General features: G+C 45.6%; 6 protein-coding genes across 9 annotated transcripts in view; 4 read left to right on the top strand and 2 right to left on the bottom strand.

The window, feature by feature from the left end:
* The window catches only part of LOC147219781 (sodium-dependent neutral amino acid transporter B(0)AT1-like), a 7043-nt gene extending 4795 nt beyond the window's left edge, over positions 1-2248 (top strand). The window contains exon 12 of the mRNA XM_086171235.1: positions 607-2248. Coding sequence (XP_086027361.1) covers positions 607-780 — 174 coding nt within the window. The 3' untranslated portion in view covers positions 781-2248. The remainder of the gene's footprint in view (positions 1-606) is intronic.
* Positions 2249-3060: 812 nt separating this feature from the next.
* LOC147219780 (sodium-dependent neutral amino acid transporter B(0)AT3-like) lies at positions 3061-7964 on the top strand. Its single transcript, XM_086171510.1, has 12 exons — positions 3061-3223; positions 3576-3716; positions 3947-4084; positions 4591-4772; positions 4871-4981; positions 5060-5172; positions 5267-5395; positions 5480-5636; positions 5959-6163; positions 6254-6413; positions 6493-6655; positions 7138-7964. The coding sequence occupies exons 1-12, from the start codon at positions 3082-3084 to the stop codon at positions 7345-7347; spliced, it is 1851 nt and encodes a 616-aa protein (XP_086027636.1). The 5' UTR covers positions 3061-3081; the 3' UTR covers positions 7348-7964.
* A 119-nt stretch (positions 7965-8083) lies between these two features.
* tert (telomerase reverse transcriptase) lies at positions 8084-16756 on the bottom strand. Its single transcript, XM_086171509.1, has 16 exons — positions 16493-16756; positions 14296-15553; positions 13845-14034; positions 13593-13746; positions 13294-13461; positions 12668-12829; positions 12467-12568; positions 12052-12137; positions 11771-11887; positions 11564-11635; positions 11116-11304; positions 10887-11013; positions 9637-9698; positions 9106-9230; positions 8878-9006; positions 8084-8236 (listed from the first exon to the last, which is right to left on the bottom strand). The coding sequence occupies exons 1-16, from the start codon at positions 16706-16708 to the stop codon at positions 8133-8135; spliced, it is 3261 nt and encodes a 1086-aa protein (XP_086027635.1). The 5' UTR covers positions 16709-16756; the 3' UTR covers positions 8084-8132.
* Positions 16757-17087: 331 nt separating this feature from the next.
* LOC147219778 (histone-binding protein RBBP4-like) lies at positions 17088-22573 on the top strand. Its single transcript, XM_086171367.1, has 12 exons — positions 17088-17341; positions 18108-18258; positions 18375-18520; positions 18752-18925; positions 19092-19204; positions 19673-19833; positions 19968-20094; positions 20250-20327; positions 20800-20876; positions 20976-21033; positions 21121-21231; positions 21719-22573. The coding sequence occupies exons 1-12, from the start codon at positions 17326-17328 to the stop codon at positions 21779-21781; spliced, it is 1275 nt and encodes a 424-aa protein (XP_086027493.1). The 5' UTR covers positions 17088-17325; the 3' UTR covers positions 21782-22573.
* sync (syncoilin, intermediate filament protein) lies at positions 22279-26820 on the bottom strand. Its single transcript, XM_086171366.1, has 6 exons — positions 26677-26820; positions 24242-25682; positions 23957-24171; positions 23387-23594; positions 23175-23299; positions 22279-23100 (listed from the first exon to the last, which is right to left on the bottom strand). Exons 2-6 carry the CDS (start codon positions 25634-25636, stop codon positions 23070-23072), a joined length of 1974 nt encoding a protein of 657 aa, XP_086027492.1. The 5' UTR covers positions 25637-25682; positions 26677-26820; the 3' UTR covers positions 22279-23069.
* Positions 26821-35763: 8943 nt separating this feature from the next.
* Positions 35764-68969, top strand: nhsl3 (NHS like 3). 4 transcript variants are annotated; one of them, XM_086171503.1, is made up of 9 exons: positions 35764-36138; positions 61972-62130; positions 63019-63062; positions 63129-63267; positions 63772-63879; positions 64263-64429; positions 64539-64718; positions 65061-68442; positions 68780-68969. In XM_086171503.1, the coding sequence occupies exons 1-9, from the start codon at positions 35907-35909 to the stop codon at positions 68818-68820; spliced, it is 4452 nt and encodes a 1483-aa protein (XP_086027629.1). In that variant the 5' UTR covers positions 35764-35906; the 3' UTR covers positions 68821-68969. The 4 variants fall into 4 exon arrangements, with proteins under 4 accessions (XP_086027629.1, XP_086027628.1, XP_086027631.1 ...); XM_086171502.1 differs by having other exon boundaries at positions 64512-64718; XM_086171505.1 differs by lacking the exon at positions 35764-36138 and adding an exon at positions 44255-44669.
* The last annotated feature ends 477 nt before the right edge of the window (positions 68970-69446 follow it).

The raw sequence follows: 69446 nt of genomic DNA, 5'->3' as shown, positions 1-69446 counted from the left end.
TTTTGTTTTCTCTGCAGCTCTTCATTGATTTCAAAAATCCAACGCATGTTTGTTTATACATAGCATAAAGGCAAAAAAAAAAACGTTATATGCCGTGTTAATTCATTTGAAATTTTAAAAGGGTTGAGTGGCTACCAGTGTCTTCTTTACTGTGGGAAAACGGGTTCAAATGTCTTTGAGTGGTAAAGGTCGCCGACCCCTAGCCTAAAACAATAAAGAAAAGTCTACAGTTGCCTGGATTTATCTTGTTTTCCGTCTGACAAGAGTTGAAGGTCAAGAAGGTCCTGTTCTATCTTGCAATGCAATTGGAATTTCATATGCTCCCTTGATCAAATTCCATTGAAACAGTCAGGTGTGCAAGGTTATTGCTTGGTAACGGGCTAACTAACATGCACGTGGCTTGAGGAAGTGAGCCCACGGTCACTCTTACCATTTGCAGCTTGCTGATGCATGCACACAGATGCGTCAGATTAATTTTGTAATGTATCATGAGACACGCGAGCCGCTGCGCAGCCAAAATAATGCATTTTCCATTTCACATAACTAGCATCAATGTGACCGAAAAAAAAAAAAAAAAATCGCGTTTATTCTGTTTTTGCTTTTCAGACAAAGTTCCCTGGTCTTGCTGTGGCGCAATATCCTTCGTGGATCAACGCAGTCATCTTTCTGCTGGCTGGAGTCCCCAGTCTGGCCGTGCCCACTTATGCATTATGTCGATTGATTTTTGTTCGATTCAAGAAAAGAATGAAATCCCAAGAAACAACGAAGCAAATTCCTTAGACCAGTGTTTCTCAACCACTGTGCCGTGGCACATTAGCGGGCACAAGAACATTGTGACCCAGATGAAGGCCCAAGTATGACTAATGGTCCGAAGAAAGTAAAAAAGTTGAGCTCAAGACAATACAATGAAAGTTAGATTGCGTTTCCTTGGTTCTTGCAAGAATATCTGCTTCGTGTTCGACCAAACAGGCACAGATTTTATACGGAGTGAGTAAGTAGAAACTACAGTTTCATTCTATTTCATTAAAAACGCTTTTGGAATATTTATTTAGTGGTGAGCCATGTGATTTTCCAAATGTAAAATATGTACCGTGGTTCAAAAAAGGTTGGGAAACACTACTTTAGACAATATTGAGAGTTACTGAGGGTTTTTCAGCTTCATTTAAAACAAGAGAGGAGGATATTTCATCAGAATAAAGCTTTTTCCATTATCGGAATTGAATTCACAATCACTACCGGCACACCAGTGTATATATCGATTTCGCATCTCACTTTCTTTCCTTGAACGGAGACTTCCTGGCAGAATCAAACCTCGGATCTCGTTGCAATGAGCAAAAGGCGCAAACCATCTATCCAGCTGCCGCCCTGCCTCAAACATGCGCTCCAATATTCTAATCCATGCAATGGAGCACACTGGCCACAAGAGGATGCCGGCACATTAACGGCATTTGACTGCCTCTTTTCTCCCCCACCCATGCAGGAGCGTCAGTAATCTCTTAAATCAAATCAAATGAAACTGTCCTTCTACCTTTTAACCAGGCCGTAGAATGCACATGAATGAATGTTTATTAAAATGTTTTCCCACTGCAAGTGAACTTTACCTCTCGCGTGTACGGTGACCTTGCTCAAGTTTTTACTTTCAATGATTTACATGGACACAATAAAGCTGTCATTCCAGGCTGTAACCCGCCCTGCGTTCTCTTAATAGACGTGAAATGATGCGCAAGGATTGTGCCGTCTAAAATTTTCCAGGTGGAAAAGTTTTGTCCCTGACCCAGGAGCTGCAGTTTGAGGGATTCTCCTCGGCACAGTGCCGTTAAAATGATTTTCAATCAGAACTTTAAAAGCAATTGGACCTGAAGCCAGACATGTGACTGGATTATCCTTTTTTTTAAAGTAAATTGAAATATATATTCTAAATTATCTTTTGTATAAATGAGCTATTTATGTATTTTATTGATGTTCTCCTTGTGCGTGTATTCATCCTACTGTGCAAGACAGAGAAAATAAGAGAAAAATATAACAACATTTTGATGTATATGTTCATTTCATTTCTTATTGTTGCGTTTTAGCTTGTGTGTGCATGTGTGTTTTGTTTTTTTCCTCGTCATGTCTCATGATGTAAACATAGCAGTGCAGCAGTGCACTCACATGCACTTAATTGATAAATCAGCAATAAATATCACATGTAACAACTGCTTTGTAAAAAGTGACCCTTCTATTCGCTTGATTCATTTCCTCAGTAAACACTCCAGTCAGTAAGTCATCATTCTGTGGCGTTGGACTTAAGTTATTCACCTAAAACCCGAGCAGGTCCAAGCTCGAGTGTTTCCCTGCAAGAGTTCCTCGCACGATTCCATCTAAGTTAGACGCCGGCGTTTTTTCGACATTTAAAGCCAGTCAGCTGTTCAAGATGAGCTGAATCTGCGGCAAACAGAAAGTAAGCATTTTTGTTGCAAACGATTGGTTTCAGTTGAATTTGTAAGATGCACATTATCAATATGGCCACGGAACACGTCGCACATCCATAAAATGATTTTTTTTTCCCCATAGTTTTATCTTCCCTTAAATGTTTGCACCTATAAAACGACGCTGACTGGATTTTAATGACACTTTTAAAATACCACAATTCAAAGATCAACTTGGGTGATGTCATATTTTTATTGATTACATCCAAGAGTGTACTTGGGTGTCGTACTGAAACAGCATCGCATTGGTTGTTCATTAATCTGCGGTTTTACTGTGTTGAAGTCAGTAAATAGAGGCAGGGAAGTCGAATCACTCGGTCATCATTCAGGTCGTCTCCTGCTTCCTTTTCTACTGGTCCAATTTCCTCAGGGAGAGCCAATCAAATCGAGATCTTCGACTCCAAGCGGCAACCGATAGGACATGGAAGGACAGCCCACGGGGGGCAGAGAGGAGCCCGGTGCTTTATATTCACCAATCACGTTGAGATTTACTTTTTTGTTTTAGCCAAAATCAAGAAGGTGATCCCAGATCCAACCCAGAACTGTGCAGATTTATTGGATCCCACTCCTAATAGCAGGACCGAGGCTGCGCTTGGTATCAGATCAGGCAAGAATGGGCAAAACCGACGACTCCGAGCTGCAGGACAGACCCAAATGGGACAACAAGGTGCAGTACATGTTAACCTGCATCGGCTTTGCAGTCGGACTTGGAAACGTCTGGCGTTTTCCCTACCTATGCCAGATTTACGGAGGAGGTGAGAGTCCACCTTTGAAAACTTTTATCAGCTGGCTATCAGGATAGGCCGTGTGAGCATTAAACCTAAAAAGGAAAATAATCTTTTCTCAAAGAAAATTGAGGACTGAGTTTACAACCACTCAAGTAAACGTGTTCGGGGTCAATCGGTTTGTTTTTAATCGTGTCACTCTGACTCCGACAGGGAGTGTCAGATTCCAATGCTTGAAAGGAACAGAATCGAGTGTACTTTACGGATCCCAAAGCTGGATCCTTCATCAAGCATTAAACTTCAGATTTGTGCTTTTTTCTTCAAAAGTACAGGGACACGATCACTGATCTGTGCAGGATGACAAATGTTTACGTGTCCGCAGGCGCTTTCCTCATCCCCTACCTGATAGCCCTGGTATTTGAGGGTCTCCCTCTGCTCTATCTGGAAATGGCTATTGGACAGAGGCTCCGCATGGGCAGTGTCGGTGTGTGGAAGTCCATCTCTCCATTCCTGGGCGGACTTGGTGAGTAACCGCCGTTTAAAAGACATGAATTTCCGTCAACGTGAGTGATGGACAACTCTTGTTAACGACGATTGTTCTAAAGAATCCATTTTTTCTTTCCCGAGAACAATTTTTGAATCTCGAACAGCTCTGATGGTACACGAAAGTGAATTATATAGATTTGCTTTTAGCTCCAAGACAACATTATAAAGGCCAGGGATCCATTTGCTTGCCTTGATTTCTGTGTGCAGGAATTGCCTCCATGGTGGTATCCTTCCTGGTGTGCGTTTTCTACAACACTATCATGTCCTGGGTGCTCTGGTACTTCTTTAACTCTTTCCAAAACCCTCTGCCATGGAGCCAGTGTCCTCTCAATGAGAACCTCACAGGTAAGAGACCCTCTTCACGGGTCGCCAGATCCACTGCAGGGCATCTTGTGTACCGAGAGTGATGAGAAGAACTTTTCAAATGTCATGACCAGGATCCCCACTGAAATTTTAAATTTCATTTTGAGTTCATTTACGGGGAAAATCAGGTTCATCGTTTCGTGGCACATGGGAGATTGCAGCATAACGGACAATAAAAAAAAAAAAACTCTTTTTCTGTCAGGGTGTGCTCGGAGTCAGATGAACTGATGACTCCAACCGTTGTAATTTTTTTCCTCTGGATAGAATAGGCCGGGTAGTGTTTTCTCACCAGGGTAAAGCGCATCGACCTGATAAACTCCTGTGTTGCAAGATGTAGGACACTTTGGTCCTACATCAAATTTTTACTCAAAGGTATCAACAGGTGTTCCAAGGTTACAATAAGTCCAATGAAGATTAATGAATGACCTCCAATATATTCTGCTTCAAAAGTATTTCATCTCCTTTTTGTCTCTGATGGACACATACAGGGTTCGACGCGGAGTGCGAGAAGAGCACCTCCGTCAATTACTTTTGGTACCGCAGAACCCTGGACATCACGCAGGACATCGACACCAGCGGCTCGCCACGGTGGTGGCTGGTGGTCTGCCTGGCCAGTGCCTGGTGCGTCCTCTACATCTGCTTCATCAAAGGGATCAAGTCCATGGGAAAGGTCAGTAGGGGAGACAATTTCCGTGAAAAAAAACCTATTAGCCAGAAAGAATTCATATGGAAGTATTTCATACTATGAAACCAATCCACGTGTTTCAGGCTGTTTATGTCACGGCAACCTTCCCCTACCTGGTCCTGACCATCTTCTTGATCCGTGCCCTCACCCTGGACGGCGCCACCGAGGGCCTGCTGCACCTCTTCACCCCGGATGTGAGTGAACCCCGTGAACGATGGCGGGTTGTCTTAAATACCGGACGACCTGACGTATCTCAATAATGTCCCCCGTAGTGGGAGATACTCAAGAACCCTCAGGTGTGGCTGGATGCGGCAACACAGATCTTCTTCTCCCTCTCTGTGGCCTTCGGAGGTCTAATCGCTTTCGCCAGCTATAGCGAAGAGAGGTGAGCATCGATGGCACGACGGGATTCAGTAGCCAATAGCACATACACAGCCTCACCGACCCCCCTCTGAACAGCAATACGTGATTAATTTCAGGGCCGACTGTGAGAGGGACGCCGTGGTGGTGGGAATAATAAACAGCGCCACCTCTCTGTACGCGTCCATTTCCATCTTTTCCATCCTGGGATTTAAAGCCAAAGCTTCCTTTAAGTCATGCATTTCAAAGTATGTATGGATCTTTATCCCGTTGTGTTTTCATGTGCTCACATACCAGTTGATTTCTTCTTTTTTTTTTCTTCCAATATGCAGAAATATTATGTCTGTCACCAACCACTTTGAGTTTTCTGACCAAAATATAACATTGGAAAATTATGAGCACTGGATAGAATATCTAACTCAGACACATCCAGAGGAGCTCTCCAAGGTGGACCTGCCACCCTGTGACCTGAAAGTATTCCTTGACCAGGTACTTTGAAAACACATCCTGGCCTAACATGGTGAATCCACTCCATCGCCGCCCCGCACGTTGACGTATCGCATTTCATTTCGGTTTCAACGGCATGCCGGAGACGTCGTGAGAGCGCCGCCTCTTTCACTCCCCTTCCGTTATTGTCTGTCTCTTTTGCAACTGATTTTAAAAGAAGACTTAATGTAATCATTTTTAATTATAGATAGGCGCATAGGTCAAATTGCGCCAGTCGAGGCTTGGGAAGTTTTGCGTGTCGGGTTTGCAGATCCCTTGAAATAATCAAAGTTTGCAAATGTTCCTCCTCCTGTCTCCCTCTCAGAGCGCCTCCGGCACTGGTCTGGCTTTCATCGTGTTCACCGAAGCGGTGCTGGAGATGCCAGGCTCGCAGGTATGGGCGGTGTTGTTTTTCATAATGCTCTTCAGCTTGGGCCTCTCCTCTATGTTTGGCAACCTAGAGGGGGTCCTGACACCCGTCCAGGACCTGAAGCTGGTGCCAAAGTGGATCCCTAATGAGTTCCTAACAGGTATCAGCAGCAGGAGGCTCACAGAACAGCTTGTCCGAACAGTCTGTTCTCTTTGATTCTGTTAAGTGTTTTTCTCCGCCTCTTCCATAGCGGTCATCTGCTTCGTTTGCTTTTTGATGGCTCTCATCTTCACATTGGGCTCCGGGAACTATTGGGTGGAAGTCTTCAACACCTACGTGGGCTCAGTGCCTCTGCTCATTATTGCATTCTTTGAGATAATCGGGGTGATCTACATCCGTGGCATGAAGACGTAAGTATTAGATCTCCTTTTTCAATTCCAACGGATTTCCATGCGACTTGTTTCTTCTCACGTGTGAAACCGTTCTCAGTTTTGATGACGATATACAGTTCATGACCGGGAGGAGGATCAACATCTATTGGAAAATTTGCTGGACTTTTATCAGTCCTGCAATGCTGCTGGTGGTGTTGGTCGCGTACATCATTCTCCAAGCGAAGAAACACCCGACCTACTTCGCATGGAACCCGGCTTTTGTAAGTGAGACCCGGATCGGCGTATTTACATTTCGTGAAATAAGTTAAACATGCAAAGAAGACTTTTCGTTATTTCCAGAACACAGTTTTGTTAACCTCTTCTAACAGTCAAGGGGGTTTCAAGCAAATTTGCCACCAAACGTCATCCCCAACAAGCTCTGAAGCTGCAGACAGTTAGTGATTAAGCTTGTTAAAAACTGTGGATGATTTACCAACTGTTGTCAGATGTCGAGACGCAAACACATAAAAGGAATTAAAGAGGCTTTCATTTGACATTAACTCAACCAAAGCAATAAAACGCACCACTTTTTAACTTTAAAATAAATTAACCGGTGGATGTTAATGACTTGAGCACCCTGGATTTATTTCATGGTAAGACAATTTGCGATAGATTCATCATTCACAGGGAGATTAAAAAAAGGCTTGTGTCAGTGATCTAGAGATGCTAAACTTAATCTGCAGAGGTCTGTCTTTTTGTCCAGGAACATTTCCCTTCCACGGAAGTGAAGCCCTACCCAAGCTGGGTGTTTTCTATAATCGTCCTCCTGTCTGTCCTGCCCATCATCTCCATCCCGCTGGTGTTTCTATACAAACTCAGCTGGTTACTCAAGAGGTTGTCAAGACGCCGGGACCCGAACCCCTATGACAACGATGGCTTCAACGTTGAAGCGCAGACGCAGGAAGGGGCTTAGCTGACGCCACAAGTGAGGAAGTTAACGGCTTTCCCGCAGTGGAACAGGCACGTGGAGCACCTTAAGCTGAGGACAGCTGACGGTCCTCTAAAGTTCACACAAAACTGACTATTGGGCCTGGAGGTGACAGTGCGACTCACGATTAGACTTGGTAACAAGAGGAATCACTTAAATATTGGTCCACTCTAAAAAGGAGTGAGACTTGTAGTGCATCAGCTTATAGGACAAACGGCATTGACAATAAACTTTAAAAACACGATGTATAGATAATGTGGACAACACGTCAGATCTGAGGACACGTGATGCAAATTCATACACAATACCCTTTGTGAGCACATATGTTTTTTTTTTTTTGCAAAGTCATAGCCTGCCTTCTTAGAAAAGTACTAGGCATAAATCAAAGTCCAGAGAGAAATGGCCTGGGACAGAACGGAGGTCCCAGAGGGCCCTAAACCAGGAGGGTTGTTCAAATATCTTAATTGATTCAACAAGATTTTATGATGCAGGTTATCATTTAAATGTGTTACTGTTTTGAATACAGAGCCATGCCCTCTGTATATAACCATGATTTGTATTTGACGGAGAAAGTAATGAATAAAAACATGTTTTTATGCTGACAGTCTCGTCATCATTGTGTGGATGACAAGCTTGGAGAAAAAGAAAAGCTGTGTAAAAAAATTCAGTTTGCAAAAACAAAAAACAAAAAAAAAAGTCAAAAGGAGATGGCAGGAATAAAAGGTCTTTCACCTGTAGCAGTTCTTTTCTTCCTTCCCCCGTCTGGCAGTTTATGTCTGGATGCCCCGCAGGTCTACAGGTATCCTGGGGGAAGCGGCCTGCCGGACCTTGGCAAGCCTCAAATCCCCAAGACGCCTCTCCAGACAGCGCTTCCCTGGCATCGAAGAAGAAAACACCCATCAACTCATTCCTCGCTCCCATTAAAGCGGCACTAAAAAGGTTGTTGGGAAAATGTGTGTGTAACTTGGTTTGCTGGCTCGCACTAAGACAACAGGGCCATATTCTGAGGCGTTCCAGGTAAATCCAGAGTCTCTGCTTCTTAAATTCATGAACACCAGACCACTAAGAGTTGTGGTCACAAACTAAAGTTCTGTATAAGAAAATGGCGTTTATATTGTAATATTAAAATACATTAAATTAAGCTAAACATTGCTAGTGTCCTTGTTACAACTTCCAAAAGACAAGGGTGTCATGTGCTCTTGATAAAAGTTAAGATTTAATGTTCAATCAAAACAAGTGAACACTAAAACAAGAAAAAAAAAACACTGACTTGTAGAGCTCTTCCTGGCAAGGATTCGAACCCTTATTTTACAAGTAAAAGATCAAATCGCTTGCGATAGCCATCATTCAAAGCCAAATATAAGTACGGCACGAAATTTGAGCCAATTTTATTTGCTTTTTAATGCGTGAATGTCATTTGGTGATCATTTTGGTGTTGCCGCGTGTGTGTGTGTGTGTGTGTATGTGTGTGTGTGTGTGTGTGTGTGTGTGCGTGTGTTTGTGGAAAGCACCTACATTTGTGGAGGTTTGGGATCACGTCCTTATAGAGACGGCGATGCTGTGACAACACCAGCAGAAAGGAAAGACTGTAAAAGAGCCGCACGGTGTCATATCGCAGAGAGCACGCGGAGCCCAACTTCTGTCCTATAGATATGAAGTGCGCAAAACAAAAAAACAGTTAAAATTGGGTTTAACCCTCATTTCTCAGCATTGCAGTTCTACATCTGCATAGAAAAGAGTTGCCTTTGTTTGTGGTCCTGATGAGCTGATTGGTGTACTGGGCCATGTCCCAAATCATCTGCAGGAAGTAGACCGGGTTCTTTGCAACGGTCTGGCCAAAGGGCAAACTCTGGGCGCACACGTGGAACCTAAAAGAAAAAACGGACAACTGGTGGTATTGATTGGTCTTTCACGGGGCTAAAGCACTGCTTCATGACAACAAGAATTGAACAGGTGTGACCATTCCTTTCACGCTCTGGTTCTGTGAGTAAACCATCCTTTTCCTGCAACAACCTCTCGGAAAACATAGCGCTTTGAACTTCAGGCTCGTAAGTTATATAGTTTTTCCCCACCGACTTTGCAAATGAAATGAGTTGTTAAAAACAATAAAGACTTTATTTTACTTGGGCTTCTAGAGAAGCTGCTCCATTCATTTTGCAAACAGAGCACGGGGAAGCTCTTCACAGGATCAGGCCACGCTGTACTGCTCAATGACAGTCCGAACACCAATCACGGGAGTCACTTTACCTCGAATGGCCAAACACGTGTCTCTACCTGAATGCATGAAGCAGCACCAACTTGTAGACGTTCTTGTAGACCGCATCAAGGGAATTAGTCTGAGAGAACAAACGTATTGATTATTCCGGCCAGCACAGATTCGGAGCAACAGGTGTAGGGAAAAAAAAAGGACCTGGATAAAGAAAAAAAACATGACATATTTACCCCAGCCTGTGTAAATTGAGACAGGAACAACGCTGAAGGCGACATTACACGGTCAATATATGGTTTGCTTTTCTTTGCATCCATTGCATGCAGCAGGGAGAGATCATCTTTCACTTTGACAAGTTTACGGCCGCGAGGGGCTCCATCACGCAGGCAATCAATCGTGGTTGTTGACTAAATGAAGGCCAAAAGGCCGGATCTCTAGTTGGAGGGAGGTTTGGCGTAAGTGGCCGCACAGCGTAGCCATGAAAGTGGTGCGATAAGATGGTGGCAGATTTATAGATCAAAAGGTCCTTGTTTAATCCCTGCTGGTTCATCAGCCCGCCCCCATGCACAAATCACAATAATGCACACTACTCATACATGATAGCTGTGTAAACTTGTTTGGTTTTTTTTTTTTACTGAGAGCTACTGTAATTTCCAGACTATAAGCCGCTACTTTTTCACAAGCTTTGAACACTGCAGCTCGAACAATGATGCGGCTATTTTATGGACAATTTCGGGCTAACGGGCTTCAAAACACAACAACATTTAGCCTCGTCACATCGGACCAATGAAATGACTGTGAAATTCTGAGGCCGTTCAATTCCGACACCGAAGACGACGACTTTAGGGGTTTTAGTGCAATCAGCTGGAGTGGGACAAAGCAGGGATAGAAAATGGATGAACTTTTCCTTGTGTTATTGATTATTCATCTTTTTCATTAGCCTTGTTACAGGAACTGTTTTGAAAAAAAGCATTTCCGGTACGTATTTGTAGATGTTATTTCATTAAAAAAATAAATAAAAATATATGACATAATTCTGCATAATTATATCATGTTACAGTTTGACACCTGCAGTTTATAGACAAGTGCGGCCTATATATGCACACATGTTTATTTAGTTATTTTTAGCTAGTGCAGCTTATATTCTGATGCGCTCAATAGTCAGGAAATTACAGTAAGAAAATCCTCCTTCACGGTTCCATCATAAGTTACATGCATGATTTGAATACATTTTCTTCCTGTCTCTTAGAAACACAACCTCAATGGCGCTTGCATAATTTTAAAAAGAGGCATCATTGGGCAGAACATTTCTGACCTTTACGTCCACGAATATCGGATGGCATTTTAGTCTGAGGATGGTCATTAATTTCTTCCTCATCCGTTGTCCAGCAGGGCCCAGCGAGCCGAGAGTCAGGCTATAGCGCAGAGACAGGCCTGCATACCTGAGACCAAAAGGCAGGTAAGGCAAAGAAAAGAATGTTACCCTCCAGGTCCGACAGGGAATTCTTAATGTGTTCATGAGAAGGTCGGCCAGAACGCTCCACCTGGAATAATCTTTGAACACGTCGAGGGAGTACGTGTCCAGCAGGAGGCCGCACCAGGGGAAGAGGCAGCGAGATGGCAGCATGTGAATCATGGAGGAGAGAGCCACACTCTCCGGCACCTTAAAGTTGACTTTCACCTTGGACGGGTTGACTGCCAGCCCATACTGCGGGACCCCAGCGAGGAAGATCCTGCACGTGCGCGCGCACACACACACACGCACAAACGCACAACATTGTTCGGTACACTGGAAGTTAAGAGTCATGTTGAAGTACATGGTGTATAAAGTTAAAAAAGGTCAGATTTGCAGAATCTGAGTGATTCAATGTTTACATAATTCACACAATTGGCAGGTGGAACCGGTTTGAAGAGGATAAACTACCCTAAACCCAAAGTGTTTTATGCTAAAATGAACTTTTGATTGATGTGCAAAGGTGGTACATGTCCTACTCGAGGAAGCCCGTCGCTTCTTCCGGATCTGGAGTGATGAAAAGGAAATCATCCACAAATCTCATCAAGCAGCTGAGAGAAAGAGAAAAGTAAGACAGTCAATTAAAAAAGGAGACAGAGTGGTTATCTCCAAGCAGGGCTACGTGACTGCAACTGCAGACCCAAAAAAAAGGAAGAAAAAAAAAAACAAACGGTAGTTTGCCATGCCTTTTGTTCGTGGCGAGGTTTTTAAACAGTGTATTTTCCATATGACCGTAGCAGAGACAGCAGAGCAGAGCGGACACCACCGACCCCTGAGGAATCCCCCGGCACTGACGATAAATTCTGGAACACAAAGCCAAAAAGCAAAATCACACCCTAAATGAAAACATGACAAGAGGCCAAAAATGACGCAAGCGAACATTCAGCATTTGAATTCGGGCTAATCACACAACAAACTTCAGTCAGTCAGTCTGATCCATGGATTTCTGCCACTGGGAAACACTTACTTCTTTCCAAACTGGACAACAGTCCCGGTTAACATCTCGGTAAAGAACTGCAACACTTCTCGACCACGGATGCTGGAGCTGGAATGCTGTAAGGAAGACAAACAGGGTTTGACTGATAGTAACGGTCCACACGATACAGGGCCAACTTTGACAGGGACTTGACGTGAGGAGCAATTCCACAGAAACGTCACAGGGAAAAGGGCAGGACGTGGAAGGAGGGATAAAAATCTGGATGCAGTAGCTTCCTGTTGCTTTGTGCGGATGGATGAAGAACAGGTGGTAACAATTGTGGGACTGAGGAGGGAGAATCGGGTGCGGGCAAAAAACACAATAAGCGGGACGGGGCGCAGGTAGAAAACGGACAAGACCAAGGAAAGGATGTGAAGCGCTTTATCAATACAATATATGTTTATACCTGCTCGACCAGTATGGCGTGATGAGCCCTCTTGTTTCTCTGCAGTGACGTCACGAACCCTTTCATGTTGGTGGCGACCATGTTCTCTCCGAGGAACTCCGCCTGTACCGGCGCGCGCACACACACACATATACACGTGGAAGTCAATGATTTTGTTTTCCACCGAGCGAATGAGTTAGTAAGTAAGTGGCCGCATTGTACCTGTCTGACAAAGGACTTTCTCAGGCCAATAGTAGAGTCGGACCAGATCTTGGCATATTGGCGAATGCTAAAGAGTTGGTTCTGGAGAGGCGAAAGGACCTGGCTGATCACTTCCAGGAGTTTTTCATGAGGTAGGCTGTCGTAGGCTCCACTCACATCCACCTGAGGGACGACAGTGATTCGCGCTAAAGGTCTCTTCATCGGTCAAGTTTCGTACTCTGAGCTACAGTTGACGAGCGCAGCAGTTTCAAGAAAGGATTTCGCATTTTCCTCATTCAGGATGGTAACTGGTGTCAAAAGATCAGCTTTGTTTCTCCCTGATTACAGAAAACCTTCTCTCTCAACTCACATTCTATAAAAGGGAATAGCTCAGTACGGTTATTCTGCAAAGACAAATAATTCAGCATCACATAATGGCATATATCACAACTGACAATGGAGTTCCCAATTCCAGTGATGATGATGTCCATAGAACTGCATTCAGAACCCTGTATCAATCACTGAGCAAAAATACATCAAATGTTCAGTTTCTCTTAATAGCTGTTGCTGTGTCGCACATGGATTCGGCGGTTGTTTTCTATTGTACAGCGATATCCACCCAAAGTGACGACCAAGCGAGATCCTACCTTGACAAAGTAAAGGGTTTGCGGAGTTTCCTTCTGGGCTGGAGCCAGAGAGCGCAGCACCTTGTGGATATCCCCCATCCCGCTTACGGTGGAGCCCAGGAGGGACGGAGAGGAGCTGGCGCAAGCTTGCAGTACATCCCGCAGCTCCCGGCAGCGCCTTTTGAAGATCTGCAAGGGAAGGAAAATCTCTTGTTTTCAAACTCGCATCCCGTCTTCACGCCCGGTGACGAAATGCAACTCGAGCAGTGTGAACCAGGAAAAAAAAGAAAAACAAAAAAACTCGTAACGCATGTGTGTACTCGGGTTTTTGCATCGGCTCCTGTGGCTCGTGTAATCGGCCTCATGCCTTCGGTCTTTGGAATGAAGCGCAGACCGGAGATGACGGTCTCTTTGGGGAGGGACGCCACCTCAGCAGGAGTCAGCTCCACCATCTGGCCCCTGGACAGGTGAGCCCTAAATCACATAGCGTAGTCGTTTTTAACCTGTGCCCGAGTTAAGTTCTTCTGAATGCATGTATGGATGAGTTACCCGACGCGTGTGTTTCTGTGTACCTGAAGGCCAGGTCCTGCATTTTGGCCCACACCTCCTCTCTATAAAATCTCAGACCATGCTTCTGTCCGAAACCCTCCGTGACATAGAAACAGGCTCGCACCACGCCCACGACGAAGCCGTCCAACAGCCAAGCCAGCAGCTGACCCAGGACACGGGTTCGATATCGGAGCTCGCTGGGTGGGACCCGGCCTGTAATCGTCAAGGAAAATTACCTCACAAAAAATGAAATGAATCAAAAACGTCAAATGAAATAAAAAGGCAGAGAAAATCTCAGAAAATTAGATGACGATTTTTAACAGGGGTATTATAAATTTTAAAGATCAGATCTATGAGGCAAGTTATTTTTCTTTCTTTATTGTTGCACGAAAAATGTTGGGAAAGCCTTTGAATGCAGCATTCCGACACTGAAGTAGTTGATGTACTTCGGGAACAAAAATAAAAAAAACTCACCCGCATTACTTAGTTTCAACCAGTCACAGTCGTTCACCTTCATCCTCCACATCACTTCGGCCATTGACAGCCTCTCGAACTTGCCGCTGCTCAAGAAACGCCTGACGCTGCCAAGGAAACGAATTCGGTTCTCGTCCGAGCCCCAAAGCTCCACTGGGATCACAGAGGAAAGGCACTCCCTGACGAACAGATAGACCCGGTGAGGCCGGCAGTGCTGTGGCAAAAGAGCGTTGAGATCCGCCTGTCCTGCATCTCTCTCCTTCATCAGCGGGCACATCCTTTGCAGTATTCCTCTGTAGCGGCATCTCCTGTGTTGATGCAACAACTGACTGAAGAGGGGGACCGTGTTAAAAAAGCGTTTCGGCAGTCTGTCCGGCTTTCTCCTCAGGCCGTTAAGATATGGCGCTCCCTCAAAGAAAATGATTCGCACTAAATCTTGTCCTTGTAGCCTGCTACGACTGCCGGCGTCGGTCTTCTTCCTATTGAGAATGAAAGTACCGAGTCCCTTGCCTCCATACAGAAAACCCAGAGTGCGGATAAAACACTGGGAGTGAGGCAAAGGGGGGAAAATTCCCGATCTCCAACTGGGCCCTCCTTCAATGGGAACCAGTGCTGACTCAGCGGGCAGCTTAGAGGCTGAAGGCTCTTCATACAGTGCTGTTTCCTGATGCTCTGCTGTTTCATTTCTATGTCTTTGCTTTCCTTTCTGTCCAAAATTCACGTTCTTTCTGGGACGCTTTGCAGACACCTCTTCATCCTTCAGAACATCCGCTCTTCTCCTTTTCCCCAGCAGCACAACCAATTCCCCTCTCTTCCTCTTCTTTCTGATGGTAGGAGCACCAGCTTCCAGTTTCCTCTTCACCATGCCCACACACGGATACTTTTCAAAATTAGTATTTTCGCGCTTCTTGGGACGAGGGTGACGAGAAAACTTAAAGCAGACGGCCGTGTTGGAAACCCTGTCATAGAGAGGAACGCCGCAGACCTGGAAAGCACATGAAGGGACTGCCACAAAGAGAGAGCAGCTCTCCAGCAGGTAACGTGTGATGTCCGTGCCGAGCCGCGAGTCAATTTTCTTCCACATATCACTGCCAGAGATGTAGGCAGCACTCTGCTTTGCATCGCTTTGGAATTGAAAGCGGTCTGCGTTGCACGTTTCCTTAAACGAGAGACCATAGCCGAGGGTCAAAAGGTTTCTTTTCTTCTTCCTTTTCAGGACGTTGAGAACGAAAGCCAGCGTTTCAGGCAAAGTACAAATCTGTGGAAAACAAACATCATTTGAGCGTGTCTCCTTTGAATTTTCTGAGGTCCCAACATATTGTGGTGTCGGTAGACAGGGAAAACACCAATGTGACGGTTAAAAGTCACACTCGCTGTTGTTGGCCACGGTTACGCCACACCACCTACAATACAACTATTTCGCCACGCTAAATTTCAGGTAAGACCCCCCCAGAATTCATTGCTCCCCAAACCACATCCACATTATTCCCAGCAAACCCAAAATCACACAGAAAATAAGCATTAACTTAAAGATTAACATTCGTGACTCGCTACGATGTTTACCTTTCTGCTCCCAGCACACATATACAATTCCGGTTAAATCCTGAGGTTTTGTGATTCTATTCATAACTCTAGGTTCTTTGCCCGCAACCCTTCCATATCCCTCAACGAACAAGACCACCCGCTGCTTCTTCCAGACGCCTCCAACTGTGCCGAAAACGTATCCCTTTTTTGTCTTATATGCACCATTTAGTCAACAACAACATGCTACGGTGTGTCGCTGTTTATATGGGTTAAGTTGCCTCCATGGCCAACATCAGCGGATAGGTAAAACAAATCAGTTAAAGACCAGGGGGCTCGATGGCTGTCAGACCTCACAATACCTATATAGTAGTAAAACAAACAGACACATGAAATGAGATGAGATGAGAGATGAGAACAACTTAATGAAGTGGCTACATTGAAGTTTAGCTCAGGCGTATATATGAGCAAAATATGACATTTCATCAGGATGGAAGATACATTCTATTTGGTGCAGGAAAATTCCTGCACTATTTAGTGCAGGAATTTTTGCCCACATCCCGGGAAGCCCTCGGATCGCCCCTGCTTGCTTTACAACAAGCCCGATCGTCGCTTGCGACACGCAGAAAAAAGCTCCGCGGGGTTGCTCTTCCTTTGCAAAGCCTACATGAATTACCTGCTCACAGCTCGGCACTTGTTGCAGACTCTCATCGAAACAAACCAAAATGTCTTGCACGTAGCTTTGGAATCGGTGCGTGTCGGACGGTTTAACCAGGGCAGCTCTGTGTCCCTCCCTGTACACGACGCTGTGCACAAAGTCATCTAGCGTCTGTACGTGCCGATACAGGGATCGGAGGATGTCAAGGACTTGGGATATATTAGATGTAGACATATTGGGCCCGATCCCACTCCCCTCACGGCGGGATATCTGTCAAGTTGCACTCATGTTGGCATTTGTTAAACCGCAACAAAAAGTACAGTTCCACATACCCGCGCCGGTCACAGCCAATGAAAACGCAGCACAGAAAATGGTCCAAACAGAAACCTTGTTACTGCAGTAGGGGAAGCGATCACGTTTGACCAATCGTGTTGTGTTCTGTTACGACGTCACAGGAAACTGCCTGAAACGGCTCAGTTTGGGCCGTTAAAAAACTCTTCGGTGTATCGTGAACATATTAAATTGTATCAAAATGTAGGTCAAAAAATATTTAAGTGATACATAATAAATTAGGTTTATATATCTAGCTCGAGGGCTCTGTGATCAGGAAACGTAGTCCTGGACCTGCGGGCCTGGTGCTGCAGATGCTCGCCTCTGATTGGCGGAGGAGCCCTGTCTTGCTCCCTCAGAGCGCGCAAATGAACCATTTTTGCTCGTACTCGTACTTAGCATCTTAGCATCTTTATGTCCGGACGCTAAACCCACGGAAGGGGGTTTGCTGGTCAACTACTGCGGGATTTTACAGTTTGCTGTTAATCTCAGTGGTCTTCCAGACATTTGAAATCGCTGACATGACGGACAAGGAAGGTAAATATGACAAAGTGAGCCGTCTTATTGTTGTCAGCGACGGCTTCTGTCTCGCTAGCTCCTCCGGCTGCAAGTAGCTTTTAGCTACACCGGAATACAGGAGCTAACAATAACGCCAGGTAGAAGCAAGGCTATTATTAATGTTAAGTGTCTCCGTTATTGCTCATAGTTCTGTTTTGTTTTGGTTTTTTTGCTATGACAGTGCACCAGCTCACTTGAGCCGCTTTATTATTGCGGGTCAACTGAAACAGCGATAAGAATATTAGTTTACATGAATACTACGGCTAAAGCACGAGACGCCACGAAGTTATATCCATGGATAGACAAGAAGCCTCAAATGAGCTTCCGTTTGACAAGAAATCAATTTCAGGGATTCCGAGTTCGAAAATATATTTCGAATTGAACGTTTTTTTTCTGTCTAATTGCCGCCTTCTAATTTTTTATTTTTTGCTGCTTGCCACAATAGAACTATGGCATCAAATGCGTATTTCTGCCTATTACATTTTCAAGATAAAAGTAATTACTTAATATTTCGTACTTAATCTTGGTAATTATCAGTCCATTCCTGTGTTGTATCCTGTGTGTCATGTCAACATAAAATTCAAATAACTGAGTCAGTCAAATGGGAACTTAAAAGATTAATAAATAACGAGCGATTTAGTTAACCCTTTCACGCATCTGTTTAACTGTTCTCAAACATCCAAGCTAACACTGATTCATCGACTTCGTCTCTCTCTGAAACATATATCATATTTCTGTCTTGTAGCCGGTGCATTTGATGATGCAGTCGAGGAGAGGGTGATAAACGAGGAGTATAAGATCTGGAAGAAAAACACTCCTTTCCTGTATGACCTGGTTATGACCCATGCTTTAGAGTGGCCCAGCCTCACTGCTCAGTGGCTGCCAGATGTATCCAGGTATGTGCTTTTTGGCTGGGGACCATCATGGTACAGTGCAGGTAGAAGTACAAGAATAATTGTTGCGTTGTGTAATTTTCAAATCATAATACAGTACATTCTTGTTTTCTTACTAGACCAGAGGGGAAGGAATACAGTGTGCACCGTCTGATTTTGGGCACTCATACATCTGATGAGCAGAATCACCTGGTCATTGCCAGCGTCCAGCTGCCCAATGATGATGCCCAGTTTGATGCCTCCCATTATGACAGTGAAAAAGGAGGTTGAATGCATATATATATTCTTATATAATATTTAAACATTGTGCCAAGCAAATAATTTGAACATTCACCTATTCAACTGTTTCAGATGTGATGGTTTCATGCTAAAGGAAATGTATTTTTAACTTAAAAAAAAGATACAATGATCCCTGCTTTGACAACTGTTGTTGAATAGTATTTTCAAAAGTAAAATCAATTTTATTTACATTTATGTCCTTGCCCCTCCCCCACAGAGTTTGGAGGTTTTGGCTCAGTAAGTGGAAAGATTGAGATTGAAATCAAGATTAACCATGAAGGAGAGGTGAACCGTGCTCGGTACATGCCCCAAAATCCGTGCATAATTGCCACCAAGACCCCTACCTCAGACGTGCTGGTGTTTGACTACACTAAGCATCCTTCAAAGCCAGGTACTAATGTTTGTCTTTAAGGTAGAGTTTTTCCATTTCTGTGCTCTTTTTCAGCCAACTGCTTTTTGTTCTTCATGTTCGTAGTCTGGTGTCTCTTTTGTTGTTTATGCTGTAAAAGTCATCCATGTTTATTTCTATATTTCTATTGTTTTTTTTTTGTCAACAGATTCTTTAGAGTGCCGCCCTGATCTGCGTCTCAGAGGCCATCAGAAAGAAGGTTATGGTCTCTCCTGGAATCCAAATCAGTCCGGCTCCCTTCTCAGTGCATCCGATGACCATGTAATAAAAATTGTACTCTCATAAAGATTATTTTTTTTAAGCTTATTTCCACAAGGTATCATTTTAAACTCACATGCAGTGCCAAGGCAACACTTGAAATCAACAAGCATTTGGAAGCATTTGAAATACCCCCAAATAAAATCTACAGAGGGACATAATGTTTAAATGATCAGAAAGAAGAATTTTTTTGCCCCATTTGTTTTTTATTAGTTGTTGTAGAACAAGGACATGGAAGCTATCCATACAATTAATCACTGCAAACCAATTCAGTCCAGGGTATGGCCTTTTTCTCTTGAGGCTTGATCCCTACTGGACGGTTGAGGAAAGACAGGCTCAGAAATGGATACCTTTTGGGTAGAGGCCACACTTTTAGAGAAGCGTTTATTTTTTGTGCCTTGTTCAAATATCAGTCATTTACAGGTTAGGACTTATAATACAGAAGACAAATCTTTTTTCCTCTTTCTTCAGACTATCTGTCTGTGGGACATCAGTGCCGTGCCGAAGGAAGGTAAGGTTGTTGATGCAAAGACAATCTTCACCGGTCATTCAGCTGTGGTGGAGGACGTGTCCTGGCACCTGCTCCACGAGTCACTGTTTGGATCTGTTGCGGACGACCAGAATCTCATGATGTGAGTCTTAATAATAATTCAGACTTCGCACATGGTGCGTACGTGCTGTTTGAAAAATTGTCATTGGCTGTTTCATCCAACAGCTATTCTTGTGGTAAGTATGGAAATGAATGACTCAACTCTCTTCACCTCAGATGGGACACTCGTTCAAACAACACCTCCAAACCCAGCCATGCGGTGGATGCCCACACAGCGGAGGTCAACTGTCTCTCCTTCAACCCTTACAGTGAGTTCATCCTGGCCACCGGCTCTGCGGACAAGGTAATGCACGACACATCACCTGTGAAGTTGCAAGTTTCCTATGCAGCGTGGGGACAATGGCAGCACATTTCAGAATAGTTTCACTAGATGAGGATGTACCTTAAAGGCTTTGAAGGAAATCTGCAAGCCTCGGGTGATGTTTCTCTTCATCTCAGACTGTGGCTCTTTGGGACTTGAGAAATTTGAAGCTGAAGCTGCACTCCTTTGAGTCACACAAGGACGAGATTTTCCAGGTATGATATGCGCATCACTTTTTATTCCATATTTTGAACATGTTTGGTGCTGTATATTAACCAAGAAGATAAATCATAAATGCAGTTGCCATCAAGCAACTCATAATTGTCTCTCCAAAATACCTTCGAACAAACACTCACAAAAAATGTCACTGAAATATTGCTTTTTTTTCTGGTTTTTTTTTTGTTTGTTTGTGTTTTTTCAAGAGAGAAAGATCATAACAAATGTGGTTATCCTGTACTGTATAACTCGGTTTTCGTGACACGTGTGTGGAGGCAGGAATTCTCCTGAGACTTCCTTCCCCACAAAATTGGACGTTTCCAGTCACTCTTGTAGCATTGTGTGCATTTTGAATGATGAATATATATTCTCAGTTTTGTTACTCTACAAGAGCATGTAACAATGCCCTATTAGTCATTGTTGCCAATCTTCCAGAATGTGCTCTAAACAGACGTGTCCGTTAACTTCCAGGTTCAGTGGTCACCCCATAATGAGACCATACTGGCATCCAGTGGAACAGACCGCCGCCTGAACATTTGGGACCTCAGGTATGTCAAAGGCAAAAAAAGATAAAATGTTTCAAAAGTCCCATCACATGGTGTCATTTTGTTGCCACCATATTTCAACCCTGCTTTTTTTTTTTTAAGTAAAATTGGAGAGGAGCAGTCACCTGAGGATGCTGAGGATGGCCCACCAGAGCTTCTCGTGAGCATTTTGCAAAATTGAATTTTTGTATTGCATTTCACTGGTGTCATTGTGATGTTGTTATAATGCAGTTTTCTTTTCTGCTAGTTTATCCACGGAGGCCACACAGCCAAAATCTCTGACTTCTCTTGGAACCCCAATGAGCCCTGGGTCATCTGCTCCGTATCTGAGGACAACATCATGCAAGTCTGGCAGATGGTGAGACGCCAGTCACTAAACATCACATAAGTCATGGGGATATCTCGACAATTGTCATATATCGTCTATCTGATGTTGTTGTTTATTTTTTTATTTTTAATTCTTGTGAATTGTGATACATTTCACATTTTTCTCTACGTTCATGTCTTTTACTTTGCCATTAGTCATGTTCAAGCTCTAAAATATAAAACAAAACTAGCAAGAAACTCTGGAAAGTATCAGAGTATTAAACAAAACAACTCAGCGATGCTACACCTGATAGAGGTGGAATACTACATTCAGAAGCCTCTTACGCATGTTGAAATAAACATTGAATTCAACTGCCGTCCTGCAAACAATTGTTCAGTGCAGTAACTTTTCCATATAAATTAAAACACCATCACTGGTCTGATCTTTAAACCCAAATTTTAAAAAGACCTATATAAAATTGTCACAGCCACTGACTTATACAGTTTGTTCTCTATTTTCTCTCTTTCTTTTTTTTTAGGCTGAGAACATCTACAATGATGAGGACCCGGAGGGTTCAACAGATCCCGAAGCCTCGGCATAATACCTGTCTGATTTGTGTTCATAAGCTACGACCTCGTCAAAGATGGCAAAAAAAAAAAAAAAAGGAAAAAAGAAAAACGAAAAAGCCACCTCAGGAGTTTCACACCACTACATCTGGTATTTTAGTATTTTGGATCTGTTTTACCATCGGGACACTGTATGTCACAGTTCACTGTTAACACTAGAGAGCAGAGCAAAATCCAGTAAAACTCTGCCTCTGTTTGAAAAGTATACTTTTAAATTAAGTAATTTATTACATCTTGAAATACCAATGTTTTTCACTCTGTATTTACAGTAGAGGACGTTTGTTATGGAATTGGCTCTCCGTTGTAAATTTGCTGGAAATGTTTTAGATAATGGTTTTTTCAATAATAAAGTGCTTTTTTTAGAAACTCGGGTGGTGATCATTCTATTAACAAAAAATTGTTAATTTAAGTTTTAATTCATGAGGTTTTCCTTTACGTATAAGTGGCTCCCTTTAACAATTGGAGGCTTTAAATAGAGCGCGCCATTTTGATGCACAGCTGGACAGCAGAGTGTCCGATGTGAATGACTTGAGTTGCTCACTCACTGCCTCCTTGTGGACTCTTCCTTTCGCAGCCGATGCTCCTGAATTCACATCAGAACAGATGTGTGTTAAGACACATCTGGGTCCTGACCCCCCCCCCCCACATCTTAAGTCAACCATTTGTCAATTAAATGTTAGTGTTCTATTCCTGCAGGTTGTTTTTTCATATTGAGTATTTTGCAATTGTACTTGAGTGCATTCTTAATAAAAATGTGTTTCATCAAACTCCCGGTTATGAATGTGTTCCTCACATATTTTATGAACGAGACCAGCCTCGTCTGTCAGCTGTTTGTTTTTTGCCCTTCACTCGCTGGGTTGGTGTGGCGCTTTCCTCTTCACAGTTCACTTGCGCTCTATTACTCTTCGCCGGCGTTGGGTTGCCACGTTGCCCTTATAAGTACATCTCACAGGCGGCAGGAACTCATCAGCAGCACTCACTTTGCAATTAACAACCTTTATTCATAACAAAACCTTTCCTATGACCTACAGAGTTTACAGGCTTGTAAAACGTCAGTGATTTCTTTTAACCTTCTCCAGGCAGATGTTGCAGATTTGCGACAGCTAAATGCTACTTAGCTAATTACGCCACAACTTAATTTGAGCCTGAGAGGGTTAAAGTGCATGTCTTGAAAATGAAAAGTCAACAGTGAATTTACCAAAAACCGTGTTAACAAATTGCACAACTTAGCAGTGAGGAGACTTAGAAGTATGATGTCAACTTCTATTCGCACTTACGGTGTTCAGTGGCAGCCCTGTAAGGAGGAGTTTCTAGAGTTACTGCGTCTTCTTTTTGTTTTAATAATGCAAATGAATTGCTAAATGTCACCTGTAGGAGAGAATCTGTTTTGTGAGGGCGTCTCGTAGCTCCTCCACCTCTTGCTTTTTTCTCTTCTGAATCGCCAGCTCGGTCCTCAGCTTCCTTCTGCTCTCCTCCAGAGAGCGAACCGCCTCCTGTGACAGTGACACGGCCAACCCTATGGTACTCGTGCCGGAGTGCAGCGTCTAAAACAGGATCCGTTCCCATGCTGTTGCGCTTACCTTATACTGACCCGCATCCTCCCTCCTTTGTAGGAGACCGAGTTTGAGTTTCTCCTCCAAGCAAGCCCTCTGGAATTCCAGTTTTATAATCTCCCCCTTCAGCGGCGCCAGCTGGGCCTTCATCTCCTGGGCGTCCTCTTTGGCTTTGGCGAGAGAGACAGCTATTGCCTCCTTCCTCTTCAGCAACGCCATCAGAAGTGGTTCATACCTGTGCAAGACGAGCAGAGGAAGAAGGTAAAATCAGCAACAGACAAAGATAAATTAAAATGCCACAGCCTCCATCGCTGGCACTTCAAATTCTAGGAAATAGCACATAATAGAACAGTTTTCTGCTTCGGAAATGAAATGGACTTCTAGTTTAAAACTGCTAGCACAAACAGGGACAACAGCAGAGGGGTAAACGTGTTTGTCACACTTTTACTTGATTTATCCCTTAAAAGTTTCTGACATGTAGCTTCTATACGTGTCATGTCAATATTAGAATTTAGCTCCTAGAGGGCGGACGGACATTTTTTGTCATTCGGAAAGGCCAATGTGCTCAGACATTCGCAAGCAGCCACACAGCAGCACCTGTCTTCCAGGGATCTCAGGCCACTCTGCATGTACTGCTGGATGTCCCCGCAGGAGTGCCTCTTACACCGGCTCATCTCCTCCTTGGTGTCGGAGGTCCGACTGGCACTCTGTGCGTGAAGCACCGCCTGCAGCTCCGCAAGCTTTTGCTCATGGGCTGACCGGATCTGGGACCTCTCCTCCGTCACCTGCAGCTCCAGCGACTGCAGGTTCTCCTGGGGTACGAGAAGGCAGATTTAACGAGGAAGTGCACACGTAAATCTTTCTTTGTGTGAGGGTTGTTACCTGGTCTTTCCTTAGCAGCTCCACCTCAAGGTGCCGATTTTGATGGGCTGCCTTGCTTTGAGCACAATCCCTGGCCGTGCAGAACAGCTTCCTCTTCAGCTTTCGGAGCTCCTCCTGGAGCCCGTGTCTCTCCAGATTCACCTTCCACAACCTCCGCTCCTCCTCAGCCCTTTCATTCTTGAGGTTCTCTCTTTCCCTCCTCATCTCGTCCCTCCTGCTTTCCTCCTCCTTCTTCAGCGTCACTAGGAGTTCTGACACTTTGTAAGAAACATCCTCAATTGTCTCCCCTGCCACCGCCTCCTCCTCTCTCTCTTTGTTCCCTCTCAATTCCAGCACCTCCAGGAGCAATTCCTTCCTCCTCTGCTCCAAGCGCTGCAGCTCCTCGATGCACTCCTCTATCTGAGATCCCAGAGCCCCCAATTGATTTATTTCACACCACCCATCAAAGCCGTCAGATTTTTGCAGCGACTGTTCCTCAGATGGGAATTCATTGTCGTCCAACTCGATTTCAATCAGGCCCCCATCTCCGCCTGTCATTTTATTAGCAGCAGTACATCCTTGACCTGCGGCTTTGCAGAACATGGGCTCATTCTGTGTTGCGGCTGACAGCACCAATGACATCGAAAACCTTAAGTTTGAGTCCGGAGCCCCCTGCTCGTCTTCGGTCTGGAGCCCTGACCTCTGCACCCTCTCAAAGGGATCCATCTGGGTTCCCTCCACTTTTAAAGCCACCTCCCTCAGACGTCCGTCCTCCTGTGAGACTGCATCCCCGGACACGTTATGGCCAATGCTGTTTCGGCTCGTGATTGTCTGGCTCTCATTCTTCACTTGTTGCACGGGAGCCGTCGTCACAGTGTTCCCACGAATGCACAAATGCTTGTTAATGTGCACGTATTCTTGCATCGCATCTGTAGGCTCACAGTTATCCAGCATGGCAAACATCCCCAATAGCTGACCCTCGTATTCCACCATGCTGTCACTCAGTTTGTGGCCAGCTGAGGTGAGAGGCAGGTCTACGTCCATGATGGAGCTCATTCCCCATGACTGAGCCTGTCCTTCTTGCTCCTGTGTTCCAGCTTTATCCATGTGTGTGTCGATGTAAGTGGAAAGATATGCACTGTGACTTGTTTCTCCACCTCCCAACGGCGCGTGTTCGTCATCACTCAGAGTCGGTTGGGTCGCGTCCGTTTCTGAGAAGCGGGAGCCGAAGGCGAGGCCTGTGAGCTCCTCACAGCTCTGCAGCAGCTCATCCATTTCTTGCAAGTACGGCTTCATGAGGGGTGAGTGAGTCAGCTCCGTCAGAGCCAGGGCTGAATCCCCGCTGTCCTCGCAGATGAAGAGAGGGCCGAGGCTCGGGGACGGGCCGCTTTCGTCCGGATCCTCCATCGTTTCCATGTTATCGGCGGCCGCTTATGATGCACTCCGAGGTTTCAAAACAAACCTGCTCCTCCGACAGAAGCGGACGAATATGTGACAAGTCTTAAAACAACAATGACAGTACTTACAGTCGCATCACATTCAATGAATTCTCGGTGGGGTCTGCATGGGCGATGGTGTCGGGTTCATATTTTGGCTAAGCCTCTTTTGAAGCTATGTTGATGTCACCGGCACAGATGGGTATGTGGAGCAGGGCAAGGGAGTGGTTTAGCTAATGACAGCTGTCCCCTGAAGCTAGCTGCCCAGGCAACCAACCAACCGGCGAGCAGGGGTCAGATGAATGCGGCGAACTACCCCGCTCGTGTATTCCCGTGGTCACCGCGACACAGCAAACAGCAACACGTAACGGACATTTCTTGCGACGATCCAACAAGTGCCACAACATCAGATTACATTTGAGAGGAGATAATGACAGATAATAGCATTAATTTTTTTTGCCGACGGACAGGCATGTAGACTATACCCCGCTGAGCGCTGCAGCTGTAATTTCACCCGATGAAATATGTGCCAGGTCTGGCCATGGACTCCGACACCATTCTTGAATCACACAGACATCTGCAATGTAGAAAGGGCACGGCGGACTCTCGGATCTCCCAGAAGCCAAAACATTTGAAAATTCCAGATGTAGCCCCCCAGACAAAAGGCAAACGCCTCTTTCCGTCAATTTTTTTCTTTCCGATCAGTGTTCTGTGGGCTCTCCAAACATCGGCGTTCTATCCATAACTGACCAAAGCCTTGAAAAAGCTGTGATTAGCTGTCTCCCCTGCATGTTTTGGGATAAGCTACAATCTTCTGGACTCTCCATCTCAACACAATGACTGCGAGGGCGCCCTCTCTAAACCTAAACTCCAAGTGAATTGGTAAATCTTCAATGTGGGAAGCCTCGATTTATATTCATTTAAATCTGCTGGCGCCATAAAGGCAACTATTGGAAACGTTTGTCCCAACATCATATAGAGTCACCAGAAAAAGTCAACGTCAAATATCACTGAACTTACGTCTCATCACATTGGCCTCTTCCCTCCTCTCACGTGCGTCAGCCGCAAGGATGAGACCGTACAAAGGAGTCGCGCTTCAATTGACAAAGCAGAATGAACGGAAGTGGTTTGTGCAGATGAAGAGAGGCAGCGGGGGGATGAAGACAGCTGGTCCGGCCCCCTTTCTCCCTCTCTCTCCGAAAGGGTGCAGCTATGTGTGTCCATGACTACTTCAAATCTGTTTAGGTTTAATTATAAACACGAAGAGGAGAGAAAGCGGAGCCGAGGCGCGCCGGCCCTCTCCAGGATTTGACGAGATCTTGCCAAAATGTCTCCTTCAGGATGAAACAGTTCGAGAAGCTCTCATTATTTGATTTCTATTCGGAGATGTTTCAGTGCAATCAAACTGAAACCGTAGAAAAAGGTGAATCACGTCTTCTCTGCCTTTATCCTTGCTCCCCCGCTGGGAGCGGGAGATTCAACCGGGAGTATCTATCATGATTGAGAAGCCCCCGAGTGTGTGTTTGTGTGTGTGTTTATGATGACAGGGAACGTGGCTCCGGATTCCACACAAGCCTCTTCATTATCGAGGAGTCTTTAAATAGGTCGCCCCGCTTTTCTGGCCGCTACCCCGAGGGAGGGTTGGTTTTCATCTAAACTCCTGACCCGGGCGGTGGTCCAGTGGACAGGTGGTCTCGCTCCGTTGTCTGAGGAGACGACGGATGAAACGGAGCTGAGGAATGGGGAGAGTCGTCGCAGATGGGGAAGAAGAAAGGGAGAGGTAGTTTCACGGCAAGACCTCCTGAAAGATGAATGATTTATTTCGACACGGTCGGTAAAGAGCGGATGTTTCTTTTTTTACCGATGGCAGCGCTGAAGGCCGTTGCTGCTCCGCAGCCACTAGATGGCCTCACAATGTCATAAACCGGGAGGAAGCACTATCACATTTTTGGCTTCTGTTCTCAAATCTCTGTATTTGTATTCACTCAACAGTGGCGTCATTGTCCCAGCGTAGACATATATGAGGCTGAAGAACAGCAGCGGGCTCCAGGCAAGAATTCACATGAAGTTTCGCCAAATACACCGAAATAGTTACATTTGGGATTCTGATTCAGTGTTTCCATGACAAAGTTTGTGTCCAAGGGAAGATTACTAAATTCCCCCTCGCTGACCGCTGTGACTTTGTGTTTTGGCAAGTCTGGGATCCTGCCGGCGAGAGAGACGGTCATTAACATGACGTTACGTCCAGGGGATTATCTGCTTCCACACACGGGTTTAACACTCACACCGCTCCCCCGGAGCCTCTCCCTCATCCGTGGATATTGTGCGGAGGTGTGGCAGACCAGAGAAACCCAGTGTGTACTGACGTTCGGGGCCGAATGTTGGCCTCAGATCCACCGTCCTCCAGACAAAGATAAACAGTACCTTAGAATACTCCTCATCCTCCACGAAGAGAGATCCTTATCTTTTTTATAAAAAATAAACCCTCTTCGAGAGGTTTCCGTCACGTAGCAGCGGACCACCTTCGCAGATCGGTACGACGGTTTAATAAATAATCTATCCAGGCTTTGTAAAACGCCACCACAAAGACCCTTGTTTGAATAATGTTTAAAACAAAGTCACGTGGATCCGTCCCTGATTACTCTCCCTCCTGAAATTTCAAAGAGTCCGCAGGCTATTCAGACCAAATATTTACTTTCCACAAGCTTTTGAGGTCAAGAAACCAGACCTTAAATCACAAAGGCTGCCCGATGACATTTAAAAAGGTACTGCCAAATATTGGAAAAAGGGTGAAATTATTTATTTCTCTTATTATCTAATTTTTGTTACGTCATTTTCTCTAAAGCTTATCTTCACCTCCTCCCTCCGTGAGATAATTGTTGACTTTCTTACTCATCCGTTGATTTATACACACAACGTGAGGCTCTCCGATGAACCCGCTGCGTGTTTCTGGCATGTGGGAGGCGACCAGAGAGGCGGGAGGAACCCGGCGCAGACCCGGGGGGGGAGAGCACGGAAACCCCACTTAGAAATGGTCGCTGTGGGAATCCAACCGGGAACCTTCTTGCTGTGAGAGCCCTATTATTATACGTGAACTACATCTGAACTCTCGCGATGGAGCCATAACGCTGGTCGAGACACGCCGCTGCCGAGACGGGATGTAAATACACGGTAGTAGTTTCGACAGCTGTTGATATTGATTCTTGTTTCCTTCAACCGTCTGGCCAAGAGTCAGATTCGGCGTGTTCCTCCATGTCACGCCGCGGATCACGCAGCGGTGCCTCTCTGCGGCTAAGTGGGCAATAATGACAGTGACCTTATCGGGTGTTTACTTTACAGAGTGCCTCAACTACATCATTTTCAGCTGCCATCTTCATACCGTCACCGGCCACCCTGTGTTTGTACAAGCGGGTTTATAACCGGCTGAAACGGCTCGCTTTAAATAATAGAGTCCTTCTTTGGTGTTCTTCCGCAGTTTTCCTGAATTCCAAGACGACGGGGAGGCCGATGCTTTTAATTCGATTCGTATTTTAGTCGTTTTGGAATTGAAATTGGGACAAGAAGACATGAGAGGTTTTATCCGTTTGCTGACCTCCGTCCGAAGGGACGGCTGTGTTGTGATCATTACGTTCTGTGTTTGTGCAAGAGACTGGGAGAGGTTTTGAAAGAAAAATAAATATACATGAGGTCAGAAGACAGAAGATTTTCGCAAACAGCTCCCGGTAGAACCCGGAGGAACCCCTGCGGGGCTTACCGCTGCACCACCCTGATTCTTAAAAAGAAAAAATCTAGTTACAGGCCAGGAGCGGATAAAGACTTTCCCAATTTCTCGGAAATATTTCGCAGTCTCAGCCTCGCCTCCGGCCTTTCTGTGCCGGCCTGTTTGTTAGCCAGTCAGTCGTGGGCTAAGATTAAAATTCTGCTCAAAGATTCCAGGTCCCCGCAAGATGAGTCATAACGACCGGGGAGATCCACTGACGTTTGGTCGGAATAAAAACATGACAAGGACAACCGAACGATGAATTCTAAGGACTGGAGAGGCCGTCGTGATCGTACTTTTCCTCCGGCCGGTATCTCCCAGGGAGCCTGGCATCGCGATTCTGTGAAGCATCCCCTTTTTTTCAGCTTTAGAGAGCGTGAATCTCACTTAAACCCGGCTGGAAGTGGACACGGTCTCTAAATCACGGCATTATCTCCGACCCCGTCCTGCGTGATGTACTGCATTCCTCTGATCCTTCCCATTGCCGCTCACCTGAAGCTCACCTCCAACACCATAAATATTCCCCTGGTAGGTTTTGAGCACAATTATTCACTTGCTGGCAGGTATGCAAAGCATGACCGTGTGTTTTTTATGCACGCGGCTCTCCGCCGCTTTTGCATCCTTTAAAGGAGCTGCAGTCAGAGGACATTTAACACAGAGGTTATGACTTTTTAGGCTGCTAGCACCATCGCCCACACTCCAGTCTCGCAGCTCAAATATGTTCTTAATCCCTTTTGATTTGAAGAATGGCCCCGCGAGAGAGAATCACAACAGAGAGGGGGGGCAAAAAAGAAATAATAAAACTTCTGGCTCTGTTTTCGGCTCTCTTAATTAGCCGCCGCGTCTTTGTCAATCCTATTACGATAATAAAAAGTGACAGCGGGTCGGTGCTGCGACATCAGCGCCGTAATTAAATGACCCCATGGAGAGAATGGAAACAGACACTTTTCCTGACAGGGTGAGAGAAGAGGAATGGCTGGAAAGCTGAGTTCTGTTTTTGTCCCTGTTGCAACCGCACCCTCTCAGGAATTCCGGCAGCAAAAATATTCATGTCCTATCTTTTAGAGAAGTTGTTAGACCTTACTACGGGCTGGCGTTATCTCTGTCAAAATGCATCATTGTTGCATTGTGGGTACGTCCTGAAACCATGCACCGTTGCAGTAACTACAAATACTTGAAGGCAATACAAGTGCAAACACAGGATTTGCTCTCTAAAAATATTTTACACCAAATGGAAAAGTAAGGGCCAAACAATAGAATATTCATATCTGGGTAAAACCAAAGGCAAGACCGAAGTCTCTCGTATCCGGCTCTCTAACTAAGACTTTTTCCCCTCTTATTTATTTTAGTGCATTTCGTGTGTCTGTGTGTAGGACAGAGAGAATTGCTGGCCAGATTTCTCTGTAAACAACAAGCGTGTTTTGGCTCCAAAGTGCCTGGCTTTGGAGACGGCCCGCTGAGCGGTCAGCTCTCTCAGCAAACTCACAGGGCTTATTTTATGCCTGTTTTGACGCTTGTTGGTTTGATATTCATAAAACCCCAAGGAACTGCTTTTGGAGCTTTAATATTTCCCTGTCAGACGAATGTTTCGGCGCGATTGGGTCATGGATTTGATTGGTTGATCACCAGGAACAGTATTTTATTCACGTTGCACTGGAGACGAACCAAGTAGTAGCAACAATCCGAATACCACAACTCGTCCAACAGCTTGAGGATATAAATGATAAATATAAGAGCGCATTCGACGGAAGTTGTTTTTTTTTCCCATCTGCCCTTCATGTGTAGTGAAATGCAGATAGGGACATTACAATTTGATTTTCATGTGTAATTACTTGTGGCACTGGTCCAGACTCCAGCCGCCCTCAGTGCAGGATAATCGATGAACACAATGAATAAATGGATGATTTCCTTTCTACCAATTGTGCGCCCTGGCTCAAATGCAGTGCGCTTCAGGTGACACGTTTAAACCCATTTACGTTTGCGACGATATCACGCATCATGCGTACAACGCAATCTGTCCGCCAGGCAATGCGAGGAACAACCGCGGCTGACTGACAACCCTCTCCGACGGGGGTCATCGGGAGTCGTAAAGCACAGCGCTGTGTATTGCTGTGTCTGAGGGGAGAATAAACAGCTGGTAATAAATGCGCTCTCCCCCGTACCGTCTCATCTGGGTCTTGGACACAATTGTTCCCCGGGGGGGGCGTAAAACGGCTGGCGGAGAACTCTCCAACCTCTTCTGACGGGTGTCGGACTAATATCGTCACGTCTCTCTCCTTTTCTAACTCGTCCGACTGTCTCTGTCTCTTCCCAACCTTTCCTCGGGAAGAATGAGGGATGTTTTCATACCCTGGTTTTGCCATTTCAGAAGGGGGGGGGGTCAAAAACACAAGTGTGACCAGGTCACGTCCACGAAGACGGGGAAGAACACAACTGCGGCGCAGGGTCAGACATTTGCTACCCCTCCTCCTCCTCCTCCTCCTCCTCTTTTCTTTTCCCCTGTCCGTTTTTCATCCCCTTCCCATGCTTCTTTTTTTAGCCAAAACCCACGGCCGTGAGAGGTCTATTCTGGTCAAACGCTGCCGAGACAAAGACATGCACGCCGGACATCATCATCTCCGCTATGTATTTTACAGCTCGGTACCAACCCGAAACCTCTCTGTGTTACTTTCTGTCCTGCAGCTCACACAGGAGACACTGTTGAATAACATTTGCAACTGAGCCTCCCATTTTTTTTTGGATGCTTGGTGTTTGTGATTTGGAAGAGAGAAGGTGACGGGGCAGAAAAGAATGCGTCTGTTGCGGGACAAAGGCAGGTCGAGAATGATAATGCTGGTCCGAGAGAGCTGGGCTTAGACTGACCGGCAGTATGGATTTCCTGCCAGCTACCTTCTTTCTGTCACATTTCAGATACACACATGCACAGATTGCGGACTGCTGACATACTTAACAACATTGTGTGTGTGTGTGTGTGTGTGTGTGTGTGTGTGTGTGTGTGTGTGGGGGGGTCAGGGGTCACGCTTTGTATTAAGCTCTTTTTAGCTGATATAAAGGAAATTTAATGTCTGAATCTTTCACAAACAACAACCAGAAAACAAACCAGTTGCAGAGGCAGTCCTCAACCTCACAAATAAGCGTGAGTGTATGAAAAGCTGCCATGATCTCAGCTTAAATTACCCTGTAACTAGCTTTTGGACGGCCATCCCCTTTCTAGACCATATTTTTGCTCTGCTCAGTCTTTCTCTCGCTGCTCCGGCTTGGAAACAGATACGGGTGTGAATGTAAACATGGCGAGCGAATGCCAAGGTGGAGCCGCAGACGCAGGTCCAGAGAAGCAGAGATACATAGGAGGAGGGTGCTGGTACATTCCCCAGTAAGCACACAGGGTTCTGGTTAATGATTTTGCACAACTCGTGTTCACACACTCACATTCACACACACACACCGTCATACTGTGAGGGTGGCTGTTTTCTTTTGTATCACCATGGTAACGTTTAAAACATTTCAATCTGTTGGGCATGAGTGATCTGAACTATGACTCATTTGAAACCCCTCCCTAGGAAGCAAAGCACACGGAGGGATCCCCTTGTCTCACACACAAACACACACACACACACACACACACACACACACACACACAGACTCATATGCATGTGAATTCATGAATCATCTCACATCCAAGCAGAGAAGAAAATGACATAATTTACTTTGGACCGAAGATGATCTTACCGGGCTGCTGACGATCACTGATGGAGTTGCAGCATATGAGCGCCACATGTAGTGGATTTTTTGATTTTGGATTTTTTTTCCCCTCCTCTTAGACTGAGAGTAATGCCCTGAGGTCACAATTATCCCAGGAATCCCAACAGACAGGTAAACCAGGGAACCCGCATATGAAAATACGCACCGAGTCAAAACCAGGATATCAAACCTAAGATGAACTGGATACCCGTTCTCTTGCAATCTGACGTTGTCAAAACAAGCCCTAAACAGATGCTGTTGGGAATCCAACTGCTTTTGCAAAACAAAAGACAAAAAAAAAAAAAAAAAACAGCGTCAAGAGCAGCACTTCGACCATCCCCCTTTTATTGCCTTTGGAAAATCACTCAATCACCGTATTGTAAATAATAAGTAACTGTCTTTTTGGTACCAACGTTTAGTTCAGGAAGTTATCGCAGTTCGGGTGAAAACACAAGCTTCCTCTAAGCTAATCACTCGGGAGGTGTTTCCTTTTCATCCTGGATCACAGCTGACGCTCGCTGAGAGCACCTGGAAACAGTCCTGGAAAACCATGACGACCCACTCCTATTTTCCGATCAGACAACATTCCACTTGAAGATTCCGGCTTGCCGTTTTCAAGCGATTATCATTTTGAGGAGGGTGTGAAAATGTCATTTTTCCCAAAAGAAACTCCGTTCTCTGCGTTGTGGAGATGCATCTTATTTCCTCCTACGATGATACAACGCAATAAATATGCTGTGGGTGAATTGCGCCACCGTTGTTCCACCAAATGGACGTGAAGGAGAGCATTAATGTGAGATCAATGTGCATGTTGCATCTGCTCTGATTGGTCAATATTTAAGGATTCAGCACTTTTATTGTCGTTACACAGAGTGCAACAACATTTTTTGAGATGGTGGCTCTCAGGATAAAAAAGACACAAACCAGGACACAACAATACAAAAATAGCAGCATGTCTGGGTTTAAAATGAAAAACGGGAAAAAAAAAAAATCTAAAAGAATAAATAGATAAATATGTATAAAGAAAAAAAGTGAAAATATATTAGAAAATAAATATAAATAATAATAAAAATATATAAATATATATAAAAAAAGAAAATATAGAAAATAAGAAACTATATATAATGTATGGGATATATTGTAAAAATTAGGAAATATATTGGAACAATAAGGAAAATGTGTGTGGTATCAAGTAAACCGGACATGATTTGAGTCGTATCATCTCCTCCGGCCTGATGTCATCAGACTGGAGGAGCCAGACCTGCAGGACACACGTGCCAACTTCAACAACCACCCGCCAAACGGACTCTGGGGGTGCAGACGTGTCATCACGGCGGCTCTCCTCCAAGCTGACACCAGAGCTGAGCGGCCACTCAACCAGCAGAAGTAACTCCTGCAGCCTGGCCGGGCTGTGTATGTGTGTGTGTGTGTGTGTGTGTGTGTGTGTGTGTGTGTGTGTGTGTGTGTGTGTGTGTGTGCGTGTGCAAGCTCCAAAACTGTGCAATGGTGAAAAAAAAGACTTCTAAACTGCTTTTCATCTCCAGGACTTGGTCATATTGTGATGTGTGGGTGTACATTTTCTTCCTCAGCAGCTGTGGGTCTTCATCACCCCGGGGGAAGAGGAGTGGGAGGTAACCTGACGACACCTGATCCCAGGAAAGGAAGCAAGGTGGAAAACAAAAGGACGGCCGCAGAAAAGAAGACCAAACAACCGGGGACATGTTGAAGCAAAAGGGCTAAAAGGCTAAAAGGCTAAAAGGCGGCCGTCCAGCTGTTGGGAGTGTGAAGCCGGAGCATTGCGGCCGACTCCTCGCAGCTCTGTGAGAGGTGGGAGGAGAGGCTGGCTCTCATACAGAGGGAGGGACCCGGCGCTCAGAGAGCATGATGGAGCTTCATTCACACTGTACTCACACACTCCGTGAGGCTTTTTTTTCCCACCGAGAGAACGGAGCGGAGCTGCACGCAGGGTGAGTGCCGTCAGACGACTGCAAAAGTTTTGTAAGATGTCGGAGTTTTGTACGCTCACCATTAAGGCGTGTGTGGTCGTCCGCTTTTTGTCTATAGCTTCCTTGACTCGGGTTTCTCTTATTTGCTCCAAGTCAGCCGTACGCTCAACACACACGTTGCCGCTGATGTGAACCACATGTCACACATGCATTCATGCATACGCGCACAAAACACACACACGCACACACACATGCACACACTGCAGGCCGGCTCTCCTCCCTTGGGCTTTTGCTCAACATGTACAAAAATGAAAGAGAAGAAAAGCACGGGGAGGAGGGTGAAAAAAATGATGGAAAAACTTTAGTCACAGACTGCAGGAGAGGCTCTTCATATATCTCTGCCCTTCCGCCTGGTAAATCTGCCGTCATCCTTTGCTTTTCACATTTTGTTTCAATTTGTTTCTGTTTCTTCTAGATTTTCTCCAGATTCCAACTGATCTTTTTTTTTTTTTTTTTTTTTTCCCGGGTCTGGCACTTATTTTCCCACCCTCAGTTTTCTCAGCCTTGTTTGTTCTGTTTTCTTTTAATGTTGCTGTCTCCCTTTCTCTCATCATCCCGCTGATCTCATTGTTGTCCCAGGTGGTGACAGTCCGGAAAAACACAGACACTGAGCTAAGTCTAAGAGGGACAACGGGGTTAGTCAAACCCTGGGAAGCCGGGAGCTTTTTAGATCCACTCTCTGCGGAGGACGCGTTCATCCGGGAGGGGGTCCCAGGCCTCGGCTCCCGGGGCCGACCTCAGCGATGTCCCGGAGGAGGTCTACAGGCGATCTGGTACCCAGGGATATAACTGAGATCTTAGCCCGGGAGGCAAGGGCTCAACGTGGGCAGAGGAAGCCGGGGAGCTCCCTGGGACAGGCCTTCGGGTGGTTAAAGGGCAGCCGGAAGAAGAAGAACATCGGTAACGGAGTCAACCGAGGCGGCACGAGTGCAACAGATACCAAAGGTGGACTTCAGAGCCAAGACCCTGCAAAAAGTAAGCGGATTTCCAAAACCGGAAAATAATATCGGAGACGGGTATATTTCCTGTTGAAGCCTCATGAGAAACGGTGTAGTTTTTTTCCCTTTTAACCCGATTAAGAGTTTTGATGTGGTGATCAAAAAACAAGTGCACGATTGTGTTGACAGAAGCTCGGTTAATCAAGATAACTCAATAACTTCCTTGCAGTCACAGGAAATCAGCATCTGAAAAGTGATCGCACGCCGCTGCTCCTTCCCATGCGTTTTGATGAAAGCATTTCGGGCCAAAGTGGTGCTATTTTTCATATTCATAAATCGTTAAATCGTAGCGATACGACGACGGGTTTAATTTCTCGGGGACTCGGCGGTAGTCTCGTCTTGCTCGATCTGAATATGCACATTTGGCTGGGATAAACACCCGTGTTTATGCAGAACCTTCATCCGTCGACTGACGGGTTAGTCCAGCGTGAAGTTTGGTAGACAAACTTGAGCGACTGTTCCGTGTGACGCCACCGTGTTTTGTCTGCGGGCGTGGGCTCACCACGTTTCGGGGATTAAGATGAAAAGTTAAGAGCGATCTCATCACCATCGGAGCAGCGGCCCCGAACATGTATTACCCGCAGACACAGATGTAGACTGACACGGGGGGTGGGGGGAGAGGGTCTAATCCCTTTTTCCGTTTACTGATGCTTTTGCTTGTTCGGCAGTACAGAGATTACCCACGGTCCCTATTTCCTGTTTTTGTTCCACCTCTAAAGCCACCCCTCTCTCCCCTGTCATTGGCTGTGTAACACACACCGTTGTACAATCCATCCAGCTCCACTTGGAAAACGTCAATGGCTATTTAAGGTTTTTCTTTTAATATGAGCTTGTTTTGTTTGCTCGGAGTTTCCCGAACACTTGTCCGGACTGTGATGTGATTTTATAAGGTCTTCAGAGACCCATGAATAATGGATGTGGAACAGAGAGTGACTGCATTCTGAACCAAAGATTAACTTTTTGTAAGGCTAATAATTCCCAAGCGGAGGATGTGGTGAGGGTGGACGGATGCATGGATGCATGGATAGAAAACTATTGTTAAGGTTCTGCACTGGCCAGACATGAGAAAATCTGAAAAGCACGAGGGGAGACTTAGAAATCTCTCCGGTTCTTGTTTAATTCTCACAGTCATTATTCGTGTCAATCAGAGGAAGATGGCGCCTGCACGCACACGGCGTCTGGGATTGTATCATTCCCGGAAAACAAGCGGCAATGCCTTATTTAAGGCATCGCATTCGCTAACAAGGGAAGAGATTTTTCAAAAATCCAAACGCTTAGAGGCTTAATGGGCCGGGAAATGTTGGTCCAGCAATTGACGAGGCGACGCATTCGTCTGTAAAATGAAAGTAAAAATACAGAGTAGCTGTTTGTGAAGCTTGAAAGTGACTAAAAGTTGCATCAGACCGTTGCTGGGTGAACGAGAGCCCTTCATTGTGCAAGACAATCATCCTCTCGCGCTACTCAGTGTGACATCTATTGTAATCTCTTAGTTACCCGCTACTGTTCACTTCAGTGGGAACACAAAATGATTGTTATGCCTGCCTTTTGAAACACAGTCGCGTCCAAACCGAGAAGCTGCCGGGGTTCAGCGGACAGAAATCTGTCTGTTGCCATATTCAAATGCAATGAGAGCTTCCCTTTTGCCACTGCAGGATTTATCGCAACCAGAAATTGCACGGCCTGCGCTCTGGAATCAAGGCGCAGCCAAAGGCCTGAGAGTACTGCGAGGATGGAGCACAGCTCCAGAGATAGAACACGGCTGCAGCAGAATGCAGTACTGCACAGAGACTATGGCGGAGCGCTGCGGCTCATTAGCTGAACGCGCATGCCGCCGTAATTGTAGTTTTGTTGAATTTCTATTGGCTGAGCCGTGCTCAACTAGACTTGTTCCTATCTGTGAATCATCTGCGATCCAATGCTGCAGCCCATGTCTGCTATATTTAATTTATCTCCCCATAAATAACGGCACTCTTTGATGTGTCAAATTCCTCCTAGCAAGTCCTCCACAGCAGCAGTGTGTGTGCGTGCATGTGTGATGTGTGTGTGTGTGTGTGTGTGTGTGTGTGTGTGTGTGTGTGTGTGTGTGTGTGTGCGTGTGTGTGCGTGTGTGTTCGTGTGTGTGTGTGTGTGTGTGAGTGTGTGTGTGTGTGTGCGCATGGCAGCATGGTTGCGCGATCAGGCTCAGAGTTATGCGATGGAGTGGTGAGATTGCAAGAAATCACAAAGCCCTATTCACTCTCACTAGGACTCTTAGGGAACACTCTCTCAATGCTTTTTTAATTAGTGTAATCTCTCAGAGCACACACACGCATACACCGCACACACACACACACTTCCTTGTGTTTTTATCTCTCAGTTTGGCTATTCATTACTGCACATTGCTGTTTTTGATTTGCAATGGCTTGGCACCGCTGACGACCTATTTGTCCTCGCTGTTTTCGTGTATTTTGTATGTGTGTGTGTGTTTATATATATTTTTCCAATCATTGTGCATTTAAGGCTCTGTGTGTGTGTGTCCAAGGGTGTATGACTGAGTGCTACTCCGTATCAGGGGGTCTCTGTGTTTGTGTGTCACACACATTGTAGGGGTGAGGGCGGCGCCAACCCCACAGCCAGCACTTGCTCATTACATCACCTACAAGCCGACACACACACACACACACACACACACACACACACACACACACACACACACAAGCACACATGCGCGCACTCAGTCCTGAAAACTACCTGCTTTGTCCAGCGCGGCCCGTCATCGTCCGCAGGCTGTGTCAGTGGTGAGGTCACTTTGACCGCTCTGCGTGTGTGTTTGTGTGTGTTCTCTTGTCTCTCAGTGTAATAACACACTTTGTGTGTAACAATTGCAGGCCTCGTTAATTGGCCTCAAATGGTCGGCTTCCGTGTGATGTCACGTGCACACATGAAATAAGTATGTCCCAAGTGTGATGAGAGGCGCTTTAAATTCACTTTTGCTAACTGAATTTACGCGAAAGATTTCCGAACCATTAGTCGAGAAACCTTTCACGAAAAATGTATTCTCTTCACTTCATGTTTCATTGCATGTTTATACTTTCTGATGTCATTGAGTTTTCATAGATTATCAGATAAATTCTCGCTAATTTTGTTAGTAATTTTTTTTTTTGTCTGGTCTATTTCCAATCAATTTGTTTGTATTATTTGCAGATTCATCCTTTCCATTCTCCTCACAATGCAAGTCTAGATTTAAAATAAATAATCCCAGTTCCTCAGCCTAGTTTGTGAGGTTGCCACATCATAAAAGCAGTCAGGGGGTGTAGATTTGCAAAACCTTAATGTAGATTACAGACTGAGCAAAATGATTGAAGAGCAAGTATCTCATTATGTAGAGAACATTGCATTTGCTCCATTACAGGCTGCAACTCCAGGCCGCTCTGGAGGAGCTCACAGGATGCGTGGGAGTGGAGGGCAACGGAAAGCACGCACAACAAAAACGGTGTGAAAGTTTAATGCGATCATTCAATGTCCAGTTTGAGCCCCGGCTGCCGCTCACACATTTTTAGCCTGAAGGAAACTTTACCTGGGTAAGCAGATACCTCCCGCACCTCCTTCATCACCGCTGACCTAAAGCCATGGCGTTGAGGTAAACGTCACCGGGGCAACGGCGCAGTAAGGTTGCCACGGCGGCAACAAATGTGTGGCGACAATGGGGTTTTTAATGTGATGTTGGAAGGAAGCCCGTGTGGCTAAACAATGGGTGTGGGCTAAAATCAAAATCAACCATAATTGCATGTTTAACCTGTTAAAAGCTACAATTCACAGTTTGCAATGAGCGAACAAATTAAATCTATTCAAGAAGGTGCGGGAATTACACTTTGACACACACGTAACCGCCTTGGTGTTTTTTCATTTGCAGTCACACGGCTGGTTGTTAGGCTACAGGCTCTGTGTGTTGTTGTATCCCCCCCCCCCCCCCCCCCCCCAAAAAAAAAGACGCGCACACTGGCATGGTAACCACTTGGTAAGACCAGGCGTTTCACAAATACTGCTTATGGAATTAGAGCTGGTGGGTTGTTTTTACGGACGCAGGGTGCATTTGATGTGGGACTGGAAGCAGCTGGAAGCCATCAGAGTGAGACTACAGCGTACACAGGGATAAACAACTGATTTAGCCTCTAGGGTGTATGTGTTTGTGCGTGTGTGTGGGTCTGTTATGTCATCGGTGAAGATGTATACACTTGTTGAACTATTTACCTGATCCAGCTGCATGCACTCTCTTAAAACTTCTTTTCCCGATAGTTTGATGCAGTTTCAATAGACTAACACTGCAAGGCAAAGGGGAATTGTGGTAATATTCAGAGAAAAAGCTCTTTGCATTGTTTGCATTGTTTTGTTTTCTTTAGCTGTCAAGTGTGTCAAAGTAGACATTGGGTCCTGACCATCGAGATAAAAGTAGCAGATGGACCCTGCAATCCCCGGATGCGATCCGAGTGCGTTCGGCTCGCACACGAATAGCCAAATCCAAACTCTGAACATAACTGCGATGAAAAATATTGGCTATTTACAGGTCAGGATAATGTTCTGCTACTTTTCTAAATCTTCAGCAGTCATTTATTGTTTTTCTAATTCTTCAATTACATGAATTTGACTTAAAAAAAAAAACAAAAAAAAAAACAAAAAAAAAAAACGGTGTCAGCAAACATTTGAAATTGATTGCAAAATTCAAGAATTTCCTACAGGCCGCGGTATTTTTACCATTGGTGGTTGACTCTTTGTTATTCCTCTTACGAGTCATCCCCCGTCAGCAAGCGGAAAGATGGTGCAGGGAGACTGGCCGACGCCCTCACAGCAATGTCAGCATCTGCAGCCAAAATACAGAAATAAGTGCACGAGTGTAAACGTTGCTCCACCTGGAGCCAGTCAGTGTTCCAGCCACAGTTACTCGCTCTTGTTTTAAAGAGTTTCATTGAAGTGGTCCAAAGGGCTGGATCATTTAGCGCCCTCACATCCTGCCTCTTATCCGCCCCGGTCCACGCGAAGAACATCTACGGCGCTCTTATTGCTTTTCAATATCTTATCTTTCTTCTGGCGAAAGCAACGTGTTCATGCGATATTTAGCATTATCCCCCACCAGTGGGTTTGGGTAGTAAATTAAGAGTTCCGACTGCTAGCTGGTGCCGGTTAACACGGCTCTTTTTTGAAACAACATTGCAATTGCTATCAAATTTCATCAATAGCGTATCAAATTGTCAATCAAGAAAAAAAATGTATTGCAACGTGCTAACTTTTTTGAGCATCGGTCGCTCACATGAGATCAACTCTGATTTTTGGGCGCCTCGAAATGGCAATAGCACATCAGCATGCGGGGAGCTAAAATGATTTTCTCCATTAAACGTTGCATGCAGGAAGAGCACAAAAATGACCTGCCTAGGTTTTTGTGTTCAGAATGCGTGAAAATGTTATCCCGTCAAGCCGCCTGTGTGATGGCAATGTCTCGCCAGCAGATGGGAGTGCTGCGTGGGTGACGGCATAGTTATTGGCCGTTGAGATTCAATGGATTTAATAGACTTGTGCCAAGAAAGCCGCTGCTCGTGTTCAAGGTTGTTTTGAGCGGGAATTGATTTTTTTGCCATTTAGTAAGTACATTTTCCTCACCGATGCCTCACCGAAGTCCATGCGTTAATTCATACAATGCACACAGGAACATTTAGAAAGGTACCGGGCAATATGTCCCGCTGATGGTCACCCTGACAACGGTTTCTCTGACGGTTATTTCTCAGCAGCATTCCTCCGTACTGGCGTGCAGACAGCCAGCATAGCAAAAACCCCACATCTCCCATGGAGACAATGGCAAATACTTTGATCATGCACATATTTAAATGTATCTGGGGCATGTTTGGCACCGCGTGTTTGTGCTGATCAGTGTAGGCAGGGTTCCCCAGTGCACGGTGGCACATGCCGAGCACTGTGAGGATGAGATGGTGAGCGTGGAGTACTCTCTGCACAAGCGTGCTGGGTGCGGTTCTGTTATTTTACACTGTAGTCGGAAGTGAATGATGTCACTCCCTGAAATCACCCTTTCTCACTGGAACACACATGCAAGCACTCTGAACATTGAAATACATATTTTGGACCACTCCAGCTTTCAAGACATGAAATCAATTCTGCTTGAAAATAAAATACGGGCTTGTAAATTCCTCTCCCAAGGGCCCAGCAGCTCTCCCCTTCCTCACATCTTCCCCCCCTGTCGGTAAATCTGCTTTTTATTGGAGGCATTTTATCTTCCAGCAATCCCTCTGCACTTCAGAGGGGGAAAGGATGGATCGGACGGGGAGGGCGGGGGCGATCGGGCTGACCGTGATCAGGAGGTTTCATGTTCTTGCTCTTCATCATCCCTCTCTCCCCTCCCTCTCCTTCCATTTTGTTCTTCCGAGAGATCGGTTTCATAGGATACCGGCTCCTCCGTACGTCTCCCTGACCTCGTTCCGGGGAACGTCTATCGATTTGCAGGCGTCTGGAGCCAAAACACGAGCACGGAGAAGCGTCTCGACATCATCGGTGTGAGACAAGACCCTGATAAGTCATGGAGAAATTGCCAAGCGCTCATGGCTTTCAGAAACCGTTGAACACATTAATATACCATAAAAAGTGAGATTTGAGGAAGTGGAGAGAAGCTCAGAGGAGGACTGAGGATGAGAGCCTCCACGTAAGACTTGAGGCATATCTTATATTCCATGAATCATGTCTGGCACTACTCTGTAAGTGCTCTGTTTAGCATCAGCAATCCTGCTTCCCATCATCTCTCTCTCTGTGGCTCTTCCATCAGGAGTTTTCATCTCAAAAGCAGCCGTCCACCATCTCCCCGCCACACATGATCGTGGTATCCGTGATGTTTTTGAACTCGACGCGGTAAAACTGCAACCCATCTATATATTTGTAAGTGGCAGATAAATATGGACAGAAAAAGTGTCTTGAAGAGCTGCAAGGTACTGATGCGGTAATGCAATTACTGGATTCTTTAAGGCGGGCAGGTCATGTTATCACAGGCAGCACAATGCGTCCCTGGATTACATTTCAGCTCTATTACCAAAAGCGAACAAAGTACTCCTGCTTACTAAATGTCAGTGGAATCCGAGCAGATTTATTCCGCAGAACGGGATATTTTGTTCATTTGATATTTATTTTTTCTGCTGACGGACCTTACTTCTTTCCAGCGATAATCAAAACGAGGAACATCCCCAAGGCGAATGTTTCTGATAAGATTTCCGACTGATGCGCCCCTTGTTTTTTTTATCTTCTTGTTATTGTTAACAAACAGCACAATGGTGCTCTACTGCCACCAGAAGGAATTCAGCCACAGATGAGGATTGAAGCACTGGGGAATATCACCACGTGATCCAGAAAAAAAAACGCCCAAAAATGAACAAAACCGCTACTACGAATATTACATCAAATCAGGCCCTGAACTGGGAAAAGGAAACACGATGCATGTGTTTGTTCGCTCTAAGTGGTTGCATACGATCATATGCTTGTCTCTCGTGAGGAGTTCCAGAAGGAGCGTGACGCAGGAGCCTCCATACTGAAGCTCAGTTTAAGAAATTGGCATGTTTATCATCTATACTGCTTTTTTTACTCAATATTTATCACTTATTCTTGGATGTAAACATCCCTAACATACCGCTCTCTCCCTGCTGTGTGTGTGTGTGTGTGTGTGTGTGTGTGTTAGAGTGAGTCTCTAATCTCCCCATCGCCTCCACACATTGACAGGAACTGTCAAGCGTCTTCAAAATGCTTTGGCAGGAAGGACCCCGATCACTGTTTGCAAATTAGGAAAGGTGGACTGCTGAAGTGTAAGATTGAGCACAGAACGAAACCGCTCGTGCATTTGTGCATGTGTGCATCCGCTGGGTTTTGACTGGTCTCTCCGACACTGAAAATGTTGAGCTCTCAGGCAGGCGGAGAGTGGGAGGGGCACTCACACACACACGTTATCATCACGCACATGCACTTCTGCAAGCCTGTCGTGTTTGGAAGCTGCTGGTGCTCCTGCAGCTGATGGTGTGGAAGTGTGTCAGCTTAGAGAATAGGATTGACAGAAAGCCCTTCTCTTGGATCATCTTTTTTTTTTTTTTTTATATTTTCTCAAATACAAATATTGGACTCAAAACTGGAGCCCGTTTGTCTGGGTAATGGTGTCAGTGGGTCTTCAGCACACACACTCCGAACCGTGGCGTGTGTGACACCGGGACTGATTCAGCAGGAATCACTCGATCGTGAGGATTTGGGATCACATTACTGGATTTGACACGGCGGCCGGAAGAAGGTCTGCAGTTGTGATGTTAAAGGACAGCGGTGTTATAGATCCCTTTTAGGGGCATTGGGGCGACCCCAAAATGGGGAACAGCGTCCACAAGAAGAAAAAGATCCAAACGGAGAAAAACTTTCACGTGCCACGAGCCTTACTTCCAAGCCCTTGCCAGGAGAAACCAAAAAACATCTGGCTGTTTGGACATCCAGAGAAGTTGAAAACAGGTAAGAGGGTCAGAGCGGGAGTGTGTGTGTTTGTGTTTGCCTTCAAGCGTCATCACAAATACTTATTCGGGTTCTCCGTCGATCGAATACTCGCAACATTAGACTTGTTGGACCGGAAATAAGACTCTCCGCTGTCATTCGGCAGCGAGGATGCAGACTGGTCATTTTCCAATCTTGACTTAACTGTAGTCAGCCTGCAGGATTTGCAAGGACTGCAAAATATAGGGAAAGGATGGCATGGGAGTGTTATCGCCTGACCACTATACCTGCAGTGAAGAAAAAAGGCAGAGCCGGTCCCACACTGATCCTTGTCACAGTAGACAGTTCCTGAAGAGACAAACACCACCGGACAAACAGGTTTACCACGACTTCACACCCGCGGACACAAACTGAGACTTTTCTTTCAGCCTGCCGTTGATTGTTTGGGTCGCTCGAGTATTTTTTGCTCTACATTCACCTCCAGGGCGTTTTTACTCCCTCTTTTGCACAGATGTTTTTTCAGCCTTTCTTTTGCTCCTGCTGCAGGTATACCATGTTGCAGTCGGATGCACGCAATAACACTAACTACATCAATATTCATGGAAAAAGTGGGTGTGTACCTGGGATGGTTAGTACGTATCTCCAAAGTCCTACATTTAAAACAAAAACTTTTTTGTGCCTCCATGACCTGGATAGAGAGGAAAAATCTACATTTGCCACATTTCATGCAACAAACTCAGTCCCGGCGTCCAATTCGGCGAGTACAGTTGGGGCAGCAGGAAGACGGGAACGTAGCTAAGCTCCCGGCCGCTAACCTTAGTATTCAGGTCTAGGTTGTCCTGGGCTAATGTTACCCTCATATGTATTATGTCTCTGGTTCTCTGCGTGGAGAAACAGCGGTTCTGCGTCCCAACTTTCAGTTGTGAGAGGAAACCGATTCTTCCTGTTTTTAAAACATTGCCTGCCTAAAAGTAAGCCGAGGGAAGGCAGTTTTGTCAAGCGCAGAACAACACATAACATTGCGGCGCTCGTTTGATGGACGACTCTCTCCTAGGCTTTTAAAAAAATGTGGCTTAACGGATGCGCTTTTGCTGGGGAATAGACCATAATTTCTAGTTAGCTTAAACCACAAAAGTAGGTTGCCATTACAAGTGCAACGATAGATGACACTTGTTGAAATAACGTAACATTATTGCAGCCAATAACTGCAAATTCCTTTCTATACCAACCAGTTGTAATGTGGTTCAACTCTGACTGATTCAAATCTGTTAAGATTGTTGAGTGTTAGATTTGTATTGCTTTTAATCGATTAAACACCACATACGGAAGGCGGTACTGTCAGAGCAAATGTGCCCATTAGCGGGTTAGTCGGTGCATTTCAACGGCACATTCATCAGCGTTTCCTCACGCAGAGTGAAATATGGACATCAATAGCTGAAACTAAAAAGCATTTACAATTACACCAACGCCCCATTTTTAGAAGACGTCCATTTTTCTCGGAGGGAGTCTTCCAGGTGATGAAGCCCGGATTTTCTGCCAATCGTGGTATTCGATTTTATCGATCTTATCGGTCACTCGTTGGATCCCGTGTTTGATAAAGTCATACCGGATGTATTTTTTTTTTGTCCCTGATGCTGTCAGTTTCCATGGGAACAGCAGAACCTAACTCTGTCTTTTAATGGTATGGACGTTTGCTTCGATCATTAGACAAAATCGTTACTGGGCTATTAAGAAAGCACTCTTAGCAAACATCTAAATGGTGTTTCGATATAAATGGTATTTGTGCTTGCTCTCATTTTCTCTGAGGGTGGTCGTTGTCTGTGAGGGTGTGTGTTATTGTCATCTTTTGTTCTCCAGTATTCATGTGGAGTTTATTCAGAAAGTTGGGTGTGAATGCAGCCTACATTCCAGACGATTTCCTTACGCATGGGCTCTCATCCAGTGCACAAAAACTCAACCCCGACACCCAAATCCCCGAACTGGATCTGCCTCTTGCTACTTATGAGCCCCGAAGTGAAAACAGGCCGACGAGAAAACACCAAATGGCCTTGTGTGACGTAAAACCGTTTACACGTAGCCCTGCGCAACTCTCAAAGCTGGGGACACTTACGCAGGCAAGGACCCTGGTAACTACATTTTTACCGCATTATGTGTCATCACTGTGATTCTGGAATATTGTCAGACTGGAACTCGTACCTCGTGTCCTTTGCTTCACCTGAGAAGCTATGCAGTCGGGGGCAGAAGAAAGTCAGACCGAAAGTCTCATAAAAGCCGTGCTCTATCTCTATATCAGCGATCATAGTTAACGATAGGAAAGTTTTATTCTTCTCCGTTCGCTTTCACCACCTAATCTGCGGCTCCCTGTGTGAACTGTGGCAGTAGTACTCGACGACCATGGGTCAGGTCCCGAACGTGACAATAAGCAACTTTCTTGTCAACTGTATTTCAGAGTGGTTTAGTGCAGTGGTCCCCAACCTTTTTATCATAGCGGGGCAGCACACGTAGATTGTTTTATAGCGACTATAATAATAAATGTGAATCCACTGTGTGGATCCACTTTTTCCCCTTCGAAAAGAAACTTTCCATCTGACGTCTGTTTTTTACTCATTTTGCCAGCTTGTGGGTTACATTTTTGGGGCTCAAGTGACCGAGATGTAAAGATTTTTCAAAATAAAGATTGTTCAGACTCAGATAATAAATCCAACGGAAATAATTGATTTATTTTTTCTTGTGCGGCCCAGTACCGATTGATGGCCAATTGGCCCAAGGGTTGGGGACCACTGGTTTAGTGAACATTGCCAGGTTAATCCGGCGTTGTCGGATTAAGACATAAATGCAATACCGCTATATGAAAGGTATGGAAACCAAAAAATCACACTCACTGAGCTGTCATCATAGAATTTGATGAGATTATCCCTTCCAAAGACATGGAAAGGTCTTTTTAGTAAAAAGAGAAAAAACTAAAGCATCTCTGGATGCCTACATGGATGAAAAGTAAATGGAATGATTGTCTCGGCTTTGGTTCTTCTACATTAGAGATTCTTCTCATTCCGATCACGTCGGTACTCGAAAGCAAGACACGGATCATTGTGGTCAGCGTGATAAATAAACGGACGGGGAAAGATGTCTGCAAGCCAAAGGGCTTCTCCTCTGTACAGGCACTGTTGGAAAACATGCCATGTAGTGTTGAGATGTTCCCATCTGGGCTTCACAACAACAAAGATGGCTATTCATGATGCGGGAAAGACAGTGGCTACAGTGGGCGAGAGGAGTTCTCTGTGAACTCACTCTGCTGCATTCACAGGTGGACACTAAGCACGAGCGGCCTTGGACAGTGCAAGTTCGGGCACGCACACACACACACACACACACAGATAAGCCCTGTTCCACCATCCTTTCATTCTTAACCCCTTTTTAGACCTTATGAAATGAAGCCGCCGATGGACCGCCAGATGTTTCCCATTACTTTCTCATATATGACCATGTGCAGAGTCCAGCTTCTCTCTTACTGTCAGCGATACAGGAAAATAATAAGAACAGCAATATTATAAATTTTTTAGGATTGTCAAAAGATATCTGGATATCTGTGTGGCGTATCAGTAAATATAAGAGTATAGGTGAATGTCCAGCATGATGACAAATCCATGACTCGGATTTCATGTTAACTTGAAAGGTTTGTAATGGCCTCTCAATGATATATCCTTTTTTTTCATTTACTATTCTTCTCACCTACTCCATTATAATGTCTTTCATATGTACAAGAGAATTCTTTGAATCTTTTCATGACTTGCTATCAGATGGACTTCCAAGATGTTTTTCAGAACGGAGGGCAGCACCCTTGGCTAGAAATCCATGACACGACCGAAAAGAGGAATCGTTTGTTTTGCTGTTTATTTCTAGATGGAAACATTATATCCCTCATTTTTTTTATCCATTTCATTTCTCCACCAAAGATCTTCATTTTCAAAACCAAGCCCCGCCTCCAGGTTCTCCCATCGCCTCCTTCCATTCTGCACTCCCTCCCTCTCTCCCTTTGTGCCGCTGTGTGCTCGACCTTGGATTTCCGCCCAGTTATTTATCTCCATCTTGCCAAAGCGGAAATATTTCCATGTCGGCTTTTCGCCGACTGCTCACCTCTGACACTGTAAACGTATGGACTGAAGGCGCCGCGCGATGACAGATTCAGGGTAGGGTAGACGTGAAAAGGGGGAATCACGCTTTGAGAGCGTGAAGGGAAGGAAAGGAGAAGAACATGCCGTGTTGCTCGAGAACGAGGCCACCACAGGTTTCGCTGCCATTTTCGTTACCGTCTTGTGCAGAGCATGATATTCCATATTCCATTATCCTGGCGGGTAGCGCTCAGCTAAGCCTTTTGATTTCTGTAAGCCGGGATAAGGCGCTCTCTTTTTGCTCCTTTGAAGATCCCATTTACTTGTTACCACTCCGAAAGCCGTGGACTCCCCGCGGAGAGCTAAAGCAACACACAGCTGGATAAAAGGGAGATGACTCCTCGTCCCCGTTATCTATCCCGTCGTCCTCAAACCTCAATTTTTCACGTTTGTTGCGGTTTCTGTCTTTTTTGTTGTGCAAAACAGCTTATCTCAGCAGCATAGCCTCAGCACGCGTCTAATACTTTGTCTTCTGCTCGCTTGCATCTCACTTGTTTATTCCCTTTTTATACGGGCAAGTGTGGGGGAGCAGAATAAGCTGTGTGCGCAGAGCTGAAGCTCTGTCCAAAATCGGTAGCACTGACAGATCGGGCAGTCATTACATTTTGGGCGTCCATTCCAAGTCAGCAGATGGATCAGCGATGCACGGCAACGCATGCGAGCGACGTTGGCTGCGGGCGTCCTCCCCGCTACGCCGTAAAAAAAGTCTCCTTCGGGGAGATTCTTGCCCTTCTCCATGACCTGATATGCACCGAAGTGCCCTGCAGGGTTTCTTTCCTGCAGTCTGAATATTTGCATTTTCACCCTTTTTTTTTCTCTACGAAAGTATCAGTCACCCGGAGGAGCCGCCGTCTCTGATGGGACGACAAGTCAAACAAACCAAGACAGAACACTAAACAACACTTTTGCACATGTTTATACTGTTTATATATTGTCAACATATTGTTTAGTCGCAGCTTGTTAAAAAAGTCCTACCTGTTTATATATATTGTTAACACTGTTTATTGTTTATTCTCGGTTTTCGACTCCTGACAACTTTTTCTCGCGCTGTCCGCTTTCTGCTGCAAGCCGTTGAAATTTCCCCACTGCGGGATGATTCAAGCAATATTCTATTCTATTCTAAAAGAAAACTTTTCCATCTCGCTACTTTTCCTCACCGGCCTGTCATTGTTTTTTTTTTTTTTTTTCCTTTCTCTGACTTTGTAACGTCTGGCCTGTCCGAGCACAAAGCCCCTGGTCTGTTTGAAGGCAGTAAAAAGCCCTGTCATCCATCACTCCCCTCGCCGCTTCCTGTGATGTTGGGTTCTCAAGACCTCAAGGGCAGCACCGCCTGTCTTTTAATTGTCTTCATCGCTTTCTCACCTGTTACAAATTGCCCTGGTCTGTTTCACCAGAGCGTTCTTAGGAAATGGACTGAGACCATTACATTCTTCCTTTGTGCCGTCCTCTCACGCCCTGCAGCCGTAAGAAGGAGCAACCATTGTTTAGCACTCTGAATGATAGGCGACATTCTTGACAGTGTACAATTTTGGTTAGTGTGCATATTCGAGCTTTAAACGGAGCAGGGGAATTTTTATTTTTATTTTTTCGGACTTGCTGAGCACAGATCCGAAACATTTTGGACCGCGCGGTCATTAGCGAATTCCAAATATGCGGAAAGAAACTCTTAAACTATGCGTTGTTTTGTTTTCCTTTTTTAATCAGGTAACATCGCTGAAACGGTAATCCCACGGTTCCACCCGAGCCGTCCGCGTAGGCCACAGCGTATCATTTTAAAGATAATGAATGAGTAGCCGCTTGATGCGGCTGGGAGTCACTTATCCAACTTGCAAAATAGAAAAGCTGTGCTGTGATTATAAATCAGCTGATGGCTGCGTTTGACATCTCTTAAATCCTTCTCTGGAACAGAACCCGAACGACCGAGGTTGTGTTTTTCGTAAACGGGTCGAGAGCAAGTTAGAGCTTTTTGCCGCTCCTCCCCGTACAAGCGCTCTTATCAACGTATTTAAGAAGAACTCAAAAAAACTCAGTATCGAAAGGATGAGTAAGCAGGAGAGCTGTGGCCTCTATCTTCCTCTTGGCCCCTTCGAATCCAGACTTGGCCTGCAAACTCCATCTGATGTATTTCAAAGTGTGAGAACTTTTCCAGGCGAAAGAACCAAATATCATATCCGTCTTGTCGCAGCTGTAATTGGACTTTATGTAAGAAACCCTGAGCGGTAGCACTGGTAATGAGAAAGTACAAGCCCTTCTGCTGTTCACGTCTGGTGGCTCCAGTGGCTCAAAAGAGCCATTGTTGAGCTGCTCTGTAATGTAGCTTCCTGCATTGCCGCCTAAATTAAATTAAACCATCAGGCCATATGGTGAAATAGCAGCCACAGACATACACTCAAACTCACTGACCTGCATGTGAACTGACCGTTTAAAGGTCATCATTTCAGCCGTTACTCCAAGAGGGGATGTTTCATTTTTAAACCAGGAGATGTCGGGTTTCATTGCAAACATCGGGACCCGTTTTTAAACGGGTGCCGGCCCCATCATATAAAACCGGCGATACGCCGAGGAAAAAACAATTTCCCCGAAAACCCTATCGATTTTTGTTTCACAGACCATCCGAGTGTCCTCAGAAATGATACACATTCATTGCGGGGTTTCTGAACATAAATTCCTAACAGAAAGCAAACTTGAGTGTTAACCTGAGCAGCCTCGGTTATGTCAGCACAACCGTGGATTCCCGTTGGCACGGAGTTCATGCCGTGTTGACGAGCAGATGGCGCCCGGTTAGATCACGCCCCTGCCTTTTCCCAACACAACCTTTGGGCAGCAGCTTCTTTCAGACAGCCAGTCGTCTTTTCATGGGGATTTGCGAGCCCATTCAGACAGATTTGGTCAAAATTGTTGTGACTTGTTTATGAAAAGGACACTCAGTTCCTCGGCCGTGCTTAATAGGATTTTGCGGGGAGGAGGAGGAACCGTTTCTGAGGCGCCATTAAATGTCTTGCAATTGGCCAATTGAGATATTGTTTTCCGTGGGCAAAAAAAGCACATGCTCAATTTATGCACACTCACACACAACTAATTCTCTGCAAATCTTCAACAGAGACATTGTTATGACTGTCACACTGATTCATGAATGCTCCAGTACTTTCATCGCAACGTGGACAACTCCGACACATTTTATACGCGTATTGTACTCGGATTCCGATTATTCACGGTCGAATTAGTCGAGTCGGAGGTTCTCCGAAAGGTCCCGAATGAAAGCGCCTTGATTTTGCGCTTCGTTTTTCGTCATTCTTTGCGGTCGATTTTCATCATCGTTTTCCTCCGAACTGTGCGCCCGATTTTTCATCTGAATTTTTTTGAGGCATCGGGGTGACAATGCCATCACCTCTGTGTCACCTCTTGAGAATGTGATATATTTTCCAATGTCAAACAGCCTCTTTATTCATAATGTGTTAAAGTAATGCAATGTATGAGTCATGTGACATGACATTATTCCATTACAAAAGCCTGAGACAACATGTACAACCATGAACAAGGGACGATTGTCTCACAGACACGGCATGTCTGGAAACCTTCGGATCTCTACCCCGTAATTTCTTGGCTCACAGAAAAGTGAAATGTGGACATTATGATTCTTTAAAAAACCCAAATGTGACATTTGGATTATGGTGTCCAGGTCAAGGGGGGGCAACAGTTTGCACGGCTGCTACGTGACAGTCATTTTTCCTCTAAAATCAATCGCTTTCTCTAATTTTAGATTTTTGTGCTGGTAACACAGACCTGGCGGGTCTCAGGCCTCCGGAGTGAAGAAACACACACCGCGTCAGCCATCTGTTTGGAGAACATTATTCTCAATACTCCTGTCCTTTCCCTCACCTGAATACAAAGTGAAAATCAACATTGTTTTGAATATAAAATGATGACTCACATCAGGCTTGTCACTCAATGACAGCTGCATATTCAGACTAACTTTTTATAACAGTATTGCTCTGTGTTGAAAGCAGTTATCCAACTCATCACATGTTTTCTAAACACAAAATCATCACGATAAATTCATCAAATAAAAATAATAGAGGAAAATTTCAGTCAAAGAATGATATTGTGACCGAGAAAATAAAATAAAATATAAACCACACGCATGTACAAAATATGTGTATAGATATACAACTTAATGCAAATGTGAGGAAAATAAATGATCCGTCCAGTCCGGCATTTAAATATAACGGTTGTACGTCTGACAAAGAGCGGATACTCGTTGTGTGAATCTCCTGCAGCTGTCTCGTGTTGATGGCCTCCACCTGGTCCACTACGGGCTGGTGTGAAGCTGTCGGCTGGCTCGGCTTCATATCAGAATCAGGTCTGTTGAATTTTGTTAAATTTTTTTTTCTATTGATTTATTTTTACGGTCAAATTTTCTTCATTGTGAGAGAGTTTCCTCTGCACTTTGTTTTAAAGCCACTGAGATTAGTGTTTGGGTTCTCTTCCTCCTGCGAAATACACATTTGAAAAGTGCGTGACCTTATTTCTCATTCAATCCTGAAACTCGGAAACAAAGTAGACGTCGACATGGGTTGCCTGTTTCACCTGAGAAGATCGCACAACGCTCAAGAAAATGTCCTGAAATGCAATCGTTATGCTAAGAGTGAGAGAACTCAACTTTTTTTTTTTTTTTAAACCGGCGCTCACTGAGACGTTTTCAGGGTTCATTCTGCATCCGTCTCTTAAATACACCATAGAAAACAGGCAGTCTGCTAGCGGTATCCTCCTCTTGTAAGATGTAGCAGTGAGTTGTTTGTCCCGAAGCCTTGTGAATTTATTTTTGGCAGGGGTCACCCAGAGGGACTCTTATTCCACACACGGGTTGGCGAAAACGTCTTTTTTTTTTTTTTTATCTTTCATTGTGACAGTGGATGAATGCAGCAAACAGTGGGTCAGCTGTGTCTGCACCGCGAGGCATCCATTATCTGCATCAGTGTTTACAAAACCTGAGTTTGGCTCAGCGAAAGCTTTGAAGTCAGAAATGACTTAGAAGCAAGAACCTCATCCTAAATGAGAGAAAAATACTCACAATTCCTTTATCAGTCAGAGCGAGAGGACTAAGATTCTATTTTTAAAGCGAAGGATGTGCATCTTTGGGTGGCCAAGTCCGGTCCCCTCTGGTCGTGCCGCTCCAGGGCAGGATTTACAAGGACTGTTTTGTGAAAAGCGAATCTTCGGAGAGGTCGGGGATAAGAGCGGTATTTTGCATTTTGTCGCATTGTTGAACCACAAGGAGCCGTGCTTGGGCACGTCAGCCGAGCAATGTGCGCCTTGAGTGAACAGGATGCTTAAGTCACTGAAGCATTTGATAAGAGGTCAGACCGTTCACTCCAAGTATTTCCGTTAAATGCAGAGAACCTGTTTGCATTCGTGGGTATTTTGCAATGCGTCCTTAAAAACAGCTTGCTGTCGCTTTTTTAGAAAACCCTGTTTTTAACTTGAAATGTCACTGGCCCCAGAATGCTAAAGGTCTACGCTGTACCAGGTCCTTAGACCTTCGGGCAGAGAACTCTAGCCCTGCCTTACAAGTTGCGAAAATATAACCGTTAAAAATAGGGCTTTCTCCACACACGGCTATTATTATTTTTACACAGTTTCCAGTGAATCAAATATAATGATGACTAAGATGTATTTTAAGGAAATATTGACACGGCCAAACATGTCATTTGAACTTCTGAGTCAACAGTATACCTTCGCCCCAGTAATCCAGGGAGGCCTTTTTCTGCTCACAGTGCAAGTGTAGGTCTTTACAGGACGACTGTGCATGAAACTACAGCTTTTAATTCACTAATAAATCTGGGAGGGGTTTTACCTTCACTGTTTTTGTTGGAAAATGAAGACCTCTGGAAAGCATGTCACCCCTCATCCTTATATATAGAAGTAATTAGAATGCCAAAGAACTGGAGGCAAGGCTTAATATGTGACAGCAATAAACCTGTACACACACACACACACACACAGAGGTATCATTAATCAGTCTACAGCTGATTTGTATTCAATAGCTGCTACGAACTTGAGTTACACGCCCTCCTACAATGAGTGTCCTAGAATGAATATCCTAGTATTACCCAGAGGGGCAGCGATGCGGTCTTCCCACCGTGCACATATCTGGTGGAATATTTCACATCTGCGGATCTTATGTCTCCACTCCACCCAGGTGACTTACTAGGTTCGAGGGAGATGTGATCTATAATTAGGCTAATTCATCATTATGATGAGAGCCAAAGAGGGTGCGTGAAATCAAAAACGTGCAAAAATTAAAACGTGTTCGTCAGGAAGACTGAAAGACACCCGTCTGAGCGAGGAGATTTGCTGAAGGTGGGGAGGGACTGAGGAAATTGGAGGAGGAGAGAAGAGAACGGGGCTAAAAGAGAGGCATAAATCACCGAGCGCAGAAGTGTCACTGCCCCGTGAACCACCTGCATTTTTGATTTCCTCTCGGTGGGTCTCTGAGGGAGTGAAACGAACAGAGCGGGTTTTAAAATAAGAAAGGGAAAGTGATTCTTGAACAAAACTTGTGAAAATATCATAGCCATTAACATTAAACCCTTAAATGGAGAAATTACAGGAGAAACTGAATTACCGGACTGTTGTCATTTTCTGCCGCTGCAAGTGATCCGACGCCATGGCGTCCTTTCTTGGTATCAAACCATGTACTTCTTTATTTGTTTACTTTTACTTCAGCTTAACCGAGCAGTGCTTGTAACAGCACAGAGCTTCCCACCCCCCTTGACTTTCTCAGGACCTTAAATTATACCATTTAATCCAGTCAAGAGCATGAACATGTGTTTCAATTCTTCTATTTTTAAGAGTTGGATCCCGGTCTCTTGGCCAGTAAACTTCTTCTTCCTTGTTTTCATTAATAACGCTGTGCTGCCAAACGCCTGACCTGTTTGGTATTTTGGTGTCAATTATGCTGATTTAGACTTCTTAGAAGTGTGAGGTCATGTAGCGAGGGGGGGATTCAAGTCTAACGGTGCACCTCGAGTGGCTGGCCTCATGAACCAAAAAGAGAAAATTGAGATCTAAATACAAAATGTTTAACGTGACCTAAAGAGAACGCAATTAAAACTATTTTAGAGGTATGTGTATCTGAAAGGTTAAATGGAGCTGAAGCTGGACTGGAGCAAGGGAGGGAAATATTTAAGTTTTTTTTTTTTTTTAGACATCTGACACCTGCTGGTAATTACAGGCATCGCCTGTTGTTAATGGTACCTGGAAAGACATCAAAAAAAGGAGAAAAAGTGCACATTAATTGACATACTAAGATAAGTAAAGTTAAAAAAAAATCCAACTAAATAGTCGTCGGAAAATGAAATTAAGATTTATTTGTTTTTAACACAAGTGTGTGTGGTTTATAAATACCACACAATCCCTCACGTCTGTTCCTGTCCACTGCTTTTCTTCTGAATACATGTGCACGCACATTAACGTGCATACAGAGAGGCTGCTTTCCAGCAGAGCTGGTGACAAAGACGGCGGAGCAGCTACAATCTGATTCACTTCTCCACGGCGGATGAGAGGGTGAGGCGAGGACAAGAAATGAGCTAATACTCACCACGCGGTCAATGATACAATATTACATTTCCCAATAAGTGAGGGTTAACGTCAGAGACGGGGCTCTGTCCGTCCACCGGGAGACGTTTTTTTACCGTCATACCGTCTCAACGGCAGTGTGACAAAGCAACTCATACGTCCACTCAAGTAACACGAATACGTCTAGCTTTTTTTGGGAAGTCATTTTTGTTGTCGTTTTGCAGCCGACGGATCCCTGCAGTGGTTGTGCAAAAGGTGCTAAAGTCAAAAGAATGTCATTGGTTCTCAAAGGGTGGCTGTTTGCAGTGAGCACTGCATTTGTGGTGTCTGGAGGCTTTTACAAGAGCCAAATATATTCTTATTTAACTGCCTCCCTTGCTGGGGTGCGCAAGGAAAAGGATAATCACGAAGCCGAGGGTTTTAATTAGTCTCGCGACCGACCTTCGTTGTGAAAACGGTGTGATTCTTTGAAAATATTTTTGACTTTATTTGGTACAGAGTTGCAACACCAGGTCCCAGTTCTAAACAAAGCAGAGATGATTCAAAATGCACTCACGTCTTCTTTTTTTAAGGCATTTCAGTAACAAAACACCAACTCAGAATCAAAAGTGAGTCTGTTATGCAGCCGGCTTAAACCTGATCTTAAATCGGTGTCCAATAAACCTCGAAAATAAACATGTTTCATTCTCGAGAAACTGACACGGACTTAAGTTAGTAAGTGCTCCACAACAATCTCTGCAAGCATCACTCTGGATCTTGTGAGGATTATTTATAGCTGCAGACTTTGGGTCCTGCTCTCGAGTTCACAGCATTTGAACCCATCAATCACGCTGTTAGAAATACCTGAGGACTGGGCGGGCGTCTTTGGAGTGACCCCGGACAGGACGCCTCCGTATCTATCAAATAGACAATTTTATTTGTCAATGGCCTAATGTGTCCTCACACGTGGCCGTCCTCAAGGATTAATCCAGGGGTGGGCAAACTTTTTGGCTCAGGGGCCGCATTGACTTTTAAAATTTGAAAGACTGGCCGGGTCACCACAAGCATTTGTGAAATGTACACATCAGACTCGTCCGACATTTGCTTTGAAAATCAAACCGGCTTGGTTTTGAAGTCTCTGACGTTTGCGCGCATTTCACGCAGAAACCGTTTGTTCCCTTGTAGCTTCACGTCCAGCTCATTCATGTGTCATTATGTCCATAGTAAAGGCTAAATCTCAAAATCAATCTGTGTCATTCAGCCCAGGAAAATTCTCAAATAGCCCAAAAAATGAAATAATCTCCTATTTGAGCTTCCACATTCATTGATCCAATCATTCACATCAAGTATGACTCCTGTACCAATCTTTGGTGGGCCGGATTAAAGAGATCGACGGGCCTGATGTGGCCCCTGGGCCATAGTTTTCCCGCCCTGGCTGAATTCCTGGAGTGCCCATTAAGTTCTCCAAACGTGCTGACCTGCCGGCCTCTCAAAACCTATTGCTAATGAAGTCAGACTGATAGTAGATGTTCATCATTATCCCAGCAACTCCTCCAGCCTCATGAAGGATATCAAGACCGTCGAGCTGCTGTGAATGCTGGGGTTATCTACGACTGTGACCTCGAAACAGATTGCAAATCACCTTTTTTTTTTTTTTTTTTTTTTTTTTTTTTGTATCAACTGGACAGCATTCACTGCTGTGAGCCTCCTGTTGAGAGATTTAAACTCTGGTAGAATTCTTTTGGCCTTGTACCACTTCTCCAGGCCTGTTTTTTAGTGATTTTCTTTGAATATTGCTCATAAATCAAAAGGCTGGTTAGTGCGGTTTCAGATCATCCTCGATTACCTCTCACAAAATGAGCCTGGTTTCTCTTTTGTTGTTCACTGACTTTATCAAGCACGTGTGTCTGCCTTGTTTACAATTTTGCTTTGGATATCAACTGAAAATACTTTTAGATCACCCTTTTAAGTTGCACGTAAGCCGGTGTGAACAAGGTTCCATGTCATAGACAGTAAGAAGTTTGGTGTGCTCCTTGTGGGTAAAATGTGAGCACAGGAAATCAGAATCAAAGCAAAGTTAGCGTATGTTACCCGGCCCGTGCCAATCCACAAGGTGTTTTTCATTTTGCGTTGGAATGGTTTGGATTTTTTTTTTTTTTTTTTTTTTTTTTGGACCGACTCAAAAGCATTCAAGCTCTGCCACCCCTCTGGCCTCTCCTCTGAGGACCAGATGGCGTCTCTTTAGTCCCTCTAATGAATATTGATATGAGGGGTGTTGTTGAACAACGGGGGATACACAAGGTGCAGCGGAGACCCCGAACACTGGCCCAAACCAAAGGGGATGGGATTTGCTTCAGATTCCTTTTTTGCAGAGAGCAAGTGTTTGGCCACACTGAGGCAAAACAAATCCCCTGTTCTCCATAATGTTTAGCTGACTTGCACAAATGTGGATTAGGAGTTTACGAGCAACGTCACCAGGGGAATTCTTGTGGCTCTAGCGCGACCATGAGGTGAGACAAGTTTCGTTTTCCGAAAACGGTTGAAAGCGATCCGAGACGAAGGTGCTGAAGGTCACCGTCGGGGATGGAGTGCGAGGTAAAGAGATCAGCAGGTTAAGCAACTGGCGCTGATAATCCTCTGGCATGAGTCCCAGTGTTCAAAGCTTCTGAAGGTCTTCAACGCCCTGAACCTCAACCAGCTCTCCAGGCTGGGCACGCTGGTCTTGTGGGGGGGTTACTTTCTTCGGAGGAAAAGGAGAAGCTCGCATTGGATGCCGCTCCGTCCGATGAAATGCCGGGGGATGTCGGGATGGTGGGTTTACAGATTAAGGTACCCTCCGCCAATCCCTCCAGCTGGTCTGGGTGTGGAGGCCAGCTGGAGCCCCCCCGCTGTGCCACTTAAGTGGAGGAAAGTATCCATTCAGATGGAAAAATGCTTCTATTTTGCAGAAATAATCCCAAGATAAACCATACCGGTTGTACCCCTGGTCATACCTATCATTTTATTTGACTATTTAATTTTCAAAGCGATGTATTATTTCTTGTCCTCTGCCGTTTGTCATAAACTAGCAGACAGCGCTCACAGACTTATCCAGTCACACAGTTATGATGAGCTGAGGCCGTGTCGGCTATTTATAACTCAAAATTAGACCTCTGTGGCTGGAAGGCTATAGGACAGACAGAAAACAACAGGCATAGAAGATCTGAGGGAGGGGGCGGTGACACAGAGGACGATATAGCTTGCAAAATGTGGAACTGTTTGTTTTGCTTTTCACTGCAGGGATGCAACCTCTAATGTCAAATAATACCAGTGAAGCGTTACTATAACAAGACAGCTGAATGACGCTGAGGGCGTCCATTAAGTGACAGAAATAAATTACCCAACTACAAGGGCACAAAGAGTTTCATTAAAATTGGTGCTTCTAATTCTACTGACAGGCAGATATACGGGAAAAAAATCAATATTTATCAGTGTAGCTTCATCCATTATTAAAGCAACTAAGGGAGAAAACAAGAAATAAAGCAAAGTAATAACTAAATCAGAGCGCTAAATTAACTTTTCTTTAAAAATCCATTTCTCTTAATCTCGTGTTGTCCTTTCAATCTTTGAACCATATTAAAAAATACATCAACCAAAGTGCGTGTGCTTGCAAATGAACTCACACGTGTGTGTTGATTGCGTGCCGGGGGGTGGGGAGGAGGGAGCTGCCTCTTAAAGACAAACTTTGACGGCGGTTTTGCTGACGGGGGTCGGCCTTCAGTCACCGACAATAGAGAGGGCATTGCAATGGAGCTGGGGTTAGAGGCAGAGAAAAAAGATGGGGAGGGAGAGCAGGGCGGAGGGGGAGGGTAGGAGGGCATCACACTCAGGGATAAGGCAGCTGGGACAGGCTGCCTGCCCGAAAGCAGGTTTTATTGTGCTCTTGTCCTTCTTGAGACAGACGGACCCTGAGGACGCAGAGGAATTCTCCGACACGGCCATCCGATCTGCTTTTTTATTTCTTTATGCTCCGTCCTCCACGCTCACAGCACCCGGAACTCCTTTGCAAAGACACGATCGTGTTGCGAATATTGAAGCCTGCATTTTTTTTCGGGGGGGATCCGTCATGGGAAAGGTGTAGGCATGGTGGTCTACTTGAGGAAGCGCCTTCACTCTCTGCTCGCTGTCTTCAAAAAGAAGGGTGAGTGCTGAGTCACACGGAGGAGAGGAGTTTGACGGGCCGATGCTTCGACTCCGCAATAATGCTCTTAACTTTGCAGACCCGGCTCTTAACTGACCTGGTCTGCCGAGGCTGCCGTGATGGGGATGGATGTAAATAGTTGGGTTCAAGCTGAGGATTTTGATAATTGCTGTTTTCCTAGTGCCGGTCTGTGTTTTTACAACTGACACGCCCGGGAAACCGCTGAAGGCAATCTGGGGGTCGTCTCTAATGAGATCAACGGCTTTACTGAATTTTATGGCGATCGCCTTAATCAACTAAAGCCCTTAACCTTCTGCAGGGGTCGGGCAAATCCCAACAGGAGGCTTGTCTCTCTGTTTCTGGCCATGTTAGGTTGTAGCACATTACCTGCCAACAGGTGAAGAAAAGCGGCCCCTCCCAGTCCAGGGCCAAATGCTTCCACAGCATGACACTATTTTTTGTCTCCCTCACTGTGTGTTGTGTGTGTGTGTGTGTGTGTGTGTGTGTGTGTGTGTGTGTGTGTGTGTGTGTGTGTGTGTGTGTGTGAGTGCGCAAAGATAGAGGCAGGAGCTCCTGTTACTCCACATACAATAGAAGTGTGTATGCGTCCACGCGAATATACAATGCTACCTAACCAAGCAACATGGAGAACCATCATGCGAAAAATGACAAAGGACAGAAAGTGGATGCTCTTGTTTGGAAGAAAGAATATGCACGAGTGCACGTCATTGTCGTCGTTGGAGACAGACTGCTTCTGTGTAAATTACTTTATAGTCATGACTGTACAGCCAAACTGAAGCCTGATCCATCTTAAGCAGGTGAATCTTTTACATGTGGTTGTGCATTTGGCCTGGATTCTTTACTGATCACAACCAATGTGATGTTTTTTTAACAGGAGTGTTAGTGTTTGGTAAATGTGTCCTGAAGGAAGAGCCTGCTCGAGTGCCCATGAAGCAGCAGGGTGTCCAATCACTCCAGATTATCTAATCCCCCAGAAACTAGTAAAGGAGATGGATGCTCCAGATTAAGTAGGCATCGGTTTGATGTTAAGTAGCATGCCAGGCTGGAAGGACGTCTGCCGGCAGAGAGGCTTTAAGCGTTTGCTGCGTCAACCACGTGGAAATGAACAGGATTCAGTGTAAAGCTGATAAAAAGTTTTGTCTGACAGACACCTGTCGAGTCTGTTTGGTTAAACGTTGACGTTTGCTTCCTCGGAGAACACGGAAGATGGGAACCTACTCGTTCAAGAGTACGTGAACCGGCATCTTGTTTGCATCAAGTAACCGACCGCCGTCCTTCAAATGCGGGTTCAAAAGTCGATTTTTTTTTTTTGTAAACTAATTACATGTGCTTCCTCTTGCTTTCCCAAAAACTATTCCTAAAAAAAGTCCTTCTTCTTGTTCCTCCATCCCAACAGCCGGCCCCAAGGCTAATGAAGACCAGAAGAGGTTGGCAGTGCACTACACCACCTCACAACATTTCCAGGAGAATGTGTTCATTGAAGGCAGCAGGCCTCAGTACCTGGAGGACCTGCACACCGAGGCCCAGGAGGGACTCAAGATCCAACAGCAGGAAGGTAAACACTCAGAGCTTGTTATGGCAACAATTCTATATTATTTCCTGCTGCAATATTGTGTGATATTAGCAGGAAAAGAAACAGCGGCAGAAAATAGCACAGAATATGTGTTTTTAAAAAAGAGGGACAACCTGATTGATCGTGCTTCTTTTCAACTCTTCAAAGGCTCGGAGCCCAGAGGGAAGAAACGCCATTTTTGAGAGTGATCTCTTTTATGTAAACTTGGGCAAAAGCTTACTGTAATTTCCAGACTATAAGTCGCTACTTTTTTCACACGCTTTGAACACTGTGGCTTAAACAATGGTGCGGTTAATTTATGGATTTTTTGAGGGGCTTAAGAGCTTCACGCCACAAAACATTTAGCCTCATCACCTCCAGCCAATGAAATTTCTGTGAAATTCTGAGGCCATTTAATTTTGACATCGAAGAAGACGACTTTAGCGGTTTTAGTGTGCAGGAGGAAGACAAAGTGGGGATACAAAATGATATGCCTTTTCCTTGTGTTATTCACTATTAATCTTTTTCATCAGCCATGTTAGAGGCACTGTTCGGGAAACAAAAGCATTTCCAGTGCTGCAGCTTATAGACTAGTGCGACCTATATATGTACACATTTATTTGTTAATTTTAACATTCAGGTGTGCTCAATAGTCTGGAAAATAGAGATAAAGCATTGTGAGTATCAGAACTCATGCATTATTTTAAATGTGTCCTTGTCACCGAAACGCTCACAGGACAAGGTTCTTATTTGAGATGCATAATAATGATTTTGGCTCGACGTGGCACCTACGCCCCCTCGCAACGTGAACATTTGTGCGAGGCTTATAAATGCACGGTGAGGGGATTCAGATGGCGTCTGAACTTTTGTCTACTTTTTCTTTTTACACAGAGCACAGAAATGGGGCAAACTTTCTCGACAATGAGAGCGTCGCTGTAAGTTTCCAATACAAATACAACCGAAATTCTATTTGCGTCATCTTACGCGTGCTGTCGTCTTAGTCCACAGACACCCTCCGCCCGGAGCAGGAGATCACCTCCAAGGAAGACGAGGGCTCGGTGGAATCGACATTGATCTCCACCAATACTGATACAGCGGTCGCCTCTGCTGTGTCGGACAGACCCGTGCTCACCCACGAAGGTAAACTCGAACATCGCTCGTGCCTCTCAAAGAGCGAAAGGGAGCAGGAATGTCTGCTTTTGTCTGGAAGAAGGAGAAGCTAATCATAGTACTTGTGAAAGCACTTTGAGGTTTCATCCTGTGGTTGCTGCTTTATGACACGTTATAGGCGTGTACGTACTTAACATGCATGTCTCATCCCAGCTGCTCGGTGCCTCTGCAGTCACGAGGCGATATCAAAAGAAAAGAGGAACGCGCGCGCAGACACACACACGCACGCACAGATCTCGCTTTCTTGAAAAGTTCTAAGGGTCTGACAGCGCTTTGGCTCCCTGTTCCAATCCCAGCTGGAAGGAGGAGAGTGACACTCCGAGAGCGTTTTATCCTCATCCTAATTTAAAGAGTTTTTTTTTTTTTTTAAATGTTCAATGAGATATTTCAATGCCTCATGCAATGTTTTCTTTTTTTATGCTCACAGAAGTAACCCTCCTCATGTTCAGAAGGGATTTTTCAACTGTCTTCCAGGTTCGACATTCAAGCCTCTGAATCCAGTGAAAAGGCCAGATAAGAGCAGGAAAAGGAGTAGAAGAACCACCATCATGGGTATTCCCAACCAGGTCCAGAAAGAACTTGGTGCGTTGGGCTCGGTGCATGAACGTGCTGCTTCCTATTTACTACAAGTCGTGCGTTTGATCCCCCACAGTTGTCGAGTCTCCGAGAAAATAAATAGTGTTGCGCTGTTTTGGATTTGCAAAGAGTGATGATGCAGCAAGACTGAAATTGAACAAAACCAGTTTTCTGGCTTGAACCAAAGTGAGATTCAGCTCCTTCACGATGGCGGCGTCTTGAGGAAAGCATCGCCGTCTTCATGAAAGGCTGTGTGCATGCACGCTTGTTGTGTTTTTAATTTCGGCGTTTGTGCTCACATGAGGCATTGCACCGCTATCATGCCGGAAATGATGACACTATATATAGCTGCGATGTCCGCCGCATTGATTCTTACCCTCTCATTTCAGCATTGCACAGGCACTCCACTTTCCAGCAGGTGGTTTCTTCCCAGCTCTCGGATCATGACAGACCGGTGGCCGACAGCCAAGCGGGTGTTGTTATCATTCCTACGGTGGATGGAGGCACCCCTGTGGTGAACAAGGAGGGAGCGAGAGTGCATCTGTCTGACCTAGAGGTACGTTGTCTGAAAGGAATTAGTTGATCGAGTAAGGCTTAAACCATCTCGCATGCTCATTTATTTTTCATACCTTTCTCAGAGAATCTGGTTTCTATCTCCGTCGCAGGCGTCTGGAGATGAGCATCTGTTGAGGAGGGATCTTCAGGCAGCGTACCAGGACCAGCAGAGCTTTGGCTCCATTCTCTGCACTTCGTCTGTTCCGAGGCCCAAATCGCTGGCCGTACCCGGCATGACCACCGGCTCTTCCTTCTCTCCCTCAATGTTGAGTTTCCTACTTGAAGCCCAGGTCAGAATATTGCACGTCCGACACAATGTGCCTTTACGTTGTTCAGTAGACAGACTGTCCCTTCTAATGGCTGCTAAAACTCAATGATACCTGAAAGGAGCAAGAAAACAGATTGTGTCCAAAGAAATCTGGTCTTTTCCCTTTGTTTTTTTCTTGTTGGAATGCAGACGTAATCCTGCTCCGCTTTAAATTCAGATTATGTCATTTTAGAAGCATTCCCCTGCATGTTTCCGCTGTTGACAAATCAATCTCTGTCGGATCCATGAACCGGCGACCGCAAATATTTGCTTTCGTCCCCCAAAATTGGTTTAACTCGGATGTTTGTTTTTGTCGTGCGTCTAGGGTCCAGTGATGTCCATATCTCCTCAGGCCACCTACCTGTCTACAATCATCCCCAACGCAGTGTTGCCGGCTTCGGTCGACGTCATCGAAATTGAGCGCGGCGCCAGTCGGACACGCGGCACCGGCGTCAACCAGGGAGGGAGTGTTCGTACAGTGAGCAAAGGCAGCCTGGCATCATTGGACTCATCGGTCAGTCCTTTGTTATCAAGACGCTCTGACGGCGACGGATCCCCTGCTGACAATCCTCACAACAATGCCAAAAAGATGCCCACGTCTGCCTCTGGATCAAACTGGAGTGAGACACAGTCCTCAAAGACTGTTGTTTCGAATTGCTCCCCCATTTCCTCCAGGGGCAGCGCACACAACGGGAAATCACAGAGAGCGGCTCCGAGCGGGCGAGAGAGCCGGGCCGAGTCTGATGGGGGCGTTAAAGGGGAAAATGTAGTTACCTGCGGAGGTCCCGGTGAGTCCAGCGGGTCGCCGGGTGCTGCTGTTGATACAAAGAACAAACAGAATTGCACTCGTAGTCTTTCCATCGTGAAGACCAAGCAGCCCCCGGCACCTCCAAGGAGAACAAACTCCCTGCATACCAATAAGATCTTGAGCACCTCCAGGGTTCAGGTGGACATTCTAGATCTCGATGGTGCATCGCCCCGACAGGCAGCCGCAACTACGGGAGGGATCGTAACGAAGGGTGAGATCAAATCAGTGAGCGCAGATACAAGCAAGATCCCGAGCCCACCGTCAAACTCCACAGGGCCTACCTCCTTCATCACCTCAAGCCCCACACAGGCCCCTCCTTGTGAGGTTGGAAGGAGAACAGAGGCAGAAATCAGCAGTTCCTCCCCGCAGAAAACGCCTTCTGAGAGTGGGAAATTTGAACGGACCATGTCCCCATCCAGCGGTTACTCCAGTCAAAGTGGCACCCCAACACTCTCTCCCAAGGGGATCAGCCCAACCTCCCCAGACAGACAGAAGAAGAGGCCCATTAAACCGGAGAGATCGATGTCTCGGGCCTCGTCCTCTGCCGGTTCTCCTTCTTCCTCGCTTACTTCTCTATCATCTAGTACGTCTGAACTCGTCAATCCAGATGTTTCCACGTCAAACGTTAGTTTGCTTCCTCAAGGTTCTCCGTGCACTACTGCTGCAAGAGAGCTCAAATCATCGCTGACAGTGGAAGAGCTGCTGAACATCCCTCCTCCTCCCAAAGTCAAAGCCCCATGTCCGCCTCCTCCAGAGGCATGGGCTCACAACAGGAGTACCTTTGAGCTCCTGTGCGGGCCTTTGTCCAATGCAAGCAAGGTGATCAAGGACGCTCATAACGAAGACGGTGAAGTCACGCAGGCAGCGCAGCTGACCGATGCACCTGAGGAGTCGGAGTGTGTCTCTGAGAAACGGACCACGGATACGGTAGCTTCAGAAACAAATAAGACCCTGTCAGCAAACCTTCCTGAGGGTGTCCGTCAGGATCAAGAGGAGGGGGGACATCCAATCACAAGACAGGATACCCCGTCCGTCTCAGACGGGACTGTGTCGAGTTCAGGGGTTGTGGTAAAGGAAGCAGAAACCACTCCAAAAAGAGATCCCCCGCCTGTCATGAAAAAACCGGCGATACTACCAAGAGAGACCCCAGAAAGAACCGCCAAGACCCTATCAGAGCATGTGGCTCCAGCTCCACCCGAGGAACCGGGGGAGAACCCGCAAATTTGTAGCAGTGCCACAGTGGCCACTCCTTCACCGGATGAGAGTTCCGATTCCTCCCAGAATGGAGTCACAGATTTGACTGACAAGGGAGAGTGCAAGATGGCAGTAGGCGAGGCCCAATTCATAGAGGCGCACGCCGTCGACTCTGCCAAAGTCAACAAGGCCTCTCCACCACCCACTCCTCCTCCCGCCTACCACCCCACACCTCCTCCCATAAGAAAGACCCCTCCCTCCTCCCTCTCAATGCCACCCGAGGAATTACAGAGCGTACAGGAGGAGCCCCAAGCTCTCGAGTCTTGCTGGCCACCACCTCCTCCTCCTGTAGAAGGAGGCTCGGTTTTTGACGGGGCTGACGACATTGACTTTCCTCCTCCGCCTTCACCAGTCATGGCAGACAATGTTCCAGATGTGCCGCACGGTTGTGTCACAGAAAAAGCATTTCCAGACGAACCCGTTGTGGCTCTAGAGGAAGTTCCAGAGGAAAAAAGGAACTCAAATGAAGCTGACACTAGCCTGCGAGAGAATCGGGATTTGCCGGCCGCCTCTGCTGCTGCAGAAGCGGCACGGGGAGATGAACGAGGCGGTGTCGCGTTGGTTTCAGAAGACACCGCTGTGGAAGATAGTTCGTCTTTCTCAGCCAGTGTCCTGCATGCATCAGTTAACAGAGCAGAGAGCCATTCCACTGATCCCTCGCAAGACAATTCCCCAAAGCCGGACACTTTAAAAGGTGAAGCTTATTCTCCCCCTGACCATCCCATAAGTACCCAACATCCTCCTGTCATTGCCACACCAGCAGCACCCCCTTTGCCGATGGAGAACCTCAGTGCCGGGGTTCATTTCAGAAGGCAGCCGAGCGTAGCACAGCGAGACCACAGGTGCAAGGAGTTCCTGGCCCGCCACAAAAACGCACCCATTCCGAAAGAGGACGCTAACATACCTCTCGTCACCCCCTCATTACTTCAGATGGTTCGCCTGAGATCAGTCAACATGACCGAAGAGCAAGTGAAAGCGCCCTCGGAGGACAAAGCGGCAGATGAGGGCGCTCCGGTCGCTGACAGCTGGCCAGCCTCAAGTCCGGTACATCAAAATGTACCCCAAAAACCCATCCGCAAATCTCTCTCTCTAAAATCTCCACCTCAGATCGCGAAAACATCTGTGACGCCAGCCACCCCTTCCATGCGGTTACAGGAAGCCATTCTTATGAAGACAGCCGCCATGTCCTCAAAGGAAGGTCTTCCGAGCCGACTGGGAATAAAATCACCCGCGTACAACTATCTCGGTGACACGGGGGCTCTGTCATTGAAACTGCAGGAGGAGTTCGACGTACACAAATCCCCCGCATCTACCGCAAGTTTCATCTTCTCCAGGAGCACAAAGAGGGTTGTTATCGAGACCGCCGCCGCCTCTTCCTCTGAAGCTCAGGCGAGTCTGAAGCAAAGCCTGGCTTCCGAGCTCATGCAGTTTTCCGATCAATCCAATGCCACCGCTCTCTCAAACGGCGGGGTGAAGCCGGACAGGATTCCCCCGCCCGTCGCCAGGAAACCGGCCTACAGCGGCATCTGTGTGTCGCAGAGTCGTCCTGCTTGTCCAGCAAAGACGACAGAGTTCACCGACGATGCAAAGGACACCGCCGGGTCGCCTCAGCATACAAGAAAAAACGCACCTCCAGAGACAACAAGTAAGAACAATGTCATATTTGTGTTGTTAAATGTGTAAAAGAGCTTCTTTCCTCAGACGGTATTTGTAGAGCACTCGGTTCATACGGTTCGTGTGGCGTTTACACAAAGTACACTTTCTGTATTTTGCTGATTAACCAAAAAACAGGTGAAATCCTGCTGCCTTGCCTCTGCCCAACCAGAGAGCTTTTCTTTTCTAGCATCACAAATGGAAGCAGCTGTAATGCAAACTCATGAACATATTTCAGCAATTAAATCAAAACACTTGTATCATGTGGTGCCGTTACTTTCGCAGTCACCCTTTAATGTCTTTCCAATATTCCTCTGTCCCGCTAACAGCTACGAGAGTCACCGCAGACACAATTGAGACACTGTTTTGAAAGAGCTCCGCGTTGGCCAGTGACCAGACCCTGCGCCCCATCAAGCAAGCAAAGACTCCAAGCAAGTTGGTGCATCGGAAAAAGACCGACATGAACAAGACCATCGCTCGAGCATCAGAGTGTTGCGTGTTAATACTTCTCCAAAAGCCTTAGCCTGTAATGGCCTTCTAGATATTTATGCAAAAAATGAAGAGCTCCCACTTTCTTATGATAGCTTTATTCTGGAGTATTTTTCTATGCTTATAGCTTCTCTGTCATTAAGGAGCCTCGGGATGAAATGGTGTATATTGGTTGACCTGTAAATATGTAGCTTGTGACGGATTGCCTCCTGGAGGTTGAATTCAGTAGTGGTCGCTGCAGAGAAAATATCTTGGCAAAGCATTTCTGTATAGTGGTTTATTGTGTGTGTGTCCCCCCCCCCCCCCCCCCCCCATGATGTAATATAATGCACAAATCTCATGGGGACTAAAGCAAAGCAGGAGACAAAGCAGGCACTTCCATCCCTGACAGGACCAATCTGCATCTCTCACACATTTTGCTGAGATATCAGGGTTTGGGGGTAAAAAAAAAAAAAAGTCACTCCAGTTTAATCTTGCTTTTCACTGTGTGGCAAGGAAATGTATACA

The sequence above is a fragment of the Fistularia commersonii genome, chromosome 24 (genome assembly GCF_037954325.1).
Source record: "Fistularia commersonii isolate RoL2024-O1a breed Wild chromosome 24, RoL_Fcom_v1.0, whole genome shotgun sequence".
NCBI classification, from domain to species: Eukaryota; Metazoa; Chordata; class Actinopteri; order Syngnathiformes; family Fistulariidae; genus Fistularia; species Fistularia commersonii.
This window is presented reverse-complemented; position numbering and strand designations above follow the sequence as displayed.

Coding starts and splice junctions, on each gene's coding strand:
- LOC147219780 (XM_086171510.1), top strand. CDS start 3,082: ATGGGCAAAACCGACGACTCCGAGCTGCAGGACAGACCCAAATGGGAC. Junction 3,224..3,575: donor ATGCCAGATTTACGGAGGAG/GTGAGAGTCCAC, acceptor ACGTGTCCGCAG/GCGCTTTCCTCATCCCCTAC. Junction 6,164..6,253: donor CCCTAATGAGTTCCTAACAG/GTATCAGCAGCA, acceptor CCTCTTCCATAG/CGGTCATCTGCTTCGTTTGC.
- nhsl3 (XM_086171502.1), top strand. CDS start 35,907: ATGTCCCGGAGGAGGTCTACAGGCGATCTGGTACCCAGGGATATAACT. Junction 64,430..64,511: donor TGCATCTGTCTGACCTAGAG/GTACGTTGTCTG, acceptor TACCTTTCTCAG/AGAATCTGGTTTCTATCTCC. Junction 64,719..65,060: donor GTTTCCTACTTGAAGCCCAG/GTCAGAATATTG, acceptor TCGTGCGTCTAG/GGTCCAGTGATGTCCATATC.
- LOC147219778 (XM_086171367.1), top strand. Junction 19,205..19,672: donor TCAGTGCATCCGATGACCAT/GTAATAAAAATT, acceptor CTCTTTCTTCAG/ACTATCTGTCTGTGGGACAT. Junction 20,095..20,249: donor CCACCGGCTCTGCGGACAAG/GTAATGCACGAC, acceptor TCTTCATCTCAG/ACTGTGGCTCTTTGGGACTT.
- sync (XM_086171366.1), bottom strand. CDS start 25,636: ATGGAAACGATGGAGGATCCGGACGAAAGCGGCCCGTCCCCGAGCCTC. Junction 23,595..23,956: donor CTGAGATCCCTGGAAGACAG/GTGCTGCTGTGT, acceptor CGTCTTGCACAG/GTATGAACCACTTCTGATGG. Junction 23,300..23,386: donor AGGATGCGGGTCAGTATAAG/GTAAGCGCAACA, acceptor TCACTGTCACAG/GAGGCGGTTCGCTCTCTGGA.
- tert (XM_086171509.1), bottom strand. CDS start 16,708: ATGTCTACATCTAATATATCCCAAGTCCTTGACATCCTCCGATCCCTG. Junction 12,830..13,293: donor AAACCCTTTACTTTGTCAAG/GTAGGATCTCGC, acceptor GTCGTCCCTCAG/GTGGATGTGAGTGGAGCCTA. Junction 11,636..11,770: donor AACCTCGCCACGAACAAAAG/GCATGGCAAACT, acceptor TCTTTCTCTCAG/CTGCTTGATGAGATTTGTGG.